The following is a 72,089-nucleotide window of genomic DNA, read 5'->3' on the forward strand; positions in this document are numbered from 1 at the left end:
ACATTTCTTTATTAAAACCTGTTGTTTTTTCTCCCCTTATCCCGGCAGGCAGACCTCCCCCTCCGCCCCGTGTCATCGGAGGCCAGTCGGCTTATACCGTCCACCGGATACTGGATTCCCGCCGGGTGCAGCGGTCCTGGCAGTATCTGGTGGACTGGGAAGGCTACGGTCCCGAGGAGCGCTCCTGGGTTCCTGCCAAGGACATACTGGACCCTGACCTCATTCGTCAGTTCAGGGTCCTCCACCCTGAGAAGGCTGGTAGGAACGTCAGGAGCCGTTCCTAGGGGGGGGATTCTGTCAGGTTTTGGCCAGGACTGTTTAGGTTTTGTTCACTAGATGTCCCCCTTGCACCTTTTTGTACCTTTTGTTTTTCTTGCTCCAATTATTGTTTGCACCTGTAAGTCATTCCCTTGTTAGTATTTAAACCCTGTGTGTTCCTTAGTTCCTTGCTCAGTGTTTGTAAGTTAGCACCCAGCCCCAGCCCAAGCCTTGTTTGATATAGATATTTCTCTTGTTTGATTTTCCAGAGGTTCTCTGGTTTTGTTCTTGTGTTTTTTGGATTAGTCTTTTGAGGTTTGTTTTTTCCCTTGCGGTTCTTATCACTTTGTGGATTTTCTTTTTATTGTTGGAAGATATCCATTTTTTATTAAACCACCATCTCTAGTACTGCTGTGTCTGCCTCATCTTCTGGGTTCTGCCTATTATTAGTGACTGTTTCTCGCACCGGGTCCTGACAACTATGGCTGATCTTTCATCAGAATGTTGATCAAAGTGTCCTTTGTCAAGATGAGTCGTTGGTTCCGTTCAGAATTGTTCCTTTCCCACTCCATTTAGCACAGGTACTGGTCGAGTGGCACGGATCTCTCAAACGTAAATAAAATCAGACAACGGAACACCACAAAAGTCCCGAAAAAATTCAAATAATCTGATTAAACTATATTGAAAAAACATACATTACGATGATATGGTCACATGTATCAAACAAAATTCGACACGGAGATAGTTTTCATCCATAACGCCAGCAAAACAGTACACAATCGCAGCTCCAACTCGTGCGAATCAGAAAACCGGAAGTTGTCGGTCACGCCAAAGAAATAGGTCTTATTTCACGTCAGTACCAGATAAACAAAGAATTTCTCCTCTGACGTCCTCTTGACACCCAGAGGAAGGCGAATGAAGTGTGTTTCTGGTCATAGGGGTCATGACCATATATAGGCAGAGCGTTGAAGCGAGCATAGACTTCTTGCATTCTACTTCTTGGTCAGGGAAAGTGCTGTCAAATGACTTGTGTATCACTCAGAGACAAAATTGAAACGGTTTTAGAAACTAGAGATTGTTTTCTTTCCAATGGTATTATTTATATGCATATAGTAAGAGCAATAATTGAATAAGAGGCAGTTTAATCTGTAGAGCAAATTATGCTAATGGGAAAATAGCACCCCCTGTATTCTCAAGAAGTTAACTTCTGAATTGTGGAGACTAACACCAGGGGCTGAGGATTTTTCTAGAATAGTGGCCAATTCGTTGATGTAAATATTGAAGAGTGCAGGGCTCAGATTGCAACCCTGACGAAGGCCCTGTTCTTTTCTTGCCAATTTTAATGTTGCACGTATTGCCAGTATACATTGATTTAATTATGTCATATGTTTTACCCCCTACACCACTTTCAATAACTTTGTAGAACAGTCCTGTAAGCCAAATAGAATCAAATGCTTTTTGGAAGTTGATAAAGCAAGCGTATATTTTGGTATTATTTCGGTGGGCATGTTTATCTATCAGGGTGTGTAAGGTGTAAATATGATCAGTTGTGCGATGTTTTGGTATAAATCCAATTTGGCTTTTACTCAAGACATTGTGCTTATTAACCTGTCTAGCCCCGGGGTTCCGCTAGCGAAAACACAATATATATTTCTATTAGCTCACTACAGTAGCCAAACACACAACGCAATTTACTCCCCGCCAAAATAGCTTGCACAAAACCGACAGAATAGAGATAAAATTAATCACTAACCTTGAACAACTTCATCAGATGACAGTCTTATAACATCAGGTTATACAATACACTTGTGTTTTGTTCGAAAATTTGCATATTTAGAGCTACAAATCCTGATTATACATTGTGAATACGTAGCATCGATTCACCAGAATCTCCAGAGATATTTTGGACACTCACCTAATCTGACCAAAGAACTCATCATAAACTTTACATAAAGATTCTGAGGGGGGATATATATTGCGCAAAGGAACACATATTTCAGTACAAGTTATTTTTTCAGTTTTAACCAAATGTGATATTTGCCCATTTTGAGGGGATCAATTAGGTGTTGTAGTTCGGATTTGTACCAAATGATCAATCCTCCAGAGTCTCTGCCTCTATTGACAGAGTTGTGTTTCTGTGACGGCACAATGACCTCTCTGTAGCCTGTGGGACAGTGAGTGACAATGTCAGCCTTACACCATGTCTCCTGCAGAATGATGACGTCAACATCTTTAAGATTTTTGTTGAACTCCAGTGCTAAACTCTTCAGTCCAAAGGTTGATGAGTTTAGGCCCTGAATGTTCCACATGCTAACTGATAGTGATTTCATGTTGCAAAAAGAAAGAATAGCAGTCAGAAATACAATAACTACTAACTAATAATTTGTTAAGAGTGAGATAAACAGGATAACAGCTAACATTTTTTCAGTTATATATATAAAAATTCCTATTCATTGAACAATTCAATTCTAGTACAATAGGTGTGTGTGTGTGTGTGTGTGTGTGTGTGTGTGTGTGTGTGTGTGTGTGTGTGTGTGTGTGTGTGTGTGTGTGTGTGTGTGTGTGTGTGTGTGTGTGTGTGTGTGTGTGTGTGTGTGTGTGTGTGTGTGTGTGTGTGTGTGTGTGTGTGTGTGTGCGTCTGTGTGTGTTTAGTGCAGATGTATTGGAGGAGCTGTTTAATCTCACTTAATCCTACAGGGTTCTCCTGTCCTCTGACGACCTCTGCGTAGCTGCGCTGGTCCTGCTGTTGGGCCCTGTTGAGTGGAGGAGGGCCAGTTCTGGGCCGTGGGGCTTCCTTTCTGGTCTGGTAGGGGTGGTGGTCTGGTGCGGGGTAGTAGGCTGGGCCCGGTCCGGTCTGGATAAGCCGATGGAAGTGGTGATGCTCTGGTGGTGGGTGGGGCCTGTGGGGTGCGCCAGGTCTGGTGTGGCGTTGAAGGGGCCTGGGGCTCCTTGGTGGTGCAGTGGTCTGGTAGGGGTCTCTGGGTGGTCTGTCCAGTGCGGCATGGGGTGTTTGTCTACCAAGTGCCACGTCCTTTAGAGACTTGGCAAACATCCCTACTGTCTGCTTCCTCAGGTGGGAGTGGTCGTGCAGATGCTCTGGGGTGATTGTTGGGTGGTGAGCAACGTGTACGTTCGGGAGTAGGCCACACCCTCTGGTGATGTCAGCGTTGACTTTCTGAATGGTACAGGGATGAAAGTCTTTGCGGGGCAGCAGAGTGGAGATGGTGATGTGGGAGTTGGGGAACCGCTCAGAAGCCCTCTCTGCTATTCTGTTGACCAGGCTGCCTACTCTTTCTCCCTATACTCTCTCTCTCTACCTCACACGCTCTCTCTACTTCACTCTCTCTCTACCCCTCTCTCTCTATCTCTTTACTTCTCTCTCTCTCTACTTCTTTCTCTCTCTACCTCACTCTCTACCTGTCTCTCTCCCACACTTTCTCTCCCTCACTCTCTCTCTACCTCACTCTCTCTCTCCAAGTCACTCTCTCTCCGTCTCCTTCACTCTCTCTCTCCCTATCTCTCTCTCTTTCTCTCTCTCTCACTTTCTCTCTCTATACTCTCTCTCTACCCCACTCTCTCTCCCTATCCTCTCTCTCCCATGCTCTCTATCTCTCTCCCTATACTCTCTCTCCCTATACTCTCTCTCTACATCACACTCTCTCTACTTCTCTCTCTTTCTCTTTCTCTTTCTCTTCTTTCTCTTTCTCTCTCTCTCTCTCTCTCTTTACTTCTCTCTCTCTCTACCTCAATCTCTCTCGACCTCTCTCTCACTCCCACTCTTTCTCTCCCTCACTCTCTCTCTACCTCACTCTCTCTCCACGTCACTCTCTCTCTCCCTCTCTCTCTTTCTCACTCTCTCTCTCTTGACCTCTCTCTACCTCCCTCTCTTTCACTCTCTCTCCCTCCCTCTCTCTCTCTCTACCCACTCTCTCTCTCTCCCTCTCTCTCTCTCCCCCTCTCTCTCACGACCTCAATCTCTCTCTACCTCACTCTCTACCTATCCTCTCTCTCCCTATCGTCTCAATCCCACACTCTCTCTCTCTCTCCCTATACTCTCTCTCTCCCTATACGCTCTCTACTTCTCTCTCTAGCTCTCTCTCTCTACTTCTCTATTTCTCTCTTTACTTCTCTCTCTCTCGCTCTCTCTCTCTCTACCTCACTCTCTCTATCTATTCTTTCTCTCCCTATCCTCTCTCTCCCTATCCTCTCTCTCCCTATCCTCTCTCTCCCCCTCGCTCTCTCTCTACCTAACTCACTCTCTACCTCACTCACTCTCTACCTCACTCACTCTCTACCTCACTCACTCTCTACCTCACTCTCTCTCTACCTCACTCTCTCTCTACCTCACTCTCTCTCTACCTCACTCTCTCTCTACCTCACTCTCTCTCTACCTCACTCTCTCTCTACCTCACTCTCTCTCTACCTTACTCTCTCTCTACCTCTCTCTCTCTCTACCTCACTCTCTCCCTATCCTCTCTCTCACTCTCTCTCTCCCTATACTCAAATTCAAATTCAGCTGCTTTATTGGCATGAAAACCATTGTGTCAATATTGCCAAAGCAACAATGTATACAATATACATTGTAATAAAATTATTAAGAATAAATAATAATACAATATTGAATTATAAAATGTAAATAATAATAATATGGTAATAAATATAAAAAGCTATACATGGAAAATGAAACTATAACTTATAATTAAATCACTGTCATCTTCACCATTACATCAGTACTACAGCTACCATCATCATTACTAATACTACTACTACCACCACCACCATCATTAAACTGCTATCACTACCATCACCCCTACTACCCATACCACAACTATTCGGAATGATAATCACAACAACAATAATAATAGTAATAACAATAATAGCAATAACAATAATACTAATAATAAGTAAGTTACTCTTTACTATGCAGATGTTATTATTCCGTGTCTCTCAAGCTATGGCAGGCAAATACATGTTTGGCTGCAAGAGGAGCCATTGCTCCTTCGCCCATGATTATTTTTAGTTTTTCCTTTGGGTTTAATGAGTTAAAATTTGGAATAAATGTAGTAATTTCTGTGAATAAAGAATCTCTTGGTGAGGAATATTTATCACAGTAAAGGAGAAAGTGCATCTCTGTTTCTACCTCCCCTGTTATGCAGTGACCACATACACACTCCTCTTTTGGTAGCCATGTCTTTTTATGTCTGCCGGTTTCTATTGCCAATCGGTGGTCACTCAGCCTGTACTTGGTAAGGATCTGTCTTTGCTTCGTATCTCAAATGAAAGTTTATTTGTCACGTGCGCCGAATACAACAGGTGTAGACCTTACAGTGAAATGCTTACTTACAGGCTCTAACCAATAGTGCAAAAAAGGTATTAGGTGAACAATAGGTAAGTAAAGAAATAAAATAACAGTAAAAAGACAGGCTATATACAGTAGCGAGGCTATAAAAGTAGCGAGGCTACATACAGACACCGGTTAGTCAGGCTGATTGAGGTAGTATGTACATGTAGATATGGTTAAAGTGACTATGCATATATAATGAACAGAGAGTAGCAGTAGTGTAAAAGAGGGGTTGGCGGGTGGTGGGTGGCGGGACACAATGCAGATAGCCCGGTTAGCCAATGTGCGGGGGCACTGGTTGGTCGGGTGTGCATGAATGTATAATAAATAATAAACAGAGAGTAGCAGCAGCGTAAAAGAGGGGTTGGGAGGGGAAAACAATGCAAATTGTCCAGGTAGCCATTTGATTACCTGTACAGGAGTCTTATGGCTTGGGGGTAAAAACTGTTGAGAAGCCTTTTTGTCCTAGACTTGGCACTCCGGTACCGCTTGCCATGCGATAGTAGAGAGAACAGTCTATGACTGGGGTGGCTGGGGTCTTTGACAATTTTTAGCGCCTTCCTCTGACACCGCCTGGTATAGAGGTTCTGGATGGCAGGCAGCTTAGCCCCAGTGATGTCCTGGGCCGTACACATTACCCTCTGTAGTGCCTTGCGGTCAGAGGCCGAGCAATTGCCGTACCCGGCAGTGATGCAACCAGTCAGGATGCTCTCGATGTTGCAGCTGTAGAACCTTTTGACGATCTGAGGACCCATGCCAAATCTTTTTAGTTTCCTGAGGGGGAATAGGCCTTGTCGTGCCCTCTTCACGACTGTCTTGGTGTGTTTGGACCATTCTAGTTTGTTGGTGATGTGGACACCAAGGAACTTGAAGCTCTCAACCTGCTCCACTACAGCCCCGTCGATGAGAATGGGGGCGTGCTCGGTCCTCCTTTTCCTGTAGTCCACAATCATCTCCTTAGTCTTGGTTACGTTGAGGGATAGGTTGTTATTCTGGCACCACCCGGCCAGGTCTCTGACCTCCTCCCTATAGGCTGTCTCGTCGTTATCGGTGATCAGGCCTACCACTGTTGTGTCATCTGCAAACTTAATGATGGTGTTGGAGTCGTGCCTGGCCATGCAGTCGTGGGTCAACAGGGAGTACAGCAGGGGACTGAGCACGCACCCCTGGGGAGCTCCAGTGTTGAGGATCAGCGTAGCAGATGTGTTGCTACCTACCCTCACCACCTGGGGGCAGCCCGTCAGGAAGTCCAGGATTCAGTTGCAGAGGGAGGTGTTTAGTCCCAGGATCCTTAGCTTAGTGATGAGCTTTGAGGGTACTATGGTGTTGAACGCTGAGCTGTGATCAATGAATAGCATTCTCACATAAGTGTTCCTTTTGTCCAGGTGAGAAAGGGCAGTGTGGAGTGCAATAGAGTTGAGATAATCAGCTAATTCATATTCTCTGTTTAGGGCCAGATAGCAATTTAGTCGGCTTTGGGATTTTGTTTCGATTTTTCCAATGTTGTACATATGAGTCCTTTGATTGGTTCATGATTTTATAAAATTGGAATTCTTTCTTTTGAAGCAGTGCTGGTGTCAGCTTGGTTGGTTAGGTCCAACACCAACTGACTGAGAGGGCTTGTTTCTGGCCTCAGCTCTTGGGTTTGAAGTGCTTTAAAATGCAGACTTGAATATGGACTTGAATTTAGATGTCCCCAAAATTGTAATGATCTTTTCTGTATTTTCATTTCCACTGGAAGCAGCCCAATTCTGCCCTACATGCATTAGTTGGTGTATTTCTCTGGACTTGTAGAATTTTCCAACAGAATTCTGCATGTAGGGCTTCAATTGGATGTTTGTCCCACATTTTAAAGTCCAGTTTACTGAGTGGCCCCCAAACCTCACTTCCATAAAGAGCTACTGGTAGGATTACACTATCAATTATTTTGGTCCAAATTCTAATTGACATGTTGATTTGAATAATTTCATTTTTATTGCATACAATGCTCTGCGGACATTTTCTTTGATTGCATTCACTGCCGTATTAAAGTTTCCTGATGCAGATATGTTACGACCAAGGTACGAGTAATTTTTTGTGTGTTCAATTATGGTGTTGTTCAGGGTGAATAGATATGTGTTTCTAACAGCTGGGTTTTTTCTGGAAAATCATGATATTCGTTTTTGGGTTTTTTTACTGCCAGGGCCCAATTATGGCAATATTGCTCTAGAATGTTAAGGTTCTGTTGAAGACCTTCTTTGGTTGGTGAAAGAAGTACCAAATAATCAGCGTATAGCAGGTATTTTACCTCTGTGTCAAATAGTGTGAGTCCTGGTGCTGGAGAATGGTCCAAAATGTCTGCTAATTCATTGATATAAATGTTGAAAGATCTGGACTCAAACTGCAGCCTTGTCTTACACCTCGATGTTGTGAAAATAATTCTGTCATTTGGTTTTTTATTTTTATTGCACACTTGTTTTCTGTGTACATACATTTTATTAAGTCATACACCTTACCACCAAGCCAACTTTGGATAATTTTGTAGAATAGTCCTTCGTGCCAAATAGAATAAAATGCTTTTTTTTGAAGTCAATAAAGCAAGCAAAGATTTTGCCCTCTTTTTTTGGTGGACGTGTTCATTAATTAGTGTGTGTAAGGTCAGTAGTGCGATGGTTGGGGAGAAAGTAAATTTGACATTTTCTTATTACATTTTCTTCTTGAAGAAAGGTTTGAATTCTTGATTTCAAAATGCTACAGAAAACCTTTCCCAAGTTGCTGTTTACAAATTCCCCTGTAATGTTTGGGGTCTGATTTGTCTCCACTTTTGTGGATAGGGGAGATGAGCCCCTGGTTCCAGACATCAGGGAAGCAGCCAGAAGTTAAAACCATGTTGAACAATTTAAGCACAGCATTTTGCAACTCAGGTGTGCTGTTACTCAGCATTTCATTTCTGATGTTATCTAGACCACAATCCTTCTTTGATTTTATGGATTTGAGCTTTTCATTTAGTTCTTGTTGGGTTATTGGATAATCTAATGGATTTTAGTTGTTTTTAATGACTGATTCAAGGATGTTCCATTTTTTTTCTAATTGGTTCTGTTGTAAGTCTGTCTGTTGGATGTTTTTGTATAGATTGTCAAAATAAGTTTTCCAAATTCCTTCATCTTGTATGGTTAATTGTTGTGGCTTTGTCATGCTTAAATTGTTCCACATGTCACAGAACGTATTTTGGTCAATTGTGTTTTCAATTTCATTAAGTGTCTTGTTGGCATAATTAAATTTCTTGCGTTTCAGTGTTTGTTTATACAGTTTCAGAGTTTCAAAGTATTCATAGCGTAGCTCTGGGTTATTTTGCTGCTTATACTTTTCATTTGATATTTGTCTTAGGTGTTTTCTAATTGTTTTACATTTGTTATCAAACCATTTTTCAGAAACATTTTGATTTTTGTTTCTGAGGGTGCATTTCTTTGGTTTTCTGAAATTTGCTTTTGACGCTGCTTTTTGGAATATGCAATTGATGTTTTGAGTAGCCGAATTGACACCTTCTTTATTGTCTTGGTATTGTGAGTTATTGAAGAGCTGTATAGAGTTCATCATCTCATTTGCGTTCACTGTTTCAATTAATCTTTCTGCACTGTTTTTAGCCCATCTGTACGATTGGTTTATGTTGTAGAGTTTATTGGGCTGTTTTTTTATTGAATATTGCTGGCAAATTTCTTCTCTCTCTCTCTCTCTCTCTCTCTCTCTCTCTCTCTCTCTCTCTCTCTCTCTCTCTCTCTCTCTCTCTCTCTCTCTCTCTCTCTCTCTCTCTCTCTCTCTCTCTCTCTCTCCTCTCTCTCTCTACCTCTCTCTCTACCTCTCTCTCTACCTCTCTCTCTCTACCTCTCTCTCTCTACCTCTCTCTCTACCTCTCTCTACCTCTCTACCTCTCTCTCTACCTCTCTACCACTCTCTCTCTACCTCACTCTCTCTCTACCTCACTCTCTCTCTCTCTACCTCACGCTCTCTCTCTCTACCTCACTCTCTCTCTCTCTCTCTCTCTCTCTCTACCTCACTCTCTCTCTCTCTACCTCACTCTCTCTCTCTACCTCACTCTCCCTATACTCTCTCTCTCTCTCCCTATACTCACTGAGCGGCAAGTGGCTAGAGCATTGGGCCAGTAATCAGATCCAATCCTCGAGCTGACATGGTAAAAATCTGTCATTCTGCCCCTGAGCAAGGCAGTTAACCAACTGTTCCCTGGGCGCCGTGGATTTTGATTAAGGCAGCCCCCCACACCTCTCTGATTCAGAGGAGTTGGGTTAAATGCGCAAGACACATTTCAGTTGAATACATTCAGTTACACAACTGACTAGGTACCTCCCTATTCTCTGCCTCTCACAGTGTTTTTCTCTTCCCAGCTCATTCCTCTTTGCCTGCAGAGTGAAACGTGCCATGTGGCACAGACACACACACGTAAAGGATAAATCCTAAGAGACAAGAGCTCTGCGTGGAAGTAAGAGAAGGGCAAGAGGGTGAGGAAGTAAGAGAAGAGCAAGAGGGTGAGGGGGTGGTCGGGGGGAGGAAACACACACTCAAGCACATAGGACTAGAGCGGTGAAAAGGAAAAGAGAAGAGCTGGGAGGCAGAAGGGCTGCTGAACAAAGCAAGGGAAGGAGAGGGGAGTCCATGGGAGAGTAGCAGCCGTGAAATGCCTCGACGGGAGCCTGCCAGCTGCTCCTGTGGCCACCTAAAGGTAAGACTCATGCTAGACTGAGAAAAAGTAGGGAGACACGACCGGAGCAGAGAGAGAAGGAGGGAGAGAAAGTATAGCCTAACGCTGTGGTTATAGGGTACCCTTGGGCTGCAGCTGAGCCGTTCGATCTGCCTTTGAATGCGATGCCATGCTGTCATTACCTTCCGTAATTCATCACCTCGCCATCATCCATTTAGCCGCGTGTCAGATCAAAGTGTGAACGTGAATTAAAACCATATAGTATGGTTGCTATGCTCCCTAAGAGAGAGATACCTCAGATACCTCCAGCCTGCACTGCCTACGACCTCTTTCCCATCACAGCCTGCTTGTGTTCTATATCACTAATGTCACTGCAGTGCATTTGTTTGCCCTCATTCTGAGGGCTAGGTAATCAAAAAACAATGGGTTTCCAGCCCTGTCAGACCAATGTGAGATGCTGCTGAGGCTACTGCCTAGTTGCCTGATGCGAGAGGATGCTTTAATTCTCCTATTGTGGAATGCAGGAGTTTTACGAGTGCAGCAGCCAACAGTGTGGGGGTTTACTACAGAGGGTGACAGCACATCGTTGTGTTGTGTTTCCGATTGCACACATTCAATGAAAGAAGGTGGTGAGAGAGGGATAGAGAGAGACAGAGAGAGAGAGCGAGAGAGAGAGGCCATTATCTGTTTGCAGTAGCTTTTCGCTGGAATATCGGAGACTAGTAAAGAATTTAGAGCAAATCATTTGCATTGATTCCGTTGGAGCACTCTCTGAGCCGGGGATTAGAGAAGCTGGTTTCAGGGCTGTGATGTGCTATTGTCTGCTCTTATAGGCTGTCCTGGTTGAGTGCACTCTGCACAAAATATCTTTAGTTGTCCCTGTAAAACTTTCTTGACAATGGGGTCTGTGGCCATGTCCAACGGGCATGTTTTTCCTACGCAATGTTCCCAGGAATGTCCTCAGCAGGGAATGCAGAGGTGGTTTAAAAATGTTCAGTATGTGATCATTATTTTTTCTAACCTTTCCCATTGAGCAGTGTAAAGGTAGGGCTAACAGGCAAATGCTATAGGAGAAGGATGGTGCAGAACAGTAGTATATAGCACATATTTTATTCTATGCTCACCTTTTTAACCTTTTGATTAAGTTTGTGTGTGTTTATGTGTGTGTGTAACCAGTCCATTGGTATAGGTATCACTTCAATATGACATGAACTGTTGATGAAACGGTGCAGCCTGGACGGCTGTTTGATTGTTGCACGGGGTGAAAGTTGTAGCACCGTAAGTGATTTTGATGGATGGCCCTTTGACCTTGTAAACTGCATTAGAGTTATGCTGTAACTCCTTTTGGAAAGCCATCATTATCAGCCAGCCTCTGTGCATCACCTCAGTCAACCACTGAAACCAACCCAGTCTCTCTCATGTTGTGGAGTGAGGTTCGATTCAGCCCAGAACGCTAGCCCAAATCTAATGAGACATTGAGATGAGATTACTGTGTGTGTGAATAATTAATTGTGTCAATTTATTTTGTGAAAGCCAGGTCTCTGGGTAAGGTGGTAGGCATGGCTGTGATAAAAAGCAGCCCATCCCCACCTGTATTGCAGCAATGCATCTGTGTCAGGAGCTTAGCCAAGCGTGAACAATTCTTTGTATTAAGTGCTATGGAAACTGTGTCTGTATGATTTGAAAAGAAGGCTACTGCGGCCCTGTAAAGCCACTCAGCTAGGCAGAATGGGAGAGCATTTCTTGTCCAGGTTAATTGGCCATTACCGAGGTGGAGGTGGAAGTGGGAGGAGAGTAATAATTGGGCATGCTCTAATCTGTCCAGTGTCACCGACTGGAGAACAATGTGGGATGACATTGAGGTTTTAGAGACAGAGCTCCTTGTAAAAGCAGTGATGTCCTTTATCTTGAAGGGCATTATGGGGATTAAGATGCTGCAGCTCGTACGGACTGGAGCTCCATTGTTAAAGGGCGGCTGAACTTCCTGATTTGGCCCCGTTTTAGATTTGGTTTGTTAAGAAATGCTAGAGGCCATGACTGAATTCAAAAGTGAGTTGGTTTCGTGGTGTCGTGTGATGTGGGTGACCCCTGTGTGTTTGCCGGTGGGAAGAGTTAGCCAAATTATTTTGCCAATTGGCTTCACCTGGCTGGTGTGAAACAGTAGCAAAATTGGTTTGACTTTGGATATCCTATCTCTGGGTCGGTCTTGTCAATAAATGACACAATGTAAATGAGACAGTTTTTTCATGTTGCACGTCTTTTAAGCTCTCATTAAATGCTTTCAATATCTGTATGTTAATTTCTAGAAATTATAGTTGGAGGTTTTTAAGGTATTGAAATTTGGAGCTATTGTAATTTGAACATATCCATTGTGTAATTTTGGATGAGACTGAATTTATGACCCAAATTATCCCATTTGCACTTTGTAATACATTTTGATAGTAAAACAAATGTTTCGGACTCATATCGATGCCACATACAGTAGGCTGTTTTCCAAACGTGAAGTTGGATTTTAGGGGCAGTTGCTCTTTAACTCTGATAAAGACATTCTAGAGGAGATCTCATGATACTGTTCCTTGTGGCCAGCTAGTTAACATGCAGGTCAAGTTAGTTGAACCTTATCTCTCTTAGGGTCAGACTGGTGCATCAGTCCTTTCTCAGTATGTGTTCACCTTAAGTTACCTTGGCTAAAACCATCTGCCTCATGACCATATTCTTATTATTTACTTCAGAAATGTATTCATGACTTTATAGCCCATGCATCAATCTAATTAACATAATACAATTATCCCCATCAAATCCGTCAGTTTAAGCTAGAGATATCTGGGGGTTTATATGGGCTGCCTCTCAATCCCCCGCATCTGCCTATGTCGTCCTTTTTCATCTGTGGTGGAAAGTTGCAGAGCTACAGTCCTGTTTGTCAGACCAGTAGACATCGCAAAAATCAGTCTTCTCACAAAAACGTCTGTAGACTCTCACAAACATGATGGTGTTCTCTGTTTTGCTCCACGACCCCCACAAGTGTCACAGACTCGTCTGAAGGTAACCTATACAAATGAATGGAAGTATGGAGGTAGTTTTGTGCCAACAAAAAAAAAGAGGTTAAATATGTGTCCAAAAAACTAAAATATTTCCTGAGCTTTCTTATATCACCTAGATATATGACAGACTCTTCAAAACCTTATTCCTCATTATTTATTTTTGTCTGGCCTTTTTTTTGCCATTTATGAATGTGTTATTCAATGTGTTTCTATGGGCTACAGTAGTAAAGGCCAATATAAATGTTTTTAAAATAAAACATTTTAAATCCAAAAATTCGAATTCAAATAGTTAAATGATCCATGGTATGACCGTCTTAAAACAATTCCATATGTTAGGTTAGTAGAACCCTTTCATATGACAATATTCATGTATTATTTGTTCTATAATTTGAACCAGTAGTGGTGTCTCCTGGAGAATCATAATTAGAACCCTTGCTATCATTAAGGTGAAATAAGTTAACAACTTGTTGACTTAAACATCTCCAGACGGCTTTTCCTTTGCGTACACATCTATCTATGGAGCCCAGTGTGAGCATCCATCACCCAGGGTGAGAAGTTTCCCTCAGTCACAGCCCATTAACACAGGGAAAGAGACATATGTTCAGCATAACGGGCTCAAGGCTTATTGAGTGACACCATGGATGTTCTGATATGTTATGTGGTAGTGAGAAGGAGCGGCCTCCTCAAAGGACTGGTGCAGGGACAGTGCGAGGTGCCGCAAGAATTCTAATTAGGTCTGTGTAACCTTTGGCTCTTTCTGCATGCGCTCAGCACCCCCTCCTCTCTTCCTCTCCTGCTTTCTACCTCCTCTTGTCCATCCATCCCTCACTCTCTCACTCCTGTGAATGTGGGCTCTGGGCCGTAAATCACAATAAGAGGCTGACGAGCCACCTGATAAATGCGGGACATGGTGTTGGAGCTCCTGTCCTCTCCTTAACCCCCATCCTCCTCTCCTATCACATTCATGTCCTACAGGACTGCTCTGGTCCAGTGGACTGGGTGTTGTTGGCTTGGCCTGGTGCTCAGTCCGTCCAGCATCACTCAACAGTGTTGGGGAGTCTGGGGCATCACTTTTATAAATACACGTACCCTTAGCACAGGGGCGCGAGAGGACGAGATTCGAGCAAGCAGCAGTTATTCCTGGCTGTGGCTGTGTGGTGTTTAGTTTTTTGGTCCGTTGTCATTTCATTAGACTAATAGTCTCCAGTGTGGGCAGGACGTCTAGCTGAGGCGGTGTCAATTGCTCAGGAGAAGGTGATCCGTGAGAGATGATACAAGTACTAGACTGTATACGCTCAAGACCGGCTATCAGCCACGAGGAGGGGAAAAAGGGATCTGGGCCTGAAGCCAAGCTTGCTGGCATTCACAGGCTTTGGAGACATTTTTAGTAATTTTCCCTGACCGACCTCAAAGTGTCATAAGTGAGCAAAGATAGGGATGAAGCGCTGCACTGTGAGCCACTTGTCTTATGCCTCGATCACACAGTGTCCGTACATTTTGGCACACCAGAAATACATTCATTTCCAATGGAACACTTTGCTTGCCTGATAGCATTGCGTTGCAGAGGCAGTTGCAGTGCGTTCTGTGTGGTGCATACGTTGGAATTATCAAACGTATGCATCAAACTGTATGCGTAGACGGCTTGACAGAAATGGTAGCAGAAGCGGAATGTTGAACTTTTGTTGCACACATATCAAGATTATGCTGCGTACCATTTTGCGCAATGATGCTCTCAGTGTGATTGAGGCATTAGCCTGTGACTAACTCATGAATGAGAGCCTAGTAACCATGACGCTGCTGCTGAGAGTTGGCTCTGGGAAGAAGAAGCAGGGAGGGGGAGAGAGGAGCAGGGGAGGGGAGGGGAAGTTCCAGTAGGCTCCCAATGCTGGACTACAGAAATGACAGAGACATTGGAGCTTATTCCACTAGAGAAGATATCTATCTTCTGCACTGATTGTGCAGATCCTCCCAGTGCAGATATTATTGAAGACTCAGCTCTCTCTCTCTTTTCTCCCCTCTGTCAGACCTATGCTTTGTTTTGATGACTCCTCAGAATTGAATTTTCTGTGGAAAATAGAAAGCTTCTGTATGACCTCAGAATATATGGATCAGTGCCCCCAAATAGCATAATTTGTATTGTAAACCAAAGGGTTACTGCAGAATTAGCAGTTTCTCACTGCACTCATCATTCTCTGAGGAATGGACAGTACTGTGGTATACTGTAGCTTGTTCACAGATCTAGCTTGAAACCATTTGCAAAAAACATGCACGTCTCATGGATATTTTCAGGCAGGAAATGTGCTTGTTTGAGTCCCCTTTTAAAGAGCTTTGATTACCTTCAAATGATGTAAGATAATCGAGAAAATGAAGTGCTCCAAACCCAGTTATCTTGTTGATCAAGTTTTTTGTCTTCTCAGGCAGAGTAATGACTAGTGGCTAATCTAAGGCCTCATTATTATGGTCCTCCAGAGGCCAGTTTAACTCTGTTGGCCGACGGCCGTGTTATTGGAGCAGTATTTAATATTGATACAAGCCTTGTCCTGGCCACCTAACTCCTCACAACTAGCCCTCACATTTCCAAACTGCACAGAGGGCTGACATCGACTACATTTTAAAGAGCCTCTAATGAAGATAATTAAACTTTACAATAGCTGTTTGTGTAACTCAAACAAAGACTTGGACTGTCCTCAAAAAACATAATGTGTACAGGTGGAAACATTATGAGAGAGAGAGAGAGAGAGAGAGAGAGAGAGAGAGAGAGAGAGAGAGAGAGAGAGAGAGAGAGAGAGAGAGAGAGAGAGAGAGAGAGAGAGAGAGAGAGAGAGAGAGAGAGAGAGAGAGAGAGTGGAGGAGAGAGAGAGAGAGAGAGAGAGAGAGAGAGAGAGAGAGAGAGAGAGAGAGAGAGAGAGAGAGAGAGAGAGAGAGAGAGAGAACAATTGCAGGTTTACTTCTCCGCCACCAACAGATGAGCACTCACTCTATCAGAGGCTAAACCCAATTCACCCAAAGCGTCCTGTCGCTCTCCAAGTAACAAGATAAACGCTTGTTACCCTCTTAAAGATAAAACGCTGAGCTGGAATCTGTGTTTGCACAACCGCTGGTGAGTCTGCAGCGAGAGCAGAGCAGCAATCAAACACAGGCAGAGTATGCACACAGGTCCTGGGTTCACCAGTCACTGGGGAGATGTTTAATGCATGAAAGCCTAGGACCTGGCGACACTATAACGCATTCACTATTCTGGGCCTTGTGTGTCTTGTATTCCTGTCTGTCTGTCTCAAATGCCTGTCACGTCGCTCTGCCCTTTGCTTTAGATCCGTCAATGTCAACACTGTATTCCTGTGTGGATCTCATGTGTGACGTGGGCCATCGCTCCTCCACCCCGCTTTGCATTTTCTCTCCATGATGCCTTGCCTTGCATCTATCACTGATCAAAATGGAGCAATGTTAGAGCATGACGACAGAGACAAATCAGATGGTGTTGTTATTCTCAGGTAGAAGCAATCTGGTGATTGCTTTCTGATTGGCAGAGGTGGAATCAAGACACTATTATTCGAGTCACAAGGTTTGAGACTCTAGTCGAGTCCCAAGTAGAATGGGTCGAATCTCGAGTCAAGTCCAAGTTGTGCATTCTAAGAGCAAGTCGAGTCTAATCATACGTTTTTTCAAGTCAAGTCTCAAGTATAAGAAATAAGCTATACATGCAATGAGTTGTCTATTTATTGAGGCTACCAGACAGCACTTTTCATTATTTTGTCTACAACATATTTTGATTATGTAATAATTCATTTTAACAACAAATTCCAAATGCAAGCTTCATAAGTAAATGATGCATTTCAAGCAATTTTGACATACTAGTAATTACTAGCATAGTCAAGTTTTGACTATGCTAGTAATTGTTGCTTGAGGCTCCATTGATGGTGAGTTTGCAAAGTAAACAGTTGATATTCTTGATCACACATTTTTTGTAGCTGCATATTTATTTATGGCAATGCTCTCCTTACAATTTGATGTTTGTGTTGCACCCGATCTTATAGCTGTATAGCAAATCAGAAATCTGTCGGCTAGCTCAGTGATTCTCAGTTTTTGACCCCCATTCCCCAAAAAGCAGTGGTTCAAAGCTTGCGAGCATTGCGCACACACATGAATGCGCACACAATGGCTGCGCAAATGTAGCCTGTCAATACAGCCAGAAATGGCAATGCATTTTCAAAACTTAAGATACAGAAATAAACTATTTTTTTACACCTGCATTTGAGCTGAAAGTGATTCATGTTAGCAGCCAATATCAAGTAGGGATATCATGCCGTCACTTCTCTAAGCAAGAAGAATCATACAGCCTAACTACCTGTGCACAGGAGGTTGCAGGATCAGATGGAAAGCATGGTCTGTCTGCACCAAACACTATCACTTTGGAGGGCTGCCTGCCCGAATAATGCTTGTCAACTAGGTAGCCCTTTTCTTCCTCACAAATACTGTTATTAATTCACCAGAATATATCTTCATCCCACAATACTGAAAGCAGTTAGATGTTACAGCTGTCTTTAGACATGTACCCAGTAACCACCCAAACCTTGAGAATGTTTTAACTTATTGTGTGCATAATGTTGCTGCTACCGTCTCTTATGACCGAAAATAACTTCTGGACATCAGAAAATCGATCACTTACCACGGACTGGAAGAAACTTTTTCCTTTAACAAGTCCGACGAGAAGTATATCCTGCTTTCACTGGAACAGGCCCAGATCCACGCCTTTTGCGTGAAGAAAAGACACTGGAAAAGGGGACGCAGATTGGGAATCCTTCTGAGAAGCCGGAGGCGAGCGAGTAAACTCCCAACTCCATCCTCCTTGCTAACGTGCAATCGTTAGAAAATAAAATTGATGACCTATTATTAAGATTATCCTACCAACGGGACATTAAAAACTGTAACATCCTATGTTTCTCTGAGATGTGGCTGAACGAAGAAAAGGAAAATATAGAGCTGGCAGGATTTTCCATGCACCGGCAGAACAGAGACACTACCTCTGGTAAGACAAGGGGTGAGGGTGTGTGTCTTTTTGTCAATAACAGCTGGTGTGCGATGTCTAATGTTAAAGAAGTCTCAAGGTATTGCTAGCCTGAGGTAGAGTACCTTAAGATAAGTTGTCGACCACACTATCTACCAAGAGAGTTCTCATCTATATTATTCGTAGCCGTCTATTTACCACCACAAAGCGAAGCTGTCACCAAGACTGCTCTCAACCAACTCTATAAGGCCATAAGAAAATGCTCACCCAGAAATGGCGCTCCTAATGGCCGGGGACTTCAATGCAGGCAAACTTAAATCAGTTTTACCAAATGTTTACCAGCATGTCACATGTGCAACCAGGGGGAAAAAAATCCTAGACCACATTTACTCCACACACAGAGATACATAAAAAGCTCTCCCCCACCCTCCATTTGGCAAATCTGACCACAATCATATCCTCCTGATTCCTGAATTCAAGAAAAAACTAAAGCAGGAAGTACAAGTGGCTCGCTCAATACAGAGCTGGTCAGATGGCGCGGAAGCTACACTACAGGACTGTTTTGCTAGCACAGACTGGAATATGTTTTGGGATTCATATGACTGAGGAATACACCACCTCAGTCATTGGCTTCATCAATAAGTGCATCGACGACGTCGTCTCCACAGTGACTATACGTACATATCCCAACCAGAAGCCATGGATTACAGACAACATCCGAATCGAACTAAAGGCTGAGCTGCCACTTTCAAGGAGCGGGAGACTAATCTGGACGCTTATAAGAAATCCAGCTACGCCCTCAGACGAACCATCAAACAAGCAAAGCGTCAATACATGATTAAGATTGAATCCTACTACACCGACTCTGACGCTCGTCGGATGTGGCAGGGCTTGAAAACTATTACGGAATACAAAGGGAAACCCAGACGTGAGCTGCCCAGTGACACGAGCCTACCAGACGAGCTAAATGCCTTTTATGCTCGATTCAAGGCAAGCAACACTGAAGCATGCATGAGCGCACCAGCTGTTCTGAATGACTGTGTGATAACGCTCCCAGTAGCCTATGTGAACAAAACATTTAAACAGGTCAACATTCACAAAGCTGCTGGGCCAGACGGATTACTAGGACGTGTACTCAAAGCATGCACGGACCAACTGTCAAGTGTCTTCACTGACATTTTCAACCTCTCCCTGACCGAGTCTGTAATACCTACATGTTTCAAGCAGACCACCATAGTCCCTGTGCCCAAGGAAGCGAAGGTAACCTTCCTAATTGATTACAGACCCATGGCACTCACGTCGGTAGCCATGAAGTGCTTTGAAAGGCTGGTCATGGCTCACATCAACTGCATCCTCCCGGACACCCTAGACCCACTCCAATTCGCATACCGCCCCAACAGATCCACAGATGACGCAATCTCAATCACACTCCACACCGCCCTTTCTCACCTGGACAAAAGAAACACCTATGTGAGAATGCTGTTCATCAACTACAGCTCAGCGTTCAACACCATAGTGCCCATGAAGCTCATCACTAAGCTAAGGACTCTGGGACTAAACACCTCCCTCTGCAACTGGATCCTGGACTTCCTGACGGGCCGCCCCCAGCTGGTAAGAGTAGGCAACAATACATCTACCACGCTGATCCTTAACACCTCAGGGGTGTGTACTTAGTCCCCTCCTGTATTCCCTGTTCACCCACGACTGCGTGGCAAAACACGACTCCAACACCACCATTAAGTTTGCTGACGACACAACAGTGGTAGGCCTGATCACCGACAACGATGAGACGGCCTATAGGGAGGAGGTCAGAGAACTGGCAGTGTGTTGTCAGGACAACAACCTCTCCCTCAATGTGAGTAAGACAAAAGAGATGATTGTGGACTACAGGAAAAGGAGGGCCGAACAGGCCCCCATTAACATTGACGGGGCTGCGGGTCGAGAGTTTCAAGTTCCTTGGTGCCCACATCACCAACGAACCATCATGGTCCAAACATACCAAGACAGTCGTGGAGAGGGCACAACAAAACCTTTTCCCCCTCAGGAGACTGAAAAGATTTGTCATGGGCCCCCAGATCCTCAAAAGTTTCTACAGCTGCACCATCGAGAGCATCCTGACTGGTTGCATCACCGCCAGGTATGGCAACTGCTCGGCATCTGACCGTAAGGCGTGACAGAGGGTAGTGCGAACGGCCCAGTACATCACTGAGGCCAAGCTTCCTGCCATCCAGGACCTATATAAGAGGCAGTGTCAGAGGAAAGCCCATAAAATTGTCAGAGACTCCAGTTACCCAAGTTATAGACTGTTTAATCTGCTACCGCACGGCAAGCGGTACCGGAGCGCCAAGTCTAGGACCAAAAGGCTCCTCAACAGCTTCTACCCCCAAGCCATCAGACTGCTGAACAATTCATATAAATTGCCACTGGACAATTTACATTGACCCCCCCTCGTGTACACTGCTGCTACTCGTACTGCTGCACACTGACTCGGTACTGGTGCCCCCTGTATATAGCCTCATTATTGTTATTCTTATTGTGTTATTTTTTATTATTACTTTTTATTTTAGCCTACTTGGTAAGTATTTTCTTCTTCTTGAACTGCACTGTTGGTTAAGGGCTTGTAAGTAAGCATTTCACGGTAAAGTCTACACTTGTTGTATTTGGCACATGTGACCCTAGATGCCTCACAAGTCCTCAACTTGCAGCTTCATTAAATAGTACCCGCAAAACACCAGTCTCAACGTCAACAGTGAAGAGGCGATTCCAGGATGCTGGCCTTCTAGGCAGTTAAAGTCGAGTCCCAAGTCTTGAGGCTCCAAGTCCGAGTCAAGTCTCAAATTTTATTTTCTATCAAGTCGAGTCTCAAGTCATCAAATTTGTGACTCGAGTCTCACTCGAGTCCAAGTCATGTGCCTTGGGTCCACACCTCTGCTGATTGGTGATTATGGAACACATAGTTCATACACTCTGTCACTCTATTGGATTATTTTTAAACACCAGTGACCCTATCAGTCATTACACTTTTATATAACTGAAATGGTGTTGTGAAATTGCAGCTAAAATTAGTCCCTATCGACTTGCCCTCTCCCACTCTCATATCTGTAGTGCTGACGTCACGTATGTGTTATTTAATCCTATTGCCAAAAAATATTATTCATCATTTTTTTCCCCCTCTGTCGGTTTGAGTATGCAATTGATGTTTAAAAATACAATTTCTAGCACATTAAAATCAGAGCACAGATACTGCAGTCTGTCACTAGATCAATGTATTACACCAATAGACCTAAAACAACAACAAAGAAACCACATTTACTGTTCGAAAAGAAGTCTTCGAAACTACATCAAATCACATGTCATGGTGTTACTTCAAAAAAAGCGAAAGAGTTATTATTGTAGGCACATGGGAAGTTTAAACAAAGAAATTAAGACATAAAAATCTGCTGTGAACAGATTGTGAAGGGTCCAGGCTGGTGATTATTGTGATTCAAGTAGTGGTCAGCTTGTCCGTGCAGCATCAGGGCTTTTAACAGTTGGGTTGGTGTTCAGCCCAGGCAGCGTACTGGCACTGATGTGTTCTCCTCCTCTCCTCCTCGGGGGGATAACAAAGGTTGAACACGGTAGCTACTGACAGCTGAGACTGCTTCATTCAGAGATGACAAATTAGCTAACAGAGTGAGTCCCATTTCTCATGTGAGTCCAGAGTTAATCCACACATTAGCATTCTGTGTTGGTGAAAAAGGTCTGTCTTATTATGATGAACTGAGGCTCTGTTTTAATGTCCTCACTACTGACTTCACTGTCCTCACATATCACCTACTGTAGCATGAAGTAATGAATGAAGTAATGTACTGGATTTGCATTCTTAATGGAATAATAGTATGATTGTTGGAATATACTGTTTTAGCCTAGATTTGACATGAAAATGGAGACCTGAGCATGCATTGTTACGATTCAGGCTCACTGTTAGTAGTGGCTCCTATTCAAACAGATGACTGGCATAGTAGTACTGATTTCGTTAAAGTGATTGACATGATATGTGTAGAAAACTATTTTTTTGCAGGGTTATCAGTCAATGCAGTATTGACTATGCAGAATTTTTCCTGATCCTTGATTTTTCCTGATTGATCTTAGGGGATATATTGTGAAAAACAATCTATTGTTGAGATTTGATTGATGCATAATTCTGTGCATTAATGAAAGTGAAATGCTGAATTCATTGGATATTCCCTGCTTGTTGAATCTCCATCTCCCTCTCTCCCCACAGGTGTTGAACTCCACCTGAGGATGGCAGGAGATTCTCAAGTCCACATGGACCACGACATGGAGATAGGAGTCACACCCACAGCAGTAAGAACATGTTTTCCATACACACACACATTCCTCTCCCTCCCCCAATTGTCCTGTGTGAAACTGCTGGGAGGTAGAGAGAGAGCAAGGAAGAGGGAAAGAAAGAGGGGGTGGTGAAAGATGGAAGTGTCTGGTGTAAGGGGAAAATATAAGGGGACGAGGGGGAAACATTGTGGATCATGAGTTTCCTATTAGAAGGGTGATCATGTGTGTGTGCCTGTCTGTCTCTGCGGAAGAGGATGGATGGTTCAGCCCACTACCATGGAGAAGGAAAGAGAGGATGATTGTGAGAAAACGACTCACATGTCCTGATAATGGATGGTGAAATAGTCCAGGTTATTTGTCTTTATTCCAGAGGCGATTTAATTTATTCTTCCTGAGTGTGGTGAGGCAAACCAATTGTGGAAAAACACCAGCACACAGCAACTGCTAATTAATTTGTTTATGGAGTATCCGCCCTGGGGACGTCATTGACTCTGGGCTGGCTGCACTACTGTAGCACTGTCTGTGATGGCTTCATCAATCACTCAATTAGGAATTTCTTTAACACTCTCAAATGGAAACAAATAGGTCCATTGTCTTTGATTTAGGACTGTACAGGTACAGATGTAGGATCTTAATTTGTTCACCCTGTTGGAGGATAACTTGCAATGCAGGAAATGTAAAATGTGTAGTGTATTCAAGGTTTAAAAAATATTCTGAAGTTTGTAATTTCCACTTAGAAATTTACAAAAAATGTAGCAACCCCTACAAAAATGTCCATTCTAATCCACATGATAATTCACATTTCCTGTTGCTATATGATTATTTTCCTGCTGTAGAAAAATGGCTCAAATTAAATGAAGAAGAGTTTCAAGTAACCCCTGCTTTCTCCCAAACACACGTCACAGGATCCCAATGTCATTGAGTGACTAATTGCTGTATTGGTCAATGGGTGTTGTCTTTCACTTCACTGTCAAAACTTTCATTACTATATAATATATCAATAAAGCAACATCTGGTACATGGAATACTTTCCTAATGTGCGTGTGTTTATAGAACTACAACGAAGAGTCCCTAGCTAGAATTTCAAACAGTAGCTATGTTTCCATGAACTTGTCCAGTGATTTTTTTTGTCGACATTTACAAAATTTTCATAGAAAATAGGTTTGACAATTGTCTGCTATGGTACGTTTCCATTTAACTATCTTGTGTCAATAAAAACAGCTGGCCGAAATGACGTCACAGCTAAAAAGAATCTACAGTGTTGATTAAAAAGGAAGTGGTTGATGTATTTCCATTACCTATTTAGACAAATTGGCGATTAATAAATTGGTGACAGGCTGTATGCCCTCCCACCTATCCGTTTCATGTCTCAGGTAGCCCACAAAAGCCAGCATGGATAGAATGCAAGAATTTACTAATATTTACCATATTCTAATAATTCTCGTGTCAACGTATCGCCACGGTCCGTGCCATGGTGAAACTTGCACACCTGTAGATCTGAAATAATTGGATGGTGAAACTTGCACAAAAGTCAAAGCAAATAAGCCATTTTTGAAAGTCAGGACAAGGATCCTACAAAGATAGATTTAACAGGCAGTAGGCATTTCGAATTAAATGTGGAGTGGGGCTTCATCGTTACGTGTTGACATCACATGGACTGTGTACCTTCAAAATGATTGGGCAAGCATTTATTCGAAAAACCCCTTTTCCATCATAATTTGTCGCAATATATAAAGTTTATTGCTCGACCCCTGTCGAATGGATAAAAATGTTGTACATCTTTACAGAATTCCTCCTATATCTGCTGTTTCCATTAAGTGTCACAATTACTTTTTGTTTTGCTTTTGTCGAATAAACCTGGGTCAATGGAAACCTGCTTACAGTATTCAGATCTATATTTAAATCATTTGCAGGACTATAGCATGTATTTTCAAGGGCATGTCTTTAATTTGAATTCCTCCAATTGAACATAGCGAGCCATTCTTTCAGTTTTGGAGCTGGATCTGAATCATACTCAATGCAGGTTGCAAAAAAAGAGACTAGATTAGCAGCCTCCTATGTTCCTATCCAGGCCTGCCAGTGTCCCATAGGGAGTGAGGTACAGGAGAGGCGCAGCAGTGGAAACAGATCGCCTGTCTGGAGCTGGGCCAACAATGAGGAATGAAGGCCCCATACCCTTGTGGTCTCTCTCTCTTCTCCCTCCCACAGTCATGATGCACCATGTGCTTGGAGAGACACTCTCTCACACAATGTTATGGGAGCAGTGCAGCTACAGTATCACGACCCTTCATTTAAATTAGCCAGGGCAGCGGTTCCCAAACTTTTTATAGTCCCGTACCCTTCAAACATTCAACCTCCAGCTGCGTACCCCTCTAGCACCAGGGTCAGCGCACTCTCAAATGTTGTTTTTTTGCCATCATTGCAAGCCTGCCACACACACACTATACAATACATTTATTAAACATAAGAATGAGTGTGAGTTTTTGTCACAACCCGGCTCATGGGAAGTGACAAAGAGTTCTTATAAGACCAGGGCACAAATAATATAATAATAATAATCAATACTTTTGCTTTATTTAACCATCTTACATAGAAAACCTTACTTGCTAATCGAAAATTGTGAATAACTCACTACAGATTAATGAGAAGGGTGTGCTTGAAAGGATGCACATAACTCTACAATGTTGAGTTGTATTGGAGAGAGTCTCAGTCTTAAATCATTTTCCACACATAGTCTCTCCCTGTATTTAGTTTTCATGCTAGTGAGGACCAAGAATCCACTCTCACATAGGTACGTGGTTGCAAAGGGCATCAGTGTCTTAACAGCGCAATTTGCCAGGGCAGGATACTCTGAGCGCAGCCCAATCCAGAAATCTGGCAGTGGCTTCTGATTAAATTACATTTTCACAGAACCGCTTGTTGCAATTTCGATGAGGCTCTCTTGTTCAGATATCGGTAAGTGGACTGGAGGCAGGGCATGAAAGGGATAACGAATCCAGTTGTTTGTGTCATCCGTTTCGGGAAAGTACCTGCGTAATTGCACACCCAACTCACTCAGGTGCTTCACTATATCACATCTGACATTGTCCGTGAGCTTGAGTACATTTGCACAAAAAAATCATACAATTATGGAAAGACCTGTGTGTTGTCCTTGTTAATGTAGACAGAGAAGCATTACAACTTCTTAATCATAGCCTCAATTTTGTCCCGCACATTGAATATAGTTTCAGAGAGTCCCTGTAATCCTAGATTCAGATCATTCAGGAATGTCAGGCATTCCCTTGGTAGCATGAGCCTCTCGCTGGATGCTGCAGTGTACCCAAGTGGCGTCGAGAGCAACTGCTTGCATGCGCGTTACCACTCCACTATGTCTACCTGTCATTTCTTTTGCACCATCAGTACAGATACCAACATGAGCAGCAACTACGTTTGGCTACATACGGACCGTTAGTGGAATTCCTACAAGAGAGTAATGGTTAATGTGATTGGATGTTAATTATTTGACTAGGCTACCTGTATTTGACATTGTGTTGTTATTTCGCTGAACACTAGATGGTTTAATTTTATTTTTGCCAGTGAAACAAGGCTACTCAGGCAAGAAAAAAACCTCACCCAAATGTATAGCCCCATTGGAAAATATAAATGGACTGTTTTTAAATGTGAATCACGTTTTTATTTGGCGTAACCCCCGACGGCATTGCACGTACCCCAATGAGGGTGGCAGTTGAAGGTGGTTGAGGATGAAGTCAAAGCAATTACTTAAAAGGTTGAGAATGTGTATTTTCTCATATAACATGACAGTGTGACAGCACTGGGTAATATGAGGAAATTCCACACAGACATTTCACACAGACATATGAAGACATTTCACACATTTTAGCAACAAGGGTAATAGGAGTACATTTCACACATTGTAGCAAGAAGGGTAATATGAGGACGTTTCACACATTGTAGCAACAAGGGTAATATGGGGACATTGCACATGAATAGAGGCAGACATTTTTGCTGACCTTTTGACCTGACCAGGAAAAACAATGGTCTCAAGCGATAGACTGTAACGAGAACCCAGTGTTTTTCCTGAACAGGTCACTCCTGGCTCCAAACATTAACTACTGAAGACAATGATATTGTGACCAATGTCTCAGCGGAACTGTCTCTCTTCCTCTGTGTCTCTCCAGGTGCAAAAGCTTCCCAAACACATGCGGGAGGCCCAGATCACCACCGAGCGCACCCACCTCATCGCCGACTCCGTCAAGAAGCCCCGGCAACGCTATGTGCAGAAAGACGGCAAGTGCAACGTTCACCACGGTAACGTGCAGGAGACCTACCGTTACCTTAGCGACCTGTTCACCACCCTGGTCGACCTGCGCTGGCGCTTCAGCCTCTTCATCTTCACTCTGGTGTACGTGGTCAACTGGCTGTTCTTCGGCCTGCTGTGGTACATCATCGCCCTGATCCGAGGGGACCTGTGGCACAGCGACGAGGAGGGCTGGACCCCCTGCGTTGAGAACCTCAACAGCTTCGTTTCGGCCTTCCTCTTCTCCATCGAGACGGAGACCACAATTGGCTATGGCTACCGTGTCATCACAGAGAAGTGCCCTGAGGGCATCATCCTGCTGCTGATCCAGGCCATCCTGGGCTCCATCGTCAATGCCATGATGGTGGGCTGCATGTTTGTGAAGATCTCCCAGCCCAAAAACCGTGCCGAGACGCTCATGTTCTCCCACAAGGCGGTGATTTCTGTGCGGGACAACAAGCTGTGTCTCATGTTCAGAGTTGGGGACCTGCGCAACTCCCACATCGTGGAGGCCTCCATCCGGGCCAAGCTGATCCGCTCACAGCAGACCAAGGAGGGGGAGTTCATCCCTCTCAACCAGACGGACATCAACATCGGCTTCGACACGGGAGACGACCGGCTCTTCCTGGTCTCCCCACTCATAATCTCCCACGAGATCAACGAGAAGAGCCCCTTCTGGGAGCTGTCCCAGGCACAGATGGATAAGGAGGAGTTTGAGATCGTGGTCATCCTGGAGGGCATGGTCGAAGCTACGGGTACGTCCTCTTGAACCAAGGCTAATAGGTCACTAGAGTATAGGGCACCAGGTTAGTGGTCACCTGAGTGAAGTTCACTAGTGTATTGGAACCCTAGCCCATAGACCCCTCATGTAGACCTGAAACAATTAGATAGTTATATAAGCAATATGGTAGTAGCGCCACCTTGTCTTCTGATAGGCTTGGTGGAATTGATCAATAATTTTGCATCTACACTAGTGAATAGGGGGTAGGGGACAGCTTGGTGTTGTTTCTGAATAGGGCCTTAGTCAGTTCCATTTCAACTCTTGTCTGTTCAGTAAATCCATTGTGGTTCTTCATATTCATTGATAATGTCATGTCTTTCATTCAACAAACCAGACAATTTCCAACCCATACAAACACAATTTCTAAAGGTACCATGTGGTTTGGATCTGCATATACAGTAATAAATATATTTACCAACTCAGGTAAATATGGCTGTTCTAGTTTCATAAGAGACCATGTAAAAATAAAAAAATATAGCTTTTTGAGAGCATAGGTTATGTCCTGTTACCATGACCATCTTTGTAATTTTCCACAAAGACAAATGACCCAAAAAAGAACAGTGGGCAGGGTCTTTATTTGGAAGGTTGTTGCAGGTAGGCAAATGTTTCCACATCCATACTGAGGCCCGCATCTCCCCTATGTTGGTGCATCAGGGAGGCCTCTTTGAGAGTTTGTTTGTTAAAGGAAGGAGCGTTAGCCTCCCACGCTGGTCTGTGTTTAGGGAGAGGTGTTGCAGTAATGAAAGAAAGCGCTCCAGGGGGGTTGCAGACAGTACTGGCCTGGCTAACGTATTCTCTTCTCTGGAATGTTACCACCAAAAACACAGAACCACCTTTTTATACACGTCTGTAAAATAGCCAGGAATTTACACTTAAATTCAAACTGTAAAAAAAACTGTCTCATGCCTAGTGAGTTGCATCCCAGAGACTTGAACTATTTGCATTCACGAGATCCCCAGCTAGCTTCCTGGTAGCCTTGGAAGTCTTTGTATTGATTATTGATTGAGGAAATCTGCTTATTTATCACTGTAACAGAGGGAATGGCGACACTTGTACAGCCCTGGCCACACTCCACTGCTAATTCCTTATTTGCTCCAAATATGTTCCTGTGGTGAATTAGTCCACTCAGGTAAACACTGTATGTGCAAGCCTAACGCATTGTGTATTGGCCTTTGTTCAAGGACAGATTATAATGCACTAATCTAAATAATAATGCATTATACATGTCACTTGCTTACTTTATTCAGTAGGGTCATAATTTTTCTTCTTCCTTGTAGATATTAATGTTTTTAAAAAGAAAGGAGAAACAAGGCACTCTTCATGTAATTACAATGCCTTTATTTGTATGGCATGTTCAATGGAACAAATATTTAAAAACTCATTTAAGTGACGCATTTCGGCAGCATGGCCTTCGTCAGGGAATAAAAAGATACAATGATGCAATTATTTCTTTGTGCTCCTTGATGAAGGTCTAGCCCAAAGGCAGGCAGATGGCGATATTGAGTCGCTTCATTTTACAGTCCAAAGGGAATGTATGCAGCCTGCTATACACTTGTATCCCCATGGACCGGTTCGTACATAAAACATTCTCCATTCAGGTAGCAAAGACGTCAATTTCCTCCTTAACTCGACTTAATGGCGAGAAGGTGGGAAAAAACGGGGAAAATATGCATACTTTCTTCATGAATCACCTTTTTCCACCACCATACTGGACTGGCTCAGCCAATCAGGTTGCAGCAGTCTGTTGTTTACCCTGAATATATGCAATGTCAGGAAGTAGCATTAGCCACCCAAGCATATTGGTGGGAAATTGTTTAGAATAGTCAGTTTGTAACTCCACTTACTACTTGTAGCGGTATAGTCTGTTTGTTAGAGTTGTTGGTTTTGGCTAGCTTATTGTTCCAGTCGGGAGCTAACTAGCACTCACTCACGTGGCTGCTAGCGCCATCATGAAAAGGGACATGAGAGAAGCTCTACAATATTAGGTTTTTCTAAGTACAGAGAACGCTCGAGAGCAGGCAACATTGAAAAGTAATATTTAGACCTGTTTTACTTTTCTTTAATGGAGTTTTATAATATTCTAAAACAAGCAGACAACAAGAAAATTCTGTTTGAAAAAACTAACATTTTAGCTGTGAGGCAATTGGGTAACCTAGGTAACCACAGGTTGTTTTCCCCACAGGCGAACGGGTCCACGACGTTCTATCTAATACCGACTGGGACTACTGCACATGCAGCAAATACCCTTCCTAAAAAAAATTGGGATTAAAATAACAGCTATATATTGGTAAGACACCAAGAGAAAACCAAAATACTATTTAGACACTATTCATATATACAAATATTAATAGTCCTATATGCAGTACAGTTAAATTAGATCTTTAGAAAGAGGAGAGGATCTGTGATACAATATGTCTTTTTAATCAGTTTCTTTTTAAACTAAGCTTGCTTTTTGCCTGAGTAACCTCTGGTGGCAGAGCATTACGCGATAGCATGACTCTATAAATAACTGGGTGACGCATTAAATCTGGTCAAAATCATTCATTTTGGTTTGGGTAACGTAAAGAAACCCATTGTGGCGTGTCTGGTGGGACATGTCTGTTTGAAGTGTATGCAGGTAGCCTAGCGGTTAAGCGGTTTGGGCCAGTAACTGAATAGTTAATGGTTTGAATCCCTGAGCTGACTAGGTAAAAAATGTGCCGATGTGCCCTTGAGCAAGGCACTTAACCTGAATTGCTCCTGTAAGTTGCTCTGGATAAGAGTGTCTGCTAAATGACAAAAATGTATGTAAATAGATTATACAAGCACGTAGGCATTTTTAACATAAAAATATTTCTCAAAAAGAGAAGTAGTTAATCTTTCCTCAACCAGGAAAGACTATCATGCATAGTGTTGATGTTAGTTTTGTGTGTGCAGTTAACGACAAGGCATTTTGAGCCAGCTGCAGCTTTGGTAGGTCTTTGTCGCACCTGACCATATTACCAGACAGTATTTCTCCCCATCATATAAATGCAGTTTAAATGCAGTGACTACAAGAAAAACACAGCAGCATAATTAGGAATATTTTAATCGGTGGACAGAGGATTTTCTGTCTGCGTTTTAACCTCCCCTGTTTTTAAAATACAAAAATCACCAACCACTAATTTGATCTGTCACTGCCTTTCATACATCTGAACATTTCTGCTCTATTTTTTGGGGGGGGCTTATTTAATTTGTCTTTTCATACCACCAGTAGTCAACCATTACACTCACACTGTGCCTGATGCCTAGACACAGGCATTAAATCGCATCACTTTCCTCTTGACCAGTAAGAGCATGGCAGACTGGACCGTGTCGTCATGGCAAGCACTGATCATTGAGTAATTCTGACCCCTCCCCCACTATGTCATGATACTAAAGTTTTTTTTTAGCAATCACACGTTTTTTAGCAATCACACGGAATTAACAGAAGGACATCTCCTGACCTGGGAATTGTGGCCTTCAACCATTTTGCATTAAATGTTGTTAATCTGCAGGAGAGGAAATCAATGCTACGGGGGGATATGGTCGGCTCTTGCTAATGACATTGATTTTGTGGACTTTGTGTAAATTGCATCTGTACTGCATCTGACGAATGGCCCAAGTGATCAGTCGTCTTGGTATTGGCTATAAGCCAGAGAAACCATAGGTCTACAACTCTTACTGTTGGATCGAAGCCCACAGTACCTAAATTGGGAATGATGGCTCACTTTTTTGTCATTACAAAGGTTTGTTAGCCTGCTCTGTTATGGCTAGATAGATTCTATATGAGGTACATCATCTGCTGCAGTGATAAATTACTAGGCTTGTACGGTAGCTAACGTGCTGTTGACAGACAGTAAGGATTTTCAGACTAATAGTGGAATCATCTGGATGGTTAGTGGGATCCATTCCTATAGCCAAGCAGATGATTTGCTAAACAGCCACCAATGCAAAACACATCTCCATCTCTTGAAGTACAGTAAACTGCACTTTTTGTGTACATTTTTTGCAGTGTGGACATTTATAGCCCTTCAGCAAGCATCTGATTGCATAAGCATAATCTCATTGACAAAAATAAAATCTGACATTTGCTGCTGCTGTCAACAGAGCCTATCATATAAACACTCATACACACAATCTATAAGGTATGAGCCACCTGCAGATAGAATGCTACAGCGTTCTGAATTCTGACAGAGACAGCATATTAAGAGGAGATGAGGGATTGGAACAGCTTCAATTTCATGCTAATGACCTTACCACCCTGTAGATTGGACAAAAACACTTAGTCAGCAGCTTATATCACTGACAACTTTAATTTCTCTCTCGCCTTGAGCATTTCAGATAATTCGAAAACATGAATTAATGTCAAAGAACATTATGTCAATGTCTTTGTCATTGCAACAGTAACAGATATAAAGCGAATACATCAAATAGTCTTGTACGATACTCTGATTATCATTCTCACAGCACATATATTATTAAAATGTCCATACACTATTTATTAGAACCTGCTTCAAATGCAATATCACAAATGAACATCTTATGAGACCCTCTACATTTAAAATTCAAGCCAAGCTAAGCTAATAACCATTTTAATCCTCCCTGACAAACTGAACAGAAAACACATGTCAGCAAGTATTGCAATGCACAAGAGAAAACAAGGTGTTCTGTGTCCCCATACAGCCTGCATTGTGTTACCAGCAGTCATCCTGTGTGTGTGTGTGTGTGTGTGTGTGTGTGTGTGTGTGTGTGTGTGTGTGTGTGTGTGTGTGTGTGTGTGTGTGTGTGTGTGTGTGTGTGTGTGTGTGTGTGTGTGTGTGTGTGTGTGTGTCATTGGCGTTCCGGACACCCCCGCAAGTTGGGGGGGGGGGGGGGGGGGCAACAACCTCTGTCGGTGGACAAATGCCATTGGCTAAGGCTAGGACAGCTCCAGTGCAATGAGTGGCGCTTACTCAGGTGTTCAAAAGTGCATATCAGACCAAGAGCCTAATGATTCTTAGGTAGTTCTTTACGAGTTTAAGTTTAGAAAACAATCTCTCCACAGAAGTTACAGAAATGATAAAAACAGCTTGACTGCCGTAGCAACATCAGGGAAACTGGGCAGAAGAGAGCTTCAAATACAGCAGTTCTACAACATCTTTAATTGAGCGTCACATTCAAATTAATTGCTGGTCTCAACATGTTACGGAAAGAGATTAACTGTATAGGAAGACTTGACAGCCGATAAATTAGCAGATGCAAACAGATTATCATATTTAGCAGATATTTAACAAAAAAAGCGGTTTGTGATTTCGTTCATACTGGTGAACCGGCATTTGAATTGTGTGGTTGCAATATCAACAGTCATTCAAAACATTTTCACACAAAGAAAGCAGGACATCAGGAGACCAGGGGAGTCTCTCAAGTAGAATTTAATTTGATTTAATTTAATTTGCCTTGACTATTGCAGTCCATTTGTGTAGGCTAGGTATTCCCAAACTGGGGTATGCGTTACATTTTTGTTTTTAAATCTTCACATTTTCAAACAGTCAATTTATATTTTCCAATGGGGCTATACATTTGGGTGAGGTTTATTTCTCGCCTGACTGGCCTCGTTTCACTGCCCCCCCCAAAAAAAATCAACCATCTAGTGTTCAGCGAGATAACAACACAATGTCAAATACAGGTAGCCTAGTCAAATAATGAACATCCAATCGCATCAACCGTTACTCCCTCGCAGGAATTCCACTAACGGTCCGTATGTAGCCAAACGTAGCTGCTGCTTATTCCGTTTCCTCAAAATTTGATTAATTGTTTTAAAAAAGTAAAGCCCGCGTCCGTAGAGACACATACCAGCTCTACTGGTAGTATTGCTACTACCAGCAGTACTACACCTGCACTTGTCGACGACACAAGTTGTACTGCTTCAACGAGCACATCCAATGCTAGTATCAGTAATTGTACATTTGTTGTTAGCCCAGCTAGCATGGACACTGAGATTTGTGAATCTGATGCAGCCGAAGAGCTACTGCCCCCTTATCTGGGAAAGCACCGTACAACAGACAGGGACGTTGGACCATCGAAGAGGCGCAAATATGATGAGAACTACATTGATTTGGGGTTCACTTATATTGGGAGTAGTGCCATTCACTCAACCCCAGTGTGTTATATGTGCAAAAGTACTATCTCACAACTCAATGAAACCTTCACCATTGCGCAGACATTTAGAAACAAAACATGCCAATTTGAAAAATAAGCCACAGGAGGTTTTTGAGCGAGAATTGAAATGACTTTTGAGTAGTAAGACATGTATAAAAGCAGCAGATACCATTAATAAGAAGGGGCTAGAAGCGTCTTATATGGTGAGCTACTGAGTGGCTAGGACAGGCAAGCCCCATACTATTGTGGAGGACTTAATTCTTCCTGCTGCCACGGATATGGCTGGGACAATCCTGGAAGAAAAGGCCCAAAAAACTATACAGACAATGACTTCATTAAACAACATTGTTTCACAATGCATCAGTGACATGGCAGTAGATGTTTTGAAACAATTACTGCTACGCATACAAGCCAGTGAATTCTATGCGTTACAGCTGGATGAGTCAACAGACGTGTCGGGCCTGGCACAGCTCCTGGTATATGTCCGTTACGTTTATGGGGGGTCAAATAAGGAAGACATCCTCTTCTGCAAACCACTGGAAACCAGGACAACAGGAGAGGATAATTTGAAAGTACTGAACTGTCTTGTGACATCAAATGGACTTTGGTGGTCAAGATGTGTTGGTATCTGTACTGATGGCGCAAAAGCTATGACAGGGAGACATAGTGAAGTGGTAACACACATGCAAGCAGTTGCGCCGGACGCCACTTAGGTACACTGCAGCATCCACCGAGAGGCTCTTGCAGCCAAGGGAATGCCTGATAACTTGAAAGACGTTTTGGACATTACAGTGAAAATGGTTAACTTTGTTAAAGCAAGGTCCCTGAACTCTTGTGTATTTTCTGCGCTATGTAATGACATGGGCAGCGACCATGTAACTCTTTTACAACATACATAAGTGCGCTGGTTATCAAGGGACAAAGTATTGACACGTTTCTTTGAATTGAGAGACGAGCTTAAAGTTTTCTTTACTGACCATCATTTTCACTTGTCTGACCGCTTGCATGATGACGAGTTTCTCACACGACTGGCCTATCTGGGTGATGTTTTTTCTCGCCTGAATGATCTGAATCTAGAATTACAGGGACTCTCTGCAACTATATTCAATGTGCAGGACAAAATTAAGGCTATGATTTAAGAAGTTGGAATGAACTTAAGCTTACGAACAATGTCAGATGTGATATAGCGAAGCACCTGAGTGAGTTGAGTACGCAATTACGCAGGTACTTTCCCGAAACAGATGACACAAACAACTGAATGTGTTATCCCTTTCATGCCCTGCCTCCAGCACACCAATATCTGAATAAGAGAGCCTCATCGAAATTGCAACAAGCGGTTCTTTGAAATGTAACTTAATCAGAAGCCACTGCCAGATTTCTGGATTGGGTTGCACTCAGAGTATCCTGCCTTGACAAGACACTGATACCCTTTGCAACCAAGTACCTACACTACCGTTCAAAAGTTTGGGGTCACTTAGAAATGTGCTTGTTTTTGAAAGAAAACTATTTTTTTGTCCATTAAAATAACATCAAATTGATCAGAAATACAGTGTAGACATTGTTAATGTTGTAAATGACTATTGTAGCTGGAAACGGCAGATTTTTAATGGAATATCTACATAGGAATACAGAGGCCCATCATCAGCAACTGTCACTCCTGTGTTCCACTGGCACGTTGTGTTAGCTAATCCAAGTTTATTCTTTTAAAAGGCTAATTGATCATTAGAAAACCCTTTTGCAGTTATGTTAGCACATCTGAAAACTGTTGTCTCGATTAAAGAAGCAATTAAACTGGCCTTCTTTAGACTAGTTGAGTATCTGGAGCATCAGCATTTGTGGGTTTGATTACAGGCTCAAAAGGGCCAGAAACAAATAACTTTCTTCTGAAACTCGTCAATCTATTCTTGTTCTGAGAAATGAAGGCTATTCCATGTGAGAAATTGCCAAGAAACTGAAGATCTCGTATAACCTTCACAGAACAGCGTAAACTGGCTCTAACCAGAATAGAAAGAGGAGTGGGAGGCCCCGGTGCACAACTGAGCAAGAGGAAAAGTACATTAGAGTGTCTAGTTTGAGAAACAGACGCCTCAAGTCCTCAACTGGCAGCTTCATTAAATAGTACCTGCAAAACACCAGTTTCAACATCAACAGTGAAGAGGCAACTCTGGGATGTGAGAGTGGATTCTTGGCCATCGTTAGCATGAAAACTAAACACAGGTACAGACTGTGTGTAAAAAATATTTAAGACTGAGTCCAAATCAACCCAACATTGCCGAGTTATGTGCATCCTTTCAAACACACCCTTCTCATTAATCTGTCGTGAGTTATTCACAATTTTCGATGAACAAATAAGGTTTTATATGTAAGATGGTTAAATAAAGAGCAGAATTATTGATTATTATTATATTATTATTTGTGCCCTGGTCCTATAAGAGCTCTTTGTCACTTCCCATGAGCCGTGTTGTGACAAAAACTCACACTCATTCTTATGTTTAATAAATGTATCGTATATTGTGTGTGTGGCGGGCTTACAATGATGGCAAAAAACAATATTTGAGAGTGCGCTGACCCTGGTGCTAGAGGGGGTATGCAGCTGGAGGTTGATTGTTTGAAGGGGAACGGGACTATAAAACGTTTGGGAACCACTGGTGTAGGCTATAAGCCAGACAAAACTCACTGAGTTCAACAATAAATAGTGGCTGAATTTATCCTCAAGCCGACTACTTTTTTCCACATTGTTAGGCTATTTGATGTGTAATTTTTATAAAAAGTTTATAAATAGCAACTAATTACGATATATAGATATAGATAGTACACTGCATAATGAAACAATCCCTTCTAAGCTAGGGTTTTGAGGATGGAGGGACTGTATTCTTTGGCATTAATAGACTTTGCGGGGGTCCAGAGAAACTGTGTTACCTAGTGGTGTGTGTGCGGGCATGCGCACATGCGTACGAGCGTTCCATTGTGTCAGCTGAACTCACTGTCAGGCAGCACACACACAGCTCTCTAGACAGAAATAGCCAGGGAACCCTGATGTTGAGGTGCTGGCTAGTGTTCTTAAGGGGCCAGAAACACGTTCCAGTGTTCTATTGACTCTCAGAATTAAGAGGGATCCAGGTCCAGTATGTGAGTAAATAGGCTCCGTTGTGCTGCTGCTGGATGCTAAATGAATGATGCAGAGAGATGACATCCCTCTCCCACACATGCCTCTTGAGAAGTGACTGTGGATGGGGATGGAGGGGGGGGGTGGGTAGAGACCACCGTGGCGTAGTGTTATAGCCCATGGATTATTCCAATCCCAACTTTGAGAAGAGCTGTAGAGAAATTGTGGTGAACAACATGCGACAGAGCCTTGCAAAAGTTTTCTTCCCCCTTTGCGTTTTTCCTATTTTGTTGCATTACAACCTGTAATTTAAATGGATTTTATTTGGATTTCATGTAATGGACATACACAAAATAATCCAAATTGGTGAAGTGAAATTGAAAAAACAATTTCTTTCAAAAAATTAAAAAAAAATTAAAAACTGAAAAGTGGTGCATGCATACATATTCACCCCCTTTGCTACGAAAACCCTAAATAAGATATGGTGCAACCAATTACCTTCAGAAGAAACATAATTAGTTAAATAAAGTTCACCTGTGTGCAATCTAAGTGTCACATGATCTGTCACATGATCTCAGTATATATACACCTGTTCTGAAAGGCCCCAGAGTCTGCAACACCACTAAGCAAGGGGTACCACCAAGCAAGTGGCACCATGAAGATCACGGAGCCCTCCAAACAGGTCAGGGACAAAGATGTGGAGAAGTACAGATCAAGGTTGGCTTATAAAAAAAAGTCAGAAAGTCTGAACATCCCACCGAACACCATTAAATCTATTATTAAAAAGTGGAAAGAATATAGCACCAAAACAAACTTGCCAAGAGAGTGCCGCCCACCAAAATTCACAGACCAGGCATGGAGGGAATTAATCAGAGAGGCAACAAAGAGACCAAAGATAACCCTGAACGAGGTGCAAAGCTCCACAGCGGAGATTTGAGTATCTGTTCATAGGACCACTTTAAGCCGTACACTCCACAGAGCTGGGCTTTACGGAAGAGGGGCCAGGAAAAAAAAAAAGAAAAAAAATTAATTGCTTAAAGAAAGAAATAAGCAAACACATTTGGTGTTCGCCAAAAGGCATGTGCGAGAATCCCCAAACATATGGAAGAAGGTACTCTGGTCAGATGAGACTAAAATGGAGATTTTTGGCCATCAAGGAAAACGCTATGTCTGGCGCAAACCCAACACCTCTCATCACCCCGAGAATACTCTCCCCCACAGTGAAGCATGGTGGTGGCAGCATCATGCTGTGGGGATGTTTTTCATCTGCAGGGACTGGGAAACTGGTCAGAATTGAAGGAATGATTGATGGTGCTAAATACAGGGCAATTCTTGAGGGAAACCTGTTTCAGTCTTCCAGAGGTTTGAGACTGGGACGGAGGTTCACCTTCCAGCAGGACAATGACCCTAAGCATACTGCTAAAGCAACACTTGAGTGGTTTAAGGGGAAACATTTAAATGTCTTGGAATGGCCTAGTCAAAGCCCAGACCTCAATCCAATTGAGAATCTGTGGTATCGACTTAAAGACTGCTGTACACCAGCAGAACCCATCCAACTTGAAGGAGCTGGAGCAGTTTTGCCTTGAAGAATGGGCAAATAGTTATGCACGCTCAAGTTTTCAGTTTTTTGTCTTATTTCTTGTTTGTTTCACAATAAAAAATATTTTGCATCTTCAAAGTGGTAGGCATGTTGTGTAAATCAAATGATACAACCCTCCCCAAAATCCATTTTAATTCCAGGTTGTAAGACAACAAAATAGGAAAGATGCCAAGGGGGTGAATACTTTCGCAAGCCACTGTATAAGCACTGGTTTACTTTTTGTGTTTTAGTAGCTTTTGGAGTTACTACGCCCAAAGACACTAGTCATAAAATAACTTCCTGCAGTGTTTCTTGTTGCCTATATGCACTGCTGTTGTTTTTAATGTTCTCGGAAGAGTTGGGGGATGAGAAAGTTTCACCTTATTTATAGACCAAATATTCCTGTTTTATTCAATTTTCTGACATTTTTGTTGTTGTGTAAACGCTGAAATCTATATAAAGATGCCCTTGGGTATGCATCCCTTTAAATGAGACAATAAACTTAGTCCTATGTATAATGATAGGGACGGATGGTAGGGAGAGAGATAAATACATTTTGTCTGTTTACTGAACATTCTTCTCCAATATCCCTCTTGCTCACTGTGTGATTTCAAAGAAGAGCGTGTCAAACTTAAAACAGAATGACTAACTGATTCATGAATGTGTTAAATATAGAATCTTGTTTTGTATTATGTAACAAAATGTAACATTTCTATGATCATCTAACCACATATACTGTAGGTTTCTTGTGTAGCCTGAAAACATTTGCATAATATACACTGAGCCCACATGTAATTCATATGTTAACCTAGATGTTGGAATTGTATAGAAAACATCTATTGTACATTATAAAGTGGATTTATTGCTTAATTTGAAACATGAACAAACACTGGTTACAGTCAACCAACCAGGTCTCAGAGTATTTCGTATTATTCTGTCTGTAAATCCCAGATATCCATTTAGTATGATATGTTACTTTTGGGTGGTATGTATTAATTTGTGGCTGTCCATCACCCATTTCATATGCTATTTCACAATTCGTATTATATGTTACGAATTTACTAAACATATAATATGTTACGAATTTACTAAACGTATAATATGTTACGAATTTACTAAACGTATAATATGTTATGAATTTACTAAACGTGCAATATGTTATGATTTTGCAAAATATACGTTATGTTAAGAATTCTAGCTAGGTGGCTAGGTTGCTAACGTTAGCAACCTTTGAGATGCTAGACATTTGTGTAGTACGCCCACCCATCCACCCCGACCAACCACCCTGCTTTTAAGTCTTAAGTAGCCATCTGTCTTATGTAACCATACCAAACGTAACATATCATACTAATTTGGTGTCCCAGATTTGTACTCATTCGGTATCCCGGTTTATGTTTACTATGTTACGTCTAGACTATGAGACCAAGCTGAGTCAACAGGATCATACCACATCTTTCTCTCTCTTCCCATATAATAGATAGTGTTTGTGTCTTCTTCCCACCCAGAGTCATGGATTTACTATGCCCTGATGTAATCACAGCAGGAGAGTAGCAGGCTGCTGTAGATGCTGGTATTTAGCTCTAGATCACAGCAGATAGGTGGGTCTTTGTTTTCCCCAACAGACCAAGAGATGTTTATTCAGTGATTCACCAATACTTTTTTTTCCTATGCCAGTTACCTAAAGAAGCAGTTGGCTTCGCAGATCAATTGATTGTGTATCAAGGACGCTGTGTGCTGTCAATTACAATGAGGACCCTCCAGTATTCTGCCCTAGCAAGCAAAAGAGCAGGTAATTGACTGGAACTGAGAAGAATGGCATTAAAGGGTTTTTATTGTCAAACCAAATTAGTTGTAGGTAGATCACTGTATATGTGGTTATTTGTTGTCTTACTAACAGGTTATGTTTTATTCATATTGACCGTGACCTCTGACATGACCTTTGACCCTAAACGGCAGTTCCTGCCTTCTTGCTTTGTACACCTACTGGAATACGTTTCCATGATCATTTATTATTGCACAAACTTGTGTTCATAGATTTATTTATATGTGGTTGTCAGTTTCATATAGTTTGATACTTGTATTAGCAAAGAACAATCAATAATACCAAGGTAAACCGTAGACACTGCAGCCCAAAGCTAAAAGTTATTTACTGAGGTAAGTGATGGCAGTTACTGTTTTTTTCCTTGCTTTCACTGTAACTTTTTTGCAGCTACTGCAAACATGACCTCCCATTTTCTCCATAACACAAAACAATGGAGGCAGGATATACTGTGTGTTCACATGATAAAGCAGGTATTAAATGTCATTAACACATTTTTGACCAAATGTGCAGTTACTGCCCTTTTGCTTGCTAGAGCAGTATAGTCTACATACTCAATGTGGATAGATATTCCCCATGTATTATGTTGGACACTACAGCGAGGGCTGTATGGTTAGTGACATCTAATTTATAATACTTTGGATTCATATCAGGTTATGAGACAGAGGATCCAGAGGCATGGACATTGGTGTAGACACACAGAGAATCCCAGGTGGAATACATCTTCTTGGACCTCTCACTCCTGATGCTCCTCGTACCTTATTCTCTCTGACCTCAGACCGTTATTGACTCTGGAGTTGAGCCTTCTTTGTGAATAATTTACTATTTCTCCCTCCTTCTGGCTCTCATTTTATGTGTGTGTGTGTGTGTGTGTGTGTGTGTGTGTGTGTGTGTGTGTGTGTGTGTGTGTGTGTGTGTGTGTGTGTGTGTGTGTGTGTGTGTGTGTGTGTGTGTGTGTGTGTGTGTGTGTGTGTGTGTGTGTGCGTACAGGGATGACCTGCCAGGCCCGGAGCTCTTATCTGGACAAAGAGGTGTTGTGGGGCTGGCGTTTCACCCCAGTCCTGTCTCTGGAGAAGGGCTTCTACGAGGTGGACTACAACAGCTTCCACGACATCTACGAGACCAACACACCGTCGTGCAGCGCTAAAGAGCTAGCCGCTACGCTACGAGAGGGCCAGCTGCTCCCCACGCTCTCTCTGCTGACGCCCGAGCTCCCCAAACCCTACACCCTGGAGCCCATGTCCACCCACAACCCTCTCTCCAAAGAGGTGGACAAGGGGGAGGAGGGGGAGAGGGTGGAGATCAACGGCTCAGCTGCAGCTCTGAAAGACCAGCCCGGACTGGACTGACTACTTCAGATAAGCCAAACCAGAGACAAAGTTACTAAAGACTATGCTTAATTTAGTCAATGGCCAGCTTGTTCCATTACATTGCTTGGAGATCAAAGATCCCCCTCCCCATGCAATACTTCTCTAGAGTGTCAATCTTTAGTATATATTTGTTTTGTAGACACAAATACACACAAACACAGACACACACACTTACTCCAGATTGGTCGTATTGTCTTTATATATTTGAGGCGACCACATATTTCCATTACACTATTAATAGCTCAAGTGATATACTGTAACCTGAAGTGGAACAGGTAGCCATGATGAATGAATATCACATCTTACAAATGATCCAATAACCTCATTTTAGAGGTTGTTGATTCTGCTGATCGAGTATTGATTCCATCTGTTGGCTAATATCTCCCCACGTTGCTCCCTGCTGCTCCTAACACAATGACAGAATATGTGCGGACCAGATCATTATCTTCAATCCCATCACGCTTTGTTATTACTCCACTATGGAAACTCTTAATTGAAGGCAATATGTACGCAGCCGCGCTTTAACCCTCCTTCATTCCTGTAGGCAGGATGTGGAGCTAAGCTCAGTTCAGCTCATAGATCAAGCTTTGTCTCTTTGTATTGGGTACAATCATCTTCGTTTCGCATTTTGTCCAATCACCCTTGCGTTTCCACTGTCATGCTTAATCGCATTACGTGTGAGGAATATACTAGAAAAACAAAACACAGGGCCCAGAGTTCCTCAGTATTGGAACCAGAGCAACGTGCAGTACCTCATTTTGATACTCATGATACATAAGCACAAGTCCTGTGACCCTGATATGCCCCCCTTTCCTCCATCCCTGTCCCCCCTCCTGCCCATGACTGGTGCATATTTTAGTGCATGGTGTTGTGTATAGGCTTCTGATGATACAAGCAAGTTTATAATGATGTCTACGCTCATGCGTGTTTCTTCCCTGCACTGTGACATAATACAAGCTATTAGTGCTATTCCTCTTCTTTAACCTTTAGTTAGTTCTCTTTATATCAAAAAACAATGAAACTATTATTCGAGAACACAAATTTTGCAGATGTCCAGATTCAGTTTTATTCTACCCATAGTCCTGGTCTGGACTCAGCTAGCTCCTGTTGTCTCTGCTTGAGAGAGTGTATGAGCCTGTCACATTTTCTACAGTTGTATTTTGAGGATGTTTGTGACAGAGCTTGCATGATAATGAACTGTCCCCTCGACATAGCAAGTTTAATACACTGCTAATAATACAGGGTATTTTCTAGGCATGCAAATTGCAATTAACATTTTCTACAGATATTGACAACCAATACGTTGATGATAGCTAAAATGACAAATCTCTTAAACGTTAACCATTCCCCCCCTTCTATAACATTTATTTGCATTTTTCTGGACACTTGTCCCATCAATGTATTTTATTTCACTGTGACATTGTAGCATCATATTTATGCCATTTACATAAAGATCATTTATCATTAGAGAAAAAAAACTGCTCCCATATCTGGAATGTCATCTGTTTTCTGTGTGTTCTCATGGGAATAAACCTAATATGGCCAAAAGCACATTACAGTATGTTTCTGTTAGAGAACCGTGTGTGTGTGTTTGCATGCTTGTGTGCATGTTTGAGTGGGTATCTCTGTCCGCGCACACGTGTGTGTGCGTTTGTTAGTGTGTTAAAACCTCTCTAAGGTATGTGGGACGCTAGCGTCGTCAATATAAAAGGTCAACAAGAAAGGCACTCTCTCTGGTCGCGCGCATGAAAAATCTCTGTGACACGGCAGGGTCCACTCATTCAGACTGCTCTTATTCCCTCATTTTTCAGAATACAAGCCTGAAACTATTTCTAAAGACTGTTGACATCTAGTGGAAGACATAGGAACTGCAATTTGTGTCCTAAGTCAATGGATACTGTAATGGCATTGAATAGAAAACTACTAAACCAAAAAATATATACTTCCTGAATGGATTTTTCTCAGGTTTTTGCCTGCCAAATCAGTTCTGTTATACTCACAGACACTATTTTTAACAGTTTTGGAAACTTTAGAGTGTTTTCTATCCAAATCTACCAGTTATATGCATATCATATCTTCTGGGCTCGAGTAGCAGGCAGTTTAATTTGGGCATGCTTTTCATCCAAAATTCCGAATGCTGCCCCCTACCCAAGAGATGTTTTAATTTAGTCAAGTGTAAGTATGTGTGGTTAGGAGTTATTCCCCTCACAGAGAGAGAGAGCTTCAGTGGCTTGCGAAAGTATTCACCCCCTTGGCATTTTTCCTATTTGTTGCCTTACAACCTGGAATTAAAATTTATTTTGGGGGGGGATTTGTATCATTTGATTTACACAACATTCCTACCACTTTGAAGATTAAAAATATTTTTTTATTGTGAAACAAACAAGAAATAAGACAAAAAAACTGAAAACTTGAACGTGCATAACTATTCACAAAGCCAATCCTTTATAGAACCACCTTATTACAGCTGCAAGTCTCTTGGGGTATGTCTCTATAAGCTTGGCACATCTAGCCACTGGGATTTTTGCCCATTCTTCAAGGCAAAACTGCTCCAGCTCCTTCAAGTTGGATGGGTTCCGCTGGTGTACAGCAATCTTTAAGTCATACCACAGATTCTCAATTGGATTGAGGTCTGGGCTTTGACTAGGCCATTCCAAGACATTTAAATGTTTCCTATTAAACCACTCAAGTGTTGCTTTAGCAGTAGGCTTAGGGTCATTGTCCTGCTGGAAGGTGAACCTCCGTCCCAGTCTCAAATCTCTGAAAGACTGAAACAGGTTTCCCTCAAGAATTGCCCTGTATTTAGCGCCATCCATCATTCCTTCAATTCTGACCAGTTTCCCAGGCCTTGCCGATGAAAAACATCCCCACAGGGATGGTATTCTCGGGGTGATCAGAGGTGTTGAGTTTGTGCCAGACATAGCATTTTCCTTAATGGCTAAAAAGCTACATTTTAGTCTCATCTGACCAGAGTACCTTCTTCCATATATTTGGGGAGTCTCGTACATGCCTTTTTGCGAACACCAAATGTGTTTGCTTATTTTTTTCTTTAAGCAATGGCTTTTTTTCTGGCCACTCTTCCGTAAAGCCCAGCTCTGTGGAATGTACGGCTTAAAGTGGTCCTATGGACAGATACTCCATTCTCCACTGTGGAGCTTTGCAGTTATCTTTGGTCTCTTTGTTGCCTCTCTGATTAATGCCCTCTTTGCCTGGTCTGTGAGTTTTGTTGGGCGGCTCTCTCTTGGCAGGTTTGTTGTGGTGGCATATTCTTTCCATTTTTTTTAATGGATTTAATGGTGTTCGGTGGGTTTTTCGGATATTTTTTTTATAACTCACCCCTGATCTATACTTCTTCACAACTTTGTCCCTGACCTGTTTGGAGAGCTCCTTGGTCTTCATGGTGCCACTTGCTTGGTGGTACCCTTTGCTTAGTGGTGTTGCAGACTCTGGGGCCTTTCAGAACAGGTGTATATATACTGAGATCATGTGACACTTAAATACAGTCCACTTGTGTGACTAACTAATTATGTGACTTCTGAAGGTAATTGGTTGCACCAGATCTTATTTAGGGGCTTCATAGCAAGGGGGTGAATACATATGCACGCACCACTTTATACTTTTTAATTTTTTAGAATTTTTTGAAACAAGTAATGTTTTTCATTTCACTTCACCAATTTGGATTATTTTGTGTATGTCCATTACATGAAATCTAAATAAAAATCCATTTAAATTACAGGTTGTAATGCGATAAAATTGGGTAAACACCAAGGGGGATGAAAACTTTTGCAAGTACTGTAGTGGAAATGAAGGTTCAGCTTGAGCAAGACCTGGTTTCACCCAAGGCTCTGCAAAACAGTTTTACACATGCTACCTGACAACTGGATTAGAGGTGCATCGAATCATGATAAACAGACTTAAGGAGCCATTTGGCACACCACATTGGTGTGGAACAATCTCCTCTTGCACAGAAGCTCTGGGCACAAACACACTGCTCAGCACAGGCAGCTGGTAGGGAATAATGATACAAAAAAGAAATAGAGATCCAAGGCTATGTATGAATTTAGCACCATCTGTACTGTACATACAGCGTGTATTGAACCACAATTCCTTGGATGACTACCAAGAACTGTGTGGGTGATACAGTTTTCCTGTGCTCATCGGTATTGACCAAAAACATAATGTCATAGGTTACCAGGGAAAGGAGCCAAATCCTGGCTGTATGATTCCCAGCTTATTCACTGTTGCCTATCCAAATGATTTATGAGTAAGAATCCCTGGTAACAGAAATAGCTATACTCACCACCCAGCAGCAAAACACCATCTCTGAGTCAGCTTCCTCAGTGTATTAGGAGATTCGTAAGGAGATTCATTTGGATGTGGTTCCCCCTGAAACAGCCTGCCAAACGATTATGAAGATGTCACAGCTATTAACCGGGAACAGAGAAATAACCCGCCACAAAAGTCACTGCCATAATCACATTTCTGCTTGGGTTCAAAGCAAAGGCTAGCACAATCAGATCAAGCTACCAACAATAGCAAATATCCGCATAGAGAATTTTTGGGCACGTCGGAGCCGTCAAATTGGTGAGCTATTGCAATCATTGTCATGAAGCAACATCCGCCCCACTGGTGTTAGATGTTCAGAAGGAGAAAGTGTAGGCTACATAGAACAATAATGATAATAATGAGGGTTTCTATCATTATACTGGAGGTGTAGATTACATCTCAAATTCCAGTGTTCAAACTTGGAAAGAAGGCTGCATGGGATTTCTCATAACGCAACTCAATGGCAATTTCCAATGGCAATTTCCACTAAGTTTAATGACAGGAGCCTCTTGTGGATTTTACAGCTGTTACGCAGTTCCACCTCAGACACCGCCAAAAAAAACGCTATGCGGATCAGATTGAATAGACCCTAGTCTTTTTTACTGTTATTTAACTAGGCAAATCAGTTAAGAACAAATTCTTATTATCAATGACAGCCTAGGAACAGTGGGTTAAGTGCCTTGTTCAGGGGTAGAAAGACAGATTTTTACCTTGTCAGCTCTGGGATTCGATTTTGCAACCTTTCGGTTACAAGTCCAACACTCTAACCTCTAGGCTCTAGGCTGCAGTTGTGGTTGAGACTTGGGTGCCATAGAAATACGCACCAGTTCATTGCCAAGGCTGTACATGGATTGAGGTTTTTAAATCAGAACCTTGAACTTCAAATATCTACTGGCTCCAATATGACTATAAATAACCTGAAATGATGACAGAAACAAAGGTTTCATGAAATTATTAATTACTATTTATATGAAACTGTGTGTGTGTGTGTTTGCGTGTGTGTGTGTGCATGTTTTCCTACATTTTCAGAATGTCCTGGCAAGGTCGGAAAACAATCATTTTTTAGGGTTTGGGGTTAAGGTTAGGAGTTAGGGTTAGGGTTAGGTTTAGGGGTTTGGGGTTAAGGTTAAGGTTAATCATTTTTACTCCCCAAAAAGTCCTGAAACTTCATGAGTGCTCGTCAAATCAAATTGTATTGGTCACATACACATGGTTGGCAGATGTTATTATGAGTGTAGCGAAATGCTTATGCTTCTAGATCCGACAGTGCAGCAGTATCTAACGGGCAATATCTAACAATTCCACAACAAAACCTAATATCTAACACATTCCACAACAAAAGCTAATACACACAATCTAGTAAAGGAATGGGATGAGAATATATAAGTATAAAATATATGGATGAGCAGTGACAGAGCAGCTAAAATGCAATAGATAGTGAAGGATACAGTATATACATATGAGATGAGTAATGTGAGATATGTAACCATTCTTAAAGTGGCATTATTAAAGTGACTAGTGTTCCATGTATTAAAGTGGCCAATGATATCAAGTCTGTAGGTAGGCAGCCGCTTCTCTGTGCTAGTGGTGGCTGTTTAACAATCTGATGGCCTTGAGATAGAAGCTGTTTTTCAATCTCTCTGTCCCAGCTCTGATGCACCTGTACTGACCTCGCCTCCTGGATGGAAGTAGGGTGAACAGGTAGTGGCTCGGGTGGTTATTGTCCTTGATTATCTTTTTTGCTATCCTGTGACATCGGGTGTTGTAGGTGTCCTGGAGGGCAGGTAGTTTGCCCTCGGTGATGCGTTGTGCAGACAGCACCACCCTCTGGAGAGTCCTGCGGTAGTGGGCGGTGCAGTTGCCATTCCAAGCGGTGATACAGCCCGACAGGATGCTCTCAATTGTGCACCTGTAAAAGTTAGTGAGAGTTTTCGGTGAAAAGCCACATTTTTTCAGCCTCCTGAGGTTGAAGAGTGTAACGAACGTCGTTGGGAGAAGGAGAAGAGGACCAAGGTGCAGCGTGGTACGTGTCCATATTTATTAAATGAACACTGAAATAACAAAGCTAACGGCCGAAACAGTTCTGGCTGGTGCAGACACACAAAACAGAAAACAACTACCCACCAAGCACAGGTGGGAATGAGGCTACCTAAGTATGGTTCTCAATCAGAGACAACGATAGACAGCTGCCTCTGATTGAGAACCACACCAGGCCAAACACCTAGAAATACAAAACATAGAACAAAACATAGAATGCCCACCCCAACTCACGCCCTGACCAAACCAAAATAGAGACATAAACAAGGAACTAAGGTCAGGGCGTGACAAAGAGGGGCTGTTGCGGCTTCTTCACCACACTGTCTGTGTGCGTGGACCATTTCAGTTTGTCGGTGATATGTACACAGAGGAATTAAAATGTCCACCTTCTCCACTGCTGTCCTGTTGATGGGGATAGGGGGGTGCTCCCTTTGCTTTTTCCTGAAATCCACGATCATCTCTTTTGTTTTGCTGACATTGAGTGAGAGGTTATTTTCCTGACACCACACTCTGAGGGCCCTCACATCCTCCCTGAAGGCTGTCTCGTCATTGTTGGTAATCAAGCCTACCACTGTAGTGTCATCTGTAAACTTGATGATTGAGTTGGAGACGTGCATGGCTACGCAGTCGTGGGTGAACAGGGAGTACAGGAGAGGGCTGAGAACGCACCCTTGTGTTGAGGATCAGCGGAGTGGAGATGTTGTTTCCTACCTTCACCACCTGGGGGCGGCCCGTCAGGAAGTCCAGGACCCATTTGCACATGGCGGGGTCGAGGCACGGGGTCTCAAGCTTAATGATGAGTTTGAAGGGTACTATGGTGTTGAATGCTGAGCTGTAGTCAATGAACAGCATTCTTACATAGGTATTCCTCTTGTCCAGATGGGATAGGGCAGTGTGCAGTGTGATGGCGATTGCATCGTCTGTGGACCTATTGGGGTAGTAAGTAAATTGGAGTGGGTGTAGGGTAACCGGTAGGGTGGAGGTGATATGATCCTTGACTAGTCTCTCAAAGCACTTCATGATGACAGAAGTGAGTGCCACGGGGCGATAGTAATTTAGTTCAGTTACCTTAGCTATCTTGGGAACAGGAACAATTGTGGCCTTCTTGAAGCATGTGGGGACAGCAATTTGGGATAGGGATTGATTGAATATGTCTGTAAACACACCAGCCAGCTGGTCTGCGTACGTGCATGCATGCATGCAAGCATGTGTGCCTGCGTGTGTGTGTGATTGTGGACACACTCACTGTAGAAAAAAGGCAAAACTCTCTAGGACTGATGAATGTACCTATACAGTACAGTTAGTATACATTACCTGGACTAAAGGGCTACTGTTCTTACCAGGGCCACCCGTGGCAATGCAGGTTCTCTTACCTTTCAATGACGCAGGCTCATTAAGAATATAAGTGCAATGTCCATTAACAAACATGTAGCCAAAATAATGAAGGAAAATATATTTTAAAAAGATATGTGTGTATATATACAGTATATAAATAGGAGACAGGATGCACCCTAATTCTTTTTTTCTTTATAGTAACAAGCCTGTTTGTTTATATTCTACTGTATAAGAGCCCCCGCGATATGCAACTGTTCAGGGAAGTCAGGAACCAATACACGCAGTCAGTCAGGAAAGCAAAGGCCAGCTTTTTCAAGCAGAAATTCGCATCCTGTAGCTCTAACTCCAAAAAGTTCTGGGATACTGTAAAGTCCATGGAGAACAAGAGCACCTCCTCCCAGCTGCCCACTGCACTGAGGCTAGGTAACACGGTCACCACCGATAAATCCGTGATAATCGAAGACTTCAACAAGCATTTCTCAATGGCTGGCCATGCCTTCTTCCTGGCGACTCCAACCTTGGCCAACAGCCCCGCCCCCCCCGCTGCTACTCGCCCAAGCCTCCCCAGCTTCTCCTTTACCCAAATCCAGATAGCAGATGTTCTGAAAGAGCTGGAAAACCTGGACCCATACAAATCAGCTGGGCTTGACAATCTGGACCCCCTATTTCTGAAACTGTCCGCCGCCATTGTCGCACCCCCTATTACCAGCCTGTTCAACCTCTCCTTCGTATCATCTGAGATCCCCAAGGATTGGAAAGCTGCCGCGGTCATCCCCCTCTTCAAAGGGGGAGACACCCTGGACCCAAACTGTTACAGACCTATATCCATCCTGCCCTGCCTATCTAAGGTCTTCGAAAGCCAAGTCAACAAACAGATCACTGACCATCTCGAATCCCACCGTACCTTCTCCGCTGTGCAATCCGGTTTCCGAGCCGGTCACGGATGCACCTCAGCCACGCTCAAGGTACTAAACGACATCATAACCGCCATCGATAAAAGACATTACTGTGCAGCCGTCTTCATCGACCTGGCCAAGGCTTTCGACTCTGTCAATCACCATATTCTTATCGGCAGACTCAGTAGCCTCGGTTTTTCTAATGACTGCCTTGCCTGGTTCACCAACTACTTTGCAGACAGAGTTCAGTGTGTCAAATCGGAGGGCATGTTGTCCGGTCCTCTGGCAGTCTCTATGGGGGTACCACAGGGTTCAATTCTCGGGCCGACTCTTTTCTCTGTATACATCAATGATGTTGCTCTTGCTGCGGGCGATTCCCTGATCCACCTCTACGCAGACGACACCATTCTATATACTTCCGGCCCTTCCTTGGACACTGTGCTATCTAACCTCCAAACGAGCTTCAATGCCATACAACACTCCTTCCGTGGCCTCCAACTGCTCTTAAACGCTAGTAAAACCAAATGCATGCTTTTCAACCGTTCGCTGCCTGCACCCGCACGCCCGACTAGCATCACCACCCTGGACGGTTCCGACCTAGAATATGTGGACATCTATAAGTACCTAGGTGTCTGGCTAGACTGCAAACTCTCCTTCCAGACTCATATCAAACATCTCCAATCCAAAATCAAATCAAGAATCGGCTTTCTATTCCGCAACAAAGCCTCCTTCACTCACGCCGCCAAACTTACCCTAGTAAAACTGACTATCCTGCCGATCCTCGACTTCGGCGATGTCATCTACAAAATAGCTTCCAACACTCTACTCAGCAAACTGGATGCAGTTTATCACAGTGCCATTCGTTTTGTTACTAAAGCACCTTATACGACCCACCACTGCGACCTGTATGCCCTAGTCGGCTGGCCCTCGCTACATGTTCGTCGTCAGACCCACTGGCTCCAGGTCATCTACAAGGCTATGCTAGGTAAAGTGCCGCCTTATCTCAGTTCACTGGTCACGATGGCTACACCCACCCGCAGCACGCGCTCCAGCAGGTGTATCTCACTGATCATCCCTAAAGCTAAAACCTCATTTGGACGCCTTTCCTTCCAGTTCTCTGCTGCCTGCGACTGGAACGAATTGCAAAAATCTCTGAAGTTGGAGACTTTTATCTCCCTCAACAACTTTAAAAATCTGCTATCCGAGCAGCTAACCGATCGCTGCAGCTGTACATAGTCCATCTGTAAACTACCCACCCAATTTACCTACCTCACCCCCCATACTGCTTTTATTTATTTACTTTTCTGCTCTTTTGCACACCAGTACCAATATCTCTTCTTGCACATGATCATCTGATGATTTATCACTCCAGTGTTAATCTGCTAAATTGTAATTATTCGATTTATTGCCTACCTCATGCCTTTTGCACACATTGTATATAGATTCTCTTTTTTTCTACCATGTTATTGACTTGTTTATTGTTTACTCCATGTGTAACTCTGTGTTGTCTGTTCACACTGCTATGCTTTATCTTGGCCAGGTCGCAGTTGCAAATGAGAACTTGTTCTCAACTAGCCTACCTGGTTAAATAAAGGTGAAATAAAATAAAAAAATAAAAATTTGTTTTGTCTGTTACTGTTCATCCCGAAATCTGGATGAAAATACAATGTTTTGAGAAAGAAATACATTTTATTCCCCCCCTTGCATTTCTGTTTATAGTGTAAATATATACTGAATATGCATACGTACTGTATATATTTGTGCACATACATGTACGTGTGAGTGCTATGACAACTGCCATGGACTCCACTGCACATGCAAAAGACACAAGATAGTAGTGTTTTAGATTTGTCACATCCATGTGTAGTTGGCGTTTGTTTGTGTGTAGAGTTTTGATGCAAAAACACAATTTTGAGAAGAGTTAAAATAGTTTTGAATGAATTGTTTGGTTTTGCAAGAGATGTGTGACGTTTTGCATGTTGTGTGCGTGTTTTGGGGTTTTGTGTGTAGAGTCTAGAGAAAAGGAGCCATAGTTTCAGAAATCATGTGTAAGCAATTGTCAAAAACTGTGAAGCTGATCTACCCCCCCCCCCCAAAAAAATAAAAAAAATAAAAGTAACCAGAACAGAACATCCTGTTTAAGCAAGATATTTTAACTTAGGGAAAAGCAAGTGGGAGGAATTCACTTGGCATTTGTTCCAAAACAATGGAGTGGGCCCACTCTATCTCTGACCCTACTGAACAACACCCACGCACTACTGAACACACACACACACTCCACTTTTAGAGATAGCCTGTACCTGTAAATGTATTAATTTTGAATTAGTAGACATACTGTCTTGTGTTATTTTTCTCTGAACTATACTGAACAAAAATATAAACGCGACATGCAACAATTTCAATGATTTTACTGAGTTACAGTTCATATAAAGAAATCAGTCAATTGAAATAATTTCATAAGGGCCTAATCAATGGATTTCACATGACTGGGCAGGGGCGCAGCCATGGGTGGGCCTGGGAGAGCATAGGCCCACCCACTGCGGAGCCAGGCCAAGCCAATCAGAATAACTTTTTCCCCACAAAAGGGCTTTATTTACAGACAGAAATACTCCTTAGTTTAGTAATTTCTCCGGGTGGCTGGTCTCAGATGATCCCACAGGTGAAGAAGCCAGATGTGGAGATCCTGGGCTGGCCTGGTCACAAGTGGTCTGCGGTTGTGAGGCCGGTTGGACGTACTTCCAAATTCTCTAAAACGACGTTGGAGGTGGCTTATGGTAGAGAAATGAACATTAAATTATCTGGCAACAGCTCTGATGAACATTCCTGCAGTCAGCATGCCAATTGCCTCAAAACTTGAGACATCTGTGGCATTGTGTTGTGTGACAAAATTGGGTATTTTAGTGGCCTTTTATTGTCCCCAGCACAAGGTGCACCTGTGTAATGATCATGCTGTTTAATCAGCTACTTGGTATGCCACACCTGTCAGGTGCATTGATTATCTTGGCAAAGGAGAAATGCTTACTAACAGGTATGTAAACAAATTTGTGCAAAAGATTTGGGAGAAATAAAGCCTGTGCGTTCTCCTCCAAGTGTTGAGGTGCATCTGATGGAGAGATGATCACATACACCAGTGTTATGTGATCATCTCTCCATCAGACAGGCCTTTAACTTCACCTCGGGGCCAGAGAGGCGAGAGACTCTTTTATGCGTCAGGGCTGCTTATGGGTAGTGAAATGCGTCCCATTTTGCCTTGAACACAAATAGTTACATTTTGAATCATAATGTATGTAGTTTATGTCTGCAGAGTTTGAGTGATCCTTTCGCTGACAATTTTTGTTCGTTAGACAGGAAACAATAAAGAGCCATCTGATAGTACCTTCTGTCTTGGAGCTTTTCAGTCTCATAACATGCAGTTAAGGAAAAGGGCATCCAGATGGTTATTGGAGAAATGACTACATCTCCCTAATGATTTGGACATCTTTAGTGAAGGAACATTCAAATGAGGATAAAACAAAAAAATGAAAAGTAGACTTTTTAAACATCCTAATGTGCTTGAAGTCAATGGACTAGTTCAGCTACACTTTTGATTTGCATTAAAACTATGGTAAATAAAACAGGAGCTGCTGCTTTCTTTCCCATTTTGATTTGTGTACATTTGTAGTTGTGTAGAATTATATTGAATATAATAATTAACTACATTCATCAATCTGACTATATTATTATGTGAATAAATGCAACAGGTCCTGTGCGTCTCTGGAGGATCTAGTCAAGGTAGCGAGCCTTACATCACCTCTCAGTATTACTATAATGAACATGTGTCTAACTTGCACCATTATGCAATTATTAAAAGGGTAGAGACAAATACTGTACCTAATCCTGGCGACCAATGTTCTAGAGAGAGGGTTCTGTTCAAAGTGAGAAAACCTACATCAATGGTAAATCAATAGGCCCAAACAATGGCTACAAGTAGAGGCCTCAGTTAGTTGTGTCTTGAAGTTCTATCGTCAAAAGATACTTTGTTGTAACAAAGTTCTGAGCTTCTGCAGGGCTTGATTCTGCGCAGAGACAGTTTTCTATACCAATATTAAAACTCTACAACCAGTTAGGATGCAGCCTCCTTGTTCAGGCATATCTGATAAACAGACTTCAAAAGGCAGACAAATGGTTCTGGGCTATTTAAGATTTGATTCAGAAACATCAAAACTCCCACCACAGTATACAGTACGACTGAGTCAGTAGAACTACCTGTAGTATGGCCTCTACAGTAGAATAATGTCCACTGTGTCCAAAAATGTTGTGAATAACTATCTGTAAAGAACACTTGAATAACTGGCTGACAAAATACCAACTAGGCACAGATGTCAATTCAACATCTCCCATGTTGCTTCAACGTAATTTAATTGAAAAGACGTGGAAACAACATTGATTCAACCAGTGTGTGCCCAGTGGGTATGCCCTGAGGTACCATTTTCATGGCCAGTTTTAATTATAAAAGAATATGGACTGCCTACTTTGCAATTTGCTACTTATTGGTATTGAATAACAGTAGGGACCAAATGACATTTGAGCCACATTTTTTTTCTCTATTATTTGTTTACTAGAGTTCTTCACCTTGACTATGTGTTTCCCACTTCCACCTACACACTAAAACACAGTGTAAAACACAAGCGGTATACTGTCCTCACTCTCACTACAGTCATGACGCATAACTGGATGACTAAACAGTTTTTCCTCCTACTGACTCACACTCCTCACTACTGCAGGAGTTTAACAGTATACATTTTTCTGCTCACCTGTACAAAATGACACCTATTGTCCCTCATAAATAGAATATATTTAATTTAAACTGCAACATTAAGTTTGATAGATTCCGCATAAGGCAAAAAACACCCCATTAGTTATTTTATTAAGCGGAATATCCTGTCTACTTACAACGCTGTATTGGGGCACATATCCATACTGCTGCGTTATTCTTCTTAGCTTTGGGTTACAGATATTCTGGACCAGTTCGCGGACTCTGACAATTCCAGGACTAAAATTGTCCCTTTATGTTCAATGGATTTTCATACCATTATTACATACTGTAGTTGCAGGGTATATTGACTTCTGGAACATTTGGTGGGTTAAGTCAGGCCAGGGTAAAGGGTATTGAAGATAGATAAAAATGAGTGTGGCCAAGGGGGAAAAACTCTAGTGAAAGGTCAGTGATTACTCATGTGATCCAATTGAAATCCTCAGTGAGTGAACCCTGGCTGACCCCTCTGGCTGTGAACCTTTAGCCGTAAATTGCATTAGGATTATGAGGGAAGCGCCGGATGACAAGGAACAAATTCATAACAACCAAAACCATCCTTTTCCTTAGCCTCTGCAATTTATAGATTTACTGTACGTATGTACTGTATTGACTGCGTATGTGTACTGCCTGTGCCTTTGCGTAAATACTCTTGTATAGAAAGAAGCATGCTGCAAGATCCCGCTGGATGAGTCATCCTTAAATCGTCAGCAATAGTATAGTGCATTGTACTTACACATACAAAGCTAAGATGAAAGACAAATTGCTTACACAATTGTCACTGCTCTATACAACTAAACAAAAGAGTTTGCAAGCCTCAGTCTCAACCACACTTTATTGTTCTATAACGTGAGTTTCTTCTCCATTGCTGTTTGTCTCAAACAGAGAAAGTACATGCTTGTGACCTTTCCGCAGATTCCCCTGACATCCTCCAGCCTGCAGCCATAGTTCTCAGTCAGTTCTCTCCTCAGCCTCACTGCAGCATACTTAATAACGCTTCTCACAGAGTCATATTTAAGTGACAGAAACGCCTTAGATACCCCCCCAAAAATATATATATACATATGAAAAAATAAACGTCTTGGATTTAATGTCGATAGGTAATGTTTTAGTAGTAATAATTAAACGTTGTACGTATAAGTGCATCTTTAACTGTGCTGTGCACTGTGATTGGTTTGTCTACCCTTCGGCATTGGATTAAGACTATATTTAGCCCTTTCGGTCATTGTAATGAGCACCTTGCTACTGGAATGCATTTGTGTTAGTGATAGCTTCCACTGATCCTTGCCAAGTCCACAGTCTTATCCCCACTGTTATGTTTGTTATTTAGCTCCTGTGAGTTTGTTTTGTTGGTATTTTGACTCACCGTACTATTATCCTGAAGGGCCAGCATACTTTGGCAAAATGTTGTTGTCATGCGAGCTCAGGGAAGTGGGCATGTAAGAGTGAGAGCTAATAAACTTGTGTCATTGATAAAGAACAAAGTCTCGTTCTTCCAACACAACCTTGGCGACGAGGATGGCTGATACCGCACCCATCATCTCCACCATCTCTCTGCCTCCTCCGGCCCCATTTCTGATCCTGTCATTCCCTGGGAGCAATGGAAAGGCTTGCTTGAAACGTACCTTCTAGCCATAGGACTAGATACTTTTGCCGGCGCCAGGAAACGTGCTATCCTCCTACACTGCCACGGAGAAGAGGGGCGCCGCATTTTCAGCACTATTGTTTCTTAGTAGTCTCATACTAAGAAACAATATCAGCTCTTAACAGACAGTCTCAAAACGTTCTACTGAGACGGCTTCTGTTCAAACAACGACGTCAGCGAGCTGGTAAGTCAGCTAGCCAGTCTGTAGCTCATTTGAAAGCTCTAGCATAGTCGTAATTTTGGAGCAATACAAGACCAACTGATAAGAGATCAGGAAATTTGAAAAACTTCCAACCTCCGGGTACAAGAAAGACTGTCATGTGAAGATGCTAATTTAACCCTTGCTAATTCACACTTGCTCTACAAATGTAATATTTTCTGGATCTACCTGTCACACTTCAAGGTCTCCAGATTGCCCCGCTATGGGCCAGACATGCAGATAATGTCAAAAGTTGAACCATTTTGGAAAGTGGCCGCTCCACTCCCGCCAAAGCATCAGCGAAACCACGTGCCTACGACAGCCACAACACACAGGCAGTGATCCATACAGTGGGGCCCCACTCAGAGAACTTTAAAATGTGCCCTGGAAGAGAGCTGCGTTCCCGCTCTCCTTGACACCGGTGCCAAGGTGTCTTTGCTAAATGCAACAACATACCAGTTCTTCCAACACGTACCGCTGCTACCTCTGTCCACCACACTCTGTGGCTACGGTCAGAGCAAGATAGATGTCGTTGGCCTCCTCCACCTCCCAGGCCTTAGACTCCTTCCAGCTTCACATCACATGCCAGGGTGCAAACAAAATAGGCCTGGACCTTTTTGTCAGTCTCGGATTCTCTCTCGAGGACAACAGTGGGGCCAAGATACTTCATGTGTCTTCTCCGTGGCATCAACGGTATCCAGAGCTGTTTAGTGGTTTGAGATGTCTGACTGCATTCAACCACCGCTGCGTCGGATTCCCCTGGGCCTCCACAAAGACAACAAGGAGGATCTCCAATCGTGGCTGAGGATCTAATCGAACCCATTGACGCCTCTCCCTGGGTTTCGAACCTGGTGATTGTTCAGAAGAAAATAGGGGGCATCAGAACCTGTGTTGACATGCGAGCAGCCAACAAAGCAATAGTGCCTGACAGATATCCACTACCCACCATGGAGGAGCTCACAAAACACTTCCATGGCTCCCACGTCTTCACCAAACTCAACCTTCGACAGGGCTATATGCAGGTTCCTCTTCATCTGGAACTTAACGGCCTTCATCACTCACACCAGACTGTATCGCTACAAGCGCATGGCTTTTGGCCTGAGCTCAGCACCAAGTTTCTTTCAGAAGATCATGACCACTGTCCTCGCCAGCTGCCCTGGTGTTGTGGTCTACCAAGATGACATCGTGGTGCATGGGTCACACATTGCCACTCATGATGAGCGCCTATGGCAGGTGTTCACCGGCCTCAACCACCATCACCTCACACCTCACACCTCACACTGACAAGTGTGAGTTCTCAGCGTCAGCCATAGACTTTGTGGGGTTCCGGTGTCATCCAAAGGTATCTCTCCGCTGCAGTCGAATGTGTATCCAATCTTCGAAGTGCCCGCCCGCCCTCACATCAGCTTCACAGTTGGCATCATTCCTAGGTATGACCACCAACTACTACTGTGGTTTCTACCAGAATACTCCTTCATCACATCACCGCTGTGACAGCTTCTTAAGCAGGACGCTCCTTGGAACTGGACTCCGGCCTGTCAGGCAGCAATCAATGAGCTAAAACACCTTCTCACCACATCTCCGACCCTGGCTCATTTCCACTTGATCTGCCCCACGCTGGTGACCTGTGACGCCTCAGCAGCACTCTCAGTCCGACAGGGCAAAGGTACTTAGTAGAGGTTCTCGCTTGCATCTGGGCTTGTGAACGGTGGCATTGCCACCTTTATGGTTGCTCCTTCACCCTCCGAACAGACCATCATGCCTGACAGCCCTGATGTCCACCACTGGCAGGGGACACAGGCCCCTCTGTCTCCATAGATGGTCAGATCGCCTACAACAGTACGATTTCCAAGTACAGTTCACGCCAGGAAAATAATGTTGTAGCAGACTCCCTGTCCCGCCCCATCAGCACACAGAGCTCATCTACTCAGATGGTGACAGATGGTAAAGAGGAGTTGGTGCATCTTGCCTACTCTCCTCTACAGAACATGGTGTCCCTGCAGGAACTCGAGGACGCGTCGACTGCAGAAGCATGATTTGGCACACTATTTGAGAACATCGGGAATGGATGGTCTTTCCATGACCCATCAGAACTGAAGTTATTCTCACATGTGAAAATGAACTGTCATGCTGAGGTGATGCCTGCATTGCATGCGGTTACTGTGCAGTGAACCTTTCTGTCCTCAGGGGTCGCGAAATAACAATGGCACATGAAGGTCATCTTGGCATTGTCAAAATGAAACAGCGGTGTCGTGACATGGTGTGGTGGCCTGGCATAGATCGTGACCTTGAAGAGCTCGTCAGGTTCTGCACGTCATGCCTCATAAAAATCACTAAAATCCAAGATGGCGTAGCAGTCGGACGTGTCTTTGTTTTGTCCTGTCCCGTGTAAATAGTCTTCGTATTTTTCGTATACATTTCGTATATATTTTAATTTCACTTTCCATCTAGGAACTGAATATACATTCCTACATTCCGCCTCACCCAATGTGGTACGGACCTGCTATTTTTTTATACTTTAGAACCGTAACCCCAATCAGAAGCTAGCCAGATAACTAGCTACTAGCTAGTAGTCAGTTAGCCACTGCTGCGGTCTTCACCCTCAACTCGGACACAGCCAGCTTCAATACCGGGCCAATACCTGCCAGTCTGCAAGCGCGATATCAACCCAGAGCATATAGGACTGCTTTTTCTCTACCACATCACCGGATTCCTGACGCAAGCTCTGGACAATTACACCGTATCATCACAGCTAGCTAGCTGCAACCGAGTGGCTACTACTGGCTAACACCTCTGTCCCGAAGCAAGCATCAGTTAGCCTTGAGCTAGCCTCGAGCTAGGCCCATCTGCCGGCTAGCTGAAGAGGTCTACCAGCGAATTCTTGGGCTACAATACCAGCTACAAGCTAATTTAGCCATTTTTTTTGCCGCTGCTAGTAGCTTCTACCTTCTGCACAGACACCAGCCCTGTTATTAGCCTGGATATTACTCACCAATTTACCAGCATCGGACTGTCTCTCGACAACAACGCCGGATTCCTGCCGTAATCCCTGAGCCACTGCTTCTGATCCTCACAGCTAGCTTGCGGCTAGCGCAGCTAGCGCCACTGCCACGAAGCTAGCACCAGTTAGCAAACACAATTCTACAATTCACAACCTCTCTTTCGCCATCGCCATCTGGCTTGGATTCTCTGTCGACACGACCACGTCTGAGCAGACCCCCTCCGTCTGAGCAGACCACCCCCCGGGCTACTAACTTTAAACGCCGCGTGCTAGCTTAGTGGAGGCCTCCCTGCTCCATCTACGGCTGCCCCCTGGACACTATGATCACTTGGCTACATAGCTGATGCATGCTTGACTGTCCATTAATTCACGGTACTCCATTCTGTTTATTTGTGTTTTATCTGTCGGCTCTGTGCTTTAACTCAGGATCTGTGTGTAGTTAATCCGACCCTCTCTGCCTAGTCGTCGCCATTTTTACCTGTTGTTGCTGTGTTAGACTAGCACCCTGTTATTGCTGCTGTTATCTTACCTGTTGTTTTAGCTAGCTCTCCCAATCAAGACCTGCAATCACTTTATGCCTTATTGTATGTCTCTCTCAAATATCAATATGCCTTGCATACTGTTGTTCAGGCTAGTTATCATTATCATTGTTTTGATTTGCAATGGACCCTGTAGTTCCACTCTCCGTACCTCTGATACCTCCTTGGTCCCACCCCCCACACATGCGGTGACCTCACCCATTGAGACCAGCATGTCCAGAGATACAACCTCTCTTATCATCACCCAGTGCCTGGGCTTGCCTCCGCTGTACCCACGCCCCACCATACCCCTGTCTGCACATTATGCCCAGAATCTATTCTACCGCGCCCATAAATCTGCTCCTTTTATTCTTTGTCCCCAACGCTCTAGGCGACCAGTTTTGATAGCCTTTAGCCGCACCCTCATCCTACTACTCCTCTGTTCCTCGGGTGATGTGGAGGTAAACCCAGGCCCTGCATGTCCCCAGTCACCCTCATTTGTTGACTTCTGTGATCGAAAAAGCCTTGGCCTCATGCATGTCAACATCAGAAGCCTCCTCCCTAAGTTTGCCTTACTCACCGCTTTAGCACACTCTGCCAACCCTGATGTCCTTGCCGTGTCCGAATCCTGGCTTAGGAAGGCCACCAAAAATTCTGAGATTTCCATACCCAACTATAACACTTTCCGTCAAGATAGAACTGCCAAAGGGGGAGGAGTTGCAATCTACTGCAGAGATAGCCTGCAAAGTTCTGTCATACTTTCCAGGTCTATGCCCAAACAGTTCGAACTTCTAATTTTAAAAATTAATCTCTCCAGAAATAAGTCTCTCACTGTTGCCGCCTGCTACCGACCCCCCTCAGCTCCCAGCTGTGCCCTGGACACCATCTGTGAATTGATCGCTCCCCATCTAGCTTCAGAGTTTGTTCTGTTAGGTGACCTAAACTGGGATATGCTTAACACCCCGGCAGTCCTACAATCCAAGCTTGATGCCCTCAATCTCACACAAATCATCAAGGAACCCACCAGGTACAACCCTAAATCCGTAAACATGGGCACCCTAATAGACATTATCCTGACCAACCTGCCCTCCAAATACACCTCTGCTGTCTTCAATCAAGATCTCAGCGATCACTGCCTCATTGCCTGTATCCGCCACGGGTCCGCGGTCAAACGACCACCCCTCATCACTGTCAAACGCTCCCTAAAACACTTCTGCGAGCAGGCCTTTCTAATCGACCTGGCCCGGGTACCCTGGAAGGATATTGACCTCATCCCGTCAGTTGAGGATGCCTGGTCATTCTTTAAATGTTACTTCCTCACCATATTAGACAAGCATGCTCCGTTCAAAAAATGCAGAACCAAGAACAGATATAGCCCTTGGTTCACTCCAGACCTGACTGCCCTCGACCAGCACAAAAACATCCTGTGGCGAACTGCAATAGCATCGAAGAGCCCCCGCGATATGCAACTGTTCAGGGAAGTCAGGAACCAATACACGCAGTCAGTCAGGAAAGCAAAGGCCAGCTTTTTCAAGCAGAAATTTGCATCCTGTAGCTCTAACTCCAAAAAGTTCTGGGATACTGTAAAGTCCATGGAGAACAAGAGCACCTACTCCCAGCTGCCCACTGCACTGAGGCTAGGTAACACGGTCACCACCGATAAATCCGTGATAATCGAAGACTTCAACAAGCATTTCTCAATGGCTGGCCATGCCTTCCTCCTGGCGACTCCAACCTTGGCCAACAGCCCCGCCCCCCCCGCTGCTACTCGCCCAAGCCTCCCCAGCTTCTCCTTTACCCAAATCCAGATAGCAGATGTTCTGAAAGAGCTGGAAAACCTGGACCCATACAAATCAGCTGGGCTTGACAATCTGGACCCCCTATTTCTGAAACTGTCCGCCGCCATTGTCGCACCCCCTATTACCAGCCTGTTCAACCTCTCCTTCGTATCATCTGAGATCCCCAAGGATTGGAAAGCTGCCGCGGTCATCCCCCTCTTCAAAGGGGGAGACACCCTGGACCCAAACTGTTACAGACCTATATCCATCCTGCCCTGCCTATCTAAGGTCTTCGAAAGCCAAGTCAACAAACAGATCACTGACCATCTCGAATCCCACCGTACCTTATCCGCTGTGCAATCCGGTTTCCGAGCCGGTCACGGATGCACCTCAGCCACGCTCAAGGTACTAAACGACATCATAACCGCCATCGATAAAAGACATTACTGTGCAGCCGTCTTCATCGACCTGGCCAAGGCTTTCGACTCTGTCAATCACCATATTCTTATCGGCAGACTCAGTAGCCTCGGTTTTTCTAATGACTGCCTTGCCTGGTTCACCAACTACTTTGCAGACAGAGTTCAGTGTGTCAAATCGGAGGGCATGTTGTCCGGTCCTCTGGCAGTCTCTATGGGGGTACCACAGGGTTCAATTCTCGGGCCGACTCTTTTCTCTGTATACATCAATGATGTTGCTCTTGCTGCGGGCGATTCCCTGATCCACCTCTACGCAGACGACACCATTCTATATACTTCCGGCCCTTCCTTGGACACTGTGCTATCTAACCTCCAAACGAGCTTCAATGCCATACAACACTCCTTCCGTGGCCTCCAACTGCTCTTAAACGCTAGTAAAACCAAATGCATGCTTTTCAACCGTTCGCTGCCTGCACCCGCACGCCCGACTAGCATCACCACCCTGGACGGTTCCGACCTAGAATATGTGGACATCTATAAGTACCTAGGTGTCTGGCTAGACTGCAAACTCTCCTTCCAGACTCATATCAAACATCTCCAATCCAAAATCAAATCAAGAATCGGCTTTCTATTCCGCAACAAAGCCTCCTTCACTCACGCCGCCAAACTTACCCTAGTAAAACTGACTATCCTGCCGATCCTCGACTTCGGCGATGTCATCTACAAAATAGCTTCCAACACTCTACTCAGCAAACTGGATGCAGTTTATCACAGTGCCATTCGTTTTGTTACTAAAGCACCTTATACGACCCACCACTGCGACCTGTATGCCCTAGTCGGCTGGCCCTCGCTACATGTTCGTCGTCAGACCCACTGGCTCCAGGTCATCTACAAGGCTATGCTAGGTAAAGTGCCGCCTTATCTCAGTTCACTGGTCACGATGGCTACACCCACCCGCAGCACGCGCTCCAGCAGGTGTATCTCACTGATCATCCCTAAAGCTAAAACCTCATTTGGACGCCTTTCCTTCCAGTTCTCTGCTGCCTGCGACTGGAACGAATTGCAAAAATCTCTGAAGTTGGAGACTTTTATCTCCCTCAACAACTTTAAAAATCTGCTATCCGAGCAGCTAACCGATCGCTGCAGCTGTACATAGTCCATCTGTAAACTACCCACCCAATTTACCTACCTCACCCCCCATACTGCTTTTATTTATTTACTTTTCTGCTCTTTTGCACACCAGTATCTCTTCTTGCACATGATCATCTGATGATTTATCACTCCAGTGTTAATCTGCTAAATTGTAATTATTCGATTTATTGCCTACCTCATGCCTTTTGCACACATTGTATATAAATTCTCTTTTTTTTCTACCATGTTATTGACTTGTTTATTGTTTACTCCATGTGTAACTCTGTGTTGTCTGTTCACACTGCTATGCTTTATCTTGGCCAGGTCGCAGTTGCAAATGAGAACTTGTTCTCAACTAGCCTACCTGGTTAAATAAAGGTGAAATAAAAAAATAAAAAATCAGTGGGAAGACTGGCCCACCTGCTCCTTCCCCTCTACAGGCCCTGGACTACCCATCTGGGCCTTGGGAGCACCTATAGCTCGACGTCTGTGGGGAGCTACACAATAACCCACACCATCAAAGGTTCCACATTGTGCTGTATGACCTTCACTCTAAATGGCCCGAAGTCACCCCAATGGGCACAGTCACAGTGGAGACCATAGTCAATTTTCTGGATCAGCTCTTCGCTCAGTGGGGCCTGCCACGGGCCATTACCACAGACAAGGGACCCAAGATCTTATTGAAACCACTTCACCTCTTACCTAGCAACCAAAGGTGTCACACACATCCGCACTGCTTTCTTTCACCCACAGGCAAACAGAGGGGGTGGATAGATTTAATCAGTGCCTAAAAAATGGACTGCGCATGCACATGGCCAGAGGTTGCTCTCTGGGGACTGCACTCTCCCAGAGCCTTCTCCACTACCGCTCAGCTTGTCATTCCACTACAGGAGTCTCCCCCGCCTCACTCATGTTGGGGCGTGAGCTTGTGCTACCCCTCACCAGACCTCGCCCACCAGTTGGGTCTTCAGTGCGGAAGCATCAGCATGACATGAAGCACAGGTTCGACAAGAAGCCCAGAGCTCAGCCACCAATCATCGAGGTATCTGAATCCGAGCATGTCGACCACATCGGGCCAACAAACTGAGCACATTCTGGTCCTCTCCAAGTCAGGTCAGTCGTCAACAGGGCCCATTGACATTTCAACTGGCAGATGGATCTCGTTGGCATGCCAGCTGTCTACTCAGGGTTCCTGCTCCCATGAACACAGTAAACGTGGCCACTGCTCCAGTGGTCAGGCAGGACATTCCTGTTGCCATGCAACCTGCTCAGCCTCCTGAACAACAGCCAGCTCTGTCTTCTCCTGAGTCCAGACATCAGGGCTCGTGGCCTCGTGCACCCCCTGGGCATTTTCAGGATTTTGATACTACAGTTGAAGTCGGAAGTTAACATACACTTAGGTTGGAGTCATTAAAACTCGTTTTTCAACCACTCCACAAATGTCTCGTTAACAAACTATAGATTTGGCAAGTTGGTTAGGACATCTACTTTGTGAATGACACAAGTAATTTTTCCAACAATTGTTTACAGACAAATTATTTCACTTACAATTCACTGTATCACAATTCCAGTGGGTCAGAAGTTTACATACACCAAGTTTACTGTGCTTTTAAACAGCTTGGAAAATACCAGAAAATTATGTCATGGCTTTAGAAGCTTCTGATAGGCTAATTGACATCATTTGAGTCAATTGGAGGTGTACCTGTGGATGTATTTCAAGGCCTACCTTCAAACTCAGTGTCTCTTTGCTTGACATCATGGGAAAATCAAAAGAAATCAGCCAAGACCTCTGATTTTTTTTTTTTACCTCCACAAGTCTGGTTCATCCTTGGGAGCAATTTCCAAATGCCAAATGTTATGTTTGTTATTTAGCTCCTGTGAGTTTGTTGTGTGGGTCTTTTGACTCATCGTATTGTTATCCTGAAGGGCCACCATACTTTGGCAAAATGTTGTTGATATGTGAGCTCAGGGAAGTGGGCATGTAAGAGTGATAGCTAATAAACTTGTGTCGTTGTTAAAGTCTTATTCTTCCAACACAACACCCACATCCACTTCACTTTAGCTTCCCCTTGTGTTGTGATCCTATTGTTTAGCCTACGTGCTCTAGGATCAGACAACACTGGACGCCTGATTAACATGGACTTGGGTTTGAAAGGTAAGCTCTGTTAACACGTAGTGCACACATAGTGCTGTAGCATCATCTAATTGAAACCCAGGCCTCTCAAGACATATAGCGAGGCACTTGTATAATTGTGCTCCATGAGGAAGACAGAGGCAGACCCTCTTGGGATGTTTTGGTACTGTGCTGTCCTGATCTAACCTAGTATGTATGGAGAGTGTGTGTTCAGTTATGCAACCATATGCAGAGGGGCTTAGTTTAGCATTGTTACGGTCCATTCATGTTTGACAGGATCGTTTTCAATGGCTTTCTTTTAAATCTCCCACATTGACTACAGTACATGCCATAGATAATTGGAACTGTAGCTATTTGGATTAATTTACGCAGATGACTGTAATGACTGCTTGAATCTGCTCAACACAGTATGCAGTATTTTTTGCTATTTATATATGTTAATTGAAATGCAGTATATGTGTTTTATAAAATGAATGGTCCCATAGAGCCTTTACTTGAACAAATGTAATTTCAGAAACAAAACAATAAGACACTGGGGTAGACATAAAATGTATTATATGTGCATGTTATGCTGTGGTTTCCCTGATATAGTCCAACTCTTGTTGATGACTAATATTAGCTCTCTTTCCCAAGCAGGCAGGGCACCTTACCCCAGCACCTTACCCTCACCAGAGTTGAGATGGAGGAACATTTGACTATTGGGTTGTTCAATTATGTTTTTAGTTTGCTAAATCCTTTGAGGGAGATGGCCCAGCTCAAGTCATTCATTAAAGTGTGTATTTTATTTCTAAGGACATTTTAAAGAGCTTGCATTACCACAAGAAAGAACAATAAGATATGATGATTTTTCAATTAGAAATTATCTGCTCCAAAGTACTGCTTTTGGCTTGTGTAATTTATCAAGGTGGTGAAGGTGAAGATATTACTATTTGATAACCAGGGATATTGATATCTTGCAATCAATGTACAGTGTGTTACCCTACTAATGTGTAGTATATCAATGTATAGTGTGTTACCCTACTAATGTCTAGTATATCAATGCTCCAATTCATGTCTGTGTCATTCTTAATCCAAGAATATTCACAGTGGGGAGCTTCCTGTCATGTGTTATTATATGGGCCACGGCACAGCGAGCCACCTGCAGCATGACAAAATCCTAATGTCAGGGGATGAGATCATGTGGAAGCCTGGTGACTAGGACACATTGTGCGACATACATCAACTGGGTTTGACAGAAACCACCTATGTTTTTGGATGAGTAGTGCTTAAATACACATTTATTTACTCTGCAAATTACCAATTGTATTTTTATTTAATTTGGTTTCTTAATAAACTGGTTAAGGAGGAGTGGAGGAGATAATACGCCAAGATATGTGTATGAAACCACTGCTGACAGCCATTGTAGAAGATGTACACTGACTTCTGGCCAGGAGCCTTGACACCAGCAACTCTCACAGTGGAAAGCATTTTCCCATTCCAAGAGCCCTGAGCCCTCAATACAGTCCACCTCAGTCTGCTGTGTCTGCTCCCAGACATTCCATTCCATTTTCTCTCACATCCTTCACATTATGTGACTGCTGACTTTTGTTTCACAGACAATTGGTTCCTTGGCTCAGTTTCAACTTAGTACCCCCTTGCAAACAGAAGTGCTGTCAACTCATCCCCGATCCCCACTCTGTCCCGTCCGTTCTCACCATGGCCCAGGAGTCAGGACCACTTCAGTGTCCGATCAGATCCACTCCTCCTGACACCTCTCTTCCACAGGCCAATCAAGGGAGCTAAATCCCTATGACGGTATCAATAGCTGAACCTGAGACCATTGGTTCTCCTTGTTTTACACTTGAAAATGTGGCGATGTCTCTCAACACTATAGCTTCAATTTGCTCCCACAAAGAGAAGGGAAACCATAAGTGTCTGAACATTTCGAATAGCACACCATTTTGGGACTTGTGCCCACACCTACCATCTCTGGACAATAAACAACATATGTAGATTGATAAATAAATTCACTTTATTAGATTCAGCTCTTGTGATCTCTTGGCGCAACCATCTCATTTGCTCCTGTGGTTGTTATCATTGATTGGGTGTGATCAGGGTCTAATAAACCACCTAATATGTTCCTGTGGTGGAGTTTTGATTGGTTAATGTAATATTCCTTATGTTTAATATCAATAATAAAGTAATGTCCAGACACAGATCCAGTTGATGGTCATTTATTTAGAAGTGTTGATTGGCTCACACACTCACGTTCGGGGATTGACTGACTACCATAAACTGTAGTACTATGGATCCACCATGAGGTGTCGTATTAGGTTAGTGTTGTCGTAAACAATTAGCAGTGTTACTGCAATGTTGTGCATAAACAATTACAGTTAATGTTCTAATTGAGCCTAATCTTGGGCTATATTCATCCATGCTGCAGCAGCGAGGCTCCTCTGTGGCCTCCTCCCTCCACAGGGAGTCAGTCTAACAGCTCTGTCTCCACTTTCCTTCCATCCCTAATCTTCAATGTTTCATCTTTTAATGCCTGCTCATTTCCTCCTTTCCACCCTTTTCTGTCTCCCTCTCTGCATCACTTTCCCATCATCCCTTATAGTGGTGCAGAGCTCCAGAGAACAGCTGTCAGTCACCTGTGGAAACAGTATAATAAGCTCAGACAACAAGACTGGGACTCAAAATTGTGCAGCCGTTAAATGTCCCTCCCAGTCGCAGTAAGCCTCCTTTTAAATCTGCATACTAGGAGAAGCTGGAATATTAAAGTGGGGCGTAGGGGCGGGTGAATGAGATGCAACGGGCACAGTTGGAATCAGTGTGGAATGAAGATGAAAATTCATTACCAGTTTTTGCATTACCATCTTTCACTGCCAAGAAGAGCTTGGTCAGGTCCAAGGAGCAGAGAATTGGCTGGCAAATATTCTGCTGATCTATGGCTTCATACAGCTTTTTTCACAGGACAGAAACTGTTGCATTGCTGCCAGAGATGTAAAAAAAACTGGTAGGACACCACTTGTATACAGATTGTCAGTCTGAGAGGGAAGTGCCAAGTGAAAGTGATGGGGTCACCTTGGGGTCATGATAGGGGCTGGACCAAATGATTGATGTATTACAATAATTGATTACGCTTATTTACATTTACATTACATTTAAGTCATTTAGCAGACGCTCTTATCCAGAGCGACTTACAAATTGGTGCATTCACCTTATGATATCCAGTGGAACAACCACTTTACAATAGTGCATCTAACTCTTTTAAGGGGGGGGGGGGTTAGAGGGATTACTTTATCCTATCCTAGGTATTCCTTAAAGAGGTGGGGTTTCAGGTGTCTCCGGAAGGTGGTGATTGACTCCGCTGACCTGGCGTCGTGAGGGAGTTTGTTCCACCATTGGGGTGCCAGAGCAGCGAACAGTTTTGACTGGGCTGAGCGGGAACTGTACTTCCTCAGAGGTAGGGAGGCGAGCAGGCCAGAGGTGGATGAACGCAGTGCCCTTGTTTGGGTGTAGGGCCTGATCAGAGCCTGAAGGTACGGAGGTGCCGTTCCCCTCACAGCTCCGTAGGCAAGCACCATGGTCTTGTAGCGGATGCGAGCTTCAACTGGAAGCCAGTGGAGAGAGCGGAGGAGCGGTGTGACGTGAGAGAACTTGGGAAGGTTGAACACCAGACGGGCTGCGGCGTTCTGGATGAGTTGTAGGGGTTTAATGGCACAGGCAGGGAGCCCAGCCAACAGCGAGTTGCAGTAATCCAGACGGGAGATGACAAGTGCCTGGATTAGGACCTGCGCCGCTTCCTGTGTGAGGCAGGGTCGTACTCTGCGTACTCTGCGAATGTTGTAGAGCATGAACCTACAGGAACGGGTCACCGCCTTATGTTGTATTAATAGAAGGGGAAGGGCTATAAGACCCTCCCCCACTACATTTATAGGGTCCTGGACCACAGATTAGCAATATATGCATTATAAGGTTTAATATTGTTCCACAGTTCTTTTCTAGTCTCTGCCTCTTATAAGAAACGGTCTGAGAGATGTGTGAGTTATTGCAGTCAAAACAGGGTGTCTGTGAGAAAGCACCTCAAGGCTAAAAGAGATACATAGACACAGAACCCTGCAGGGGTGTAACGGGTGTCGTCGTCTGAAGAGGAAGAATCGGACCAAAGCGCAGCGTGGTAAGTGTTCATGACTTTTATTGAACTGAACACTGGAACAAAATAACAAAGAGAATAAACGAAACCGAAACAGTCCTGTCAGGTGCAGAAAACACTAAACAGAAAATAACTACCGACAAAACACGGGTGGGAAAATGCTACCTAAGTATGGTTCCCAGTCAGAGACAACGATAGACAGCTGTTCCTGATTGAGAACCATACCCGGCCAAAACAAAGAAATACCAAAACATAGAAAAATGAACATAGAATGCCCACCCAAATCACACCCTGACCAAACCAAAATAGTGCCATAAAAGCTCTCTAAGGTCAGGTCGTGACAAGGGGAGTAAAGAGATAAGAGACAAGTCAGACATACCACTGTAAGCCACACGGGAATTGAAAATTACTGCTGAGCCCTTAGAAAACACTGGACTACTGTTTTCTCCTGCAAGTTTGCATTACTGTATATGCATGGGCTTGGTCTCATGAGTAGAAGGTGTTGACGTAGGCAGTTACATCACTAGGGGTTGACTGCAAGCATATTAAAGCAACTTTGACCTTTTTTATTTTGCAGAACTTACTCGGAAACATGCGTGCTATGTTCTCGTTGTCAACTTCTGTCTGCAATTGCATTAATAAAGGTTTGATTGATTGATGTACTTAAAAATATTGTCTGATTGCTGATTTCACCAATAAGCCAATGATTGACAAGGAACAATGAACCTACCCCAACAAAAGCTAGGAGCTGAGTCACCACAGAAAGGAGGGTCGTTTGATGGTTCGAGCCAACATGTCCATTACCACAGCGATGTGTCCTAGTCTTAACTCCTGTCCTGATGCCTTGCTATATCATGTAATGGTTTCTAAAGACCAGCATGCTAATGGGGAAGACAGAAATCAAATGTCACTACAGAATATAAATTAACTGGTGGAACATTTTAAAGGCAGAGAAAAAAAAAATGTGTTTGTGAGCTAGATATTTACTAGAGTTGTCTAAATGTCAAACTAGGGTTGCATGCTTTTCTTTCCAGTAACTGGCATTCTGGCCCCACAGGCCTTAATGCGATCCAGAGGCTATTCAATCTTGTGTGTGTGTGTGTGTGTGTGTGCCCGCACGCGTGCTGTGTGAGACCACGCTAACTGGGACAGGAGCCAAGGGAGAATTTCTCTCCAGCTGCTCCTCCCAGCCTGCCTCTGTACCCCAGGGTTATCCCTCTCCTCTGGGACATCACCACACAGAACACATCCAGCTACCTCAGTTTCACAACATGGCTGAAGGGGAGAGAGAGTGTTTGGGGTTAGAAGAGGCTAAATGAGCGCCTGACAGACCAGCCTGGTGCCTGTCACAGTCTTATTGAGAATCTATCGCGCTGGCTCCTTTTTCTCAGAATACAGTTATAACACAATCACTAGTGTCAATATGCTTAAACCTACAAGTGGCACTTCAGTTAGTTGTTTGTAGACACATGCAACTCTGCAAGTCCAGCTAACCAGATGCTAGAATACAAGGGGATTTCTTTTGTCTGGTGCCCATTTGTGTGAGATAACCGTAAAGTGCAATGTTTGCCAGGATTGTCCTAAAATGCTCAGTCAAGCACAACCTTTCAGAAATGATCAGAGTCCAAGGAAAAGCTTTTATTCATGTCATAATTAGATCAAGGAATGGCCCCTGGAGTTCTGGGAACATGGCTTGACAGTTCCTTTGGAACAAACATTCTTAGAACACTGAAAAGAAAATGGACAAGATGAGGTTACTTATACTTACAGCTATTTGCTCCATGTGAAGCATAAGGCTGAAACAAGCTCACATCATGACTGAAACATGAGGTGAGCTGAGTATTGCATCTAACCATGTAGTGGGAACCAAAATGTGTTTACTGGTAGTGTGTAGTGTGGTAGTGTGTCTGGTAATGTGTTTACTGACACCCAGAACATGATTTATTGTTTGCAGGCCTTTGACACCGGTTGCAGGGGGCAGAAACA

General features: G+C 43.4%; 1 protein-coding gene across 1 annotated transcript; it reads left to right on the forward strand.

Moving 5' to 3' along the window:
- Window positions 1-9,946: 9,946 nt before the first annotated feature.
- On the forward strand, window positions 9,947-43,311 carry LOC139548142 (G protein-activated inward rectifier potassium channel 4-like). Its single transcript, XM_071357574.1, has 4 exons — window positions 9,947-10,313; window positions 22,603-22,685; window positions 26,849-27,722; window positions 41,381-43,311. Exons 2-4 carry the CDS (start codon window positions 22,623-22,625, stop codon window positions 41,737-41,739), a joined length of 1,296 nt encoding a protein of 431 aa, XP_071213675.1. The 5' UTR covers window positions 9,947-10,313; window positions 22,603-22,622; the 3' UTR covers window positions 41,740-43,311.
- Window positions 43,312-72,089: the final 28,778 nt, after the last annotated feature.

The sequence above is a fragment of the Salvelinus alpinus genome, chromosome 21 (assembly GCF_045679555.1).
Source record: "Salvelinus alpinus chromosome 21, SLU_Salpinus.1, whole genome shotgun sequence".
NCBI classification, from domain to species: Eukaryota; Metazoa; Chordata; class Actinopteri; order Salmoniformes; family Salmonidae; genus Salvelinus; species Salvelinus alpinus.

Bases quoted from the DNA above. Each gene is read 5' to 3' on its own strand.
- LOC139548142 (XM_071357574.1), top strand. From the start codon at position 22,623: ATGGCAGGAGATTCTCAAGTCCACATGGACCACGACATGGAGATAGGA. The intron at 22,686-26,848 runs GTAAGAACATGT...GTGTCTCTCCAG, and splicing joins TAGGAGTCACACCCACAGCA to GTGCAAAAGCTTCCCAAACA. The intron at 27,723-41,380 runs GTACGTCCTCTT...GTGTGCGTACAG, and splicing joins GGGCATGGTCGAAGCTACGG to GGATGACCTGCCAGGCCCGG.